At 42.0% G+C, this 72,089-nt stretch overlaps 1 protein-coding gene across 1 annotated transcript; it reads left to right on the forward strand.

Moving 5' to 3' along the window:
* The first annotated feature begins 4,375 nt into the window (after positions 1-4,375).
* On the forward strand, positions 4,376-50,216 carry WASF3 (WASP family member 3). The gene is made up of 9 exons (XM_070751690.1): positions 4,376-4,577; positions 26,001-26,143; positions 27,356-27,490; positions 29,957-30,110; positions 33,894-34,011; positions 39,213-39,388; positions 44,668-44,928; positions 46,229-46,596; positions 49,357-50,216. Exons 2-9 carry the CDS (start codon positions 26,011-26,013, stop codon positions 49,512-49,514), a joined length of 1,503 nt encoding a protein of 500 aa, XP_070607791.1. The 5' UTR covers positions 4,376-4,577; positions 26,001-26,010; the 3' UTR covers positions 49,515-50,216.
* Positions 50,217-72,089: the final 21,873 nt, after the last annotated feature.

Genomic DNA, 72,089 nt, shown 5'->3' on the forward strand with positions numbered 1-72,089 from the left:
TATCAAACAAATCAATTAAATAAATAAACAGGATGACGACAATTGCTGGACACTGTAGTGCCCTCCACCCTGAGTCTCTCATATGGGCTAAAGTGCTGATTACTATTTGAAATTTAAGATAGCTAAATTGTTATTATAGCTTTCATTCATCTCTATTTCTTGAAATACAGTGGTATCTCTACTTACGAACTTGATTCATTCCTTGACTAGGTTCATAAGTAGAAAAGTTTGTAAGTGGAAGTAATTTTTCCCATAAGAATCAATGTAAAAGCAAATAATGCATGCAAACCCATTAGGAAAGAAATAAAAGCTCAGAATTTGGGTGGGAGGAGGAGGAAGAGGAGGACAGTCGCTGCCGAACGAAGAAGGTGAGGTGAGGGGAATCAAAAAAATCCAAAACTTTAAGACTTAAAAAAAAAAAGAGGGACTCTGAGGCGGCGAGTACGAGCACGTGCCTCCCATACACCTGGCAGGAGGCTACCTCCCATACTCTGCGCCAGAGAGAGAAAACCAAGCAGGTGAGAGGGGGAACCTCCCGCTCCTTTGACTGAAAGGCGGCTGCTGCTGTTGCTGCTTCTACCTGCTTCCTTTTCCTTCCCATGCTGAAGAGCTCCCCTCTCATCTCGCTCCCTTGCTTTGTAGCCGGTGCCTTTCCTTCACTGTGGTGACTCCTCGGTTTGGCTGAAGCCGAATTGATCTGGCCAGGGCGAAGCGCCCCCTTTTGCCAGACACTCCGGCAGACATCCTTGTGCTGGGTGTGTGGGAGGCAGCGTGAGGGAGTCACCACAGTGAAGTGGTTTATTCCCTCTCCAAGTGCCCAGAGAAAGGAAAACACTCCGTTCGCTCTGGGCTGACCAGAGCGAAGGGAGCATTACTTTTCTCTGGGTGCTGGCAGAGGTTTATTCCCTTTCCAAGCGCCCAGAGAAAGGAAAATGCTCTGTTCACTCTGGGCTGCCAAAACCTCCTTAAGCGCCACTGAAAGGCTCCTCTGGCAGCCCAGAAAAGCCCGAGATGGCTAAGATTAAAGGAATGACAGGAAACTGGCCGGGCCTTCATGCCGCTCTTAAAATTCCTGGAAAACCAGACTCAGGTTCTTAAGTAGAAAACGGTTCTTAAGAAGAGGTAAAAAAATCTTGAACACCCGGTTCTTATCTAGAAAAGTTCTTAAGTAGAGGCGTTCTTATGTAGAGTTACCACTGTACTGGTATTTTGTTATTACCTCTTTCCCTCTTGTATGTCTTACTTTTGTACTATTCTGACCCATATTTTCCCTCAGAACTGATAGATGAAAGCTTTCATTGAATGCTTGGCTCTGAAAGAGAATATAAAAGAAAAAGAAAGAAAAATCAAGTTACTTCCACTGTAACTTTTCATAGTGTTTTTACAAGGTTTTTACTTAGTGTACATCAATATTCATAATAGTGATCTAGTCATGTTTGGTAAATGAGCGATCCATTAAAAAAGCAGAATTAACTGAAATCAGTTACAAGGTGAATGAATAAAACAGACAAATACTAGAAAATGCTCCCTTTATTCACAAATATACACATTTCATGTGTTCCTGCTTTTTTGTGCAGGAAACTTCTGTTGCCTGAGGAAGGATGCCTTAATGATTAAGGGTTAATCTATCGATTGATGTCAATATTCTTTTAAAGAGTTATGAATTAGGAAAATTAGGGTTTCTGTCTCAGCCATTTCCAAATGTTATCTGGAAAGTCAGAATCTGTTTTACTCCTTATCAAATCGGCAATTGAGGTTGCAAGAGTTATTTGTAAGTCATTAAGATTAGGAACCTATGAGAAAGGATACCCATAAGAAGTTGCTGCTTATTAGTTCTCCTTCATGCAAAACACAGAGTATAAGCAGTTTCCATATTTATTTATTTATTCATTCATTCATTGTCTCTCATTTATTTATTTGTTTGTTTATTTATTCATTCATTCATTCAATTTTTATGCCGCCCTTCTCCTTAGACTCAGGGTGGCTTACAACATGTTGGCAATAGCACTTTTTAACAGAGCCAGCATATTACCCTCATAATCCGGGTCCTCATTTTACCCACCTTAGAAGGATGGAAGGCTGAGTCAACCTTGAGCCGGTGATGAGATTTGAACCGCTGACCTTCAGATCTACAGTCAGCTTCAGTGGCCTACAGTACAGCACTCTACCTTCTACACCACCCCAGCTACTTATTTTGTTTGAATGAATACAGGAGGGGATGTCCATTTTAAAATAACTTTATTAATCATGTTACTATTGAAGGAATGAAGATGGAGGCTGTTGGCATGTGCCAATAGTTAGGGCAAAAGAAGGCGAAATTGTTAGGGAGGAAGGCAGGGGGTGGACTAGAAAAGACCATGGAAAATAGAACATGTGACAAGGGAAAAAAGATTTGGATCACAACATGGTTAATTCTTCCCATGAATCCAGAGTTTCACACTATTTTATTAAATACACCCCCCCTCAAGAATTGTATTGCCCCTTGTATGGATAAATCTGGATTATTCACATGGCTTCAATTCAAACAAAGAGACCATGGAACATGAAAAAGCTGCTTGTATTTTTTTGGGTGGGGGGGGGATGTCTCATATAAATAACAGAATTGCTACCACTGTTATCCTTCAAAAGTGCATGTTTTAAATGTCCACTCTTACGTACAGTGTAAATGGGTGCTAGGTAGTTTGCTGTTTTTTTAAAAAAATATATTATTATTATTACTATTACTATTGTTGTTGTTATTATTATCATTATCATTATCATTATTATTATTATTATTATTATTGGAAGGGACCTTGGAGGTCTTCTAGTCCAACCCCCTGCTTAGGTATTAAACCCTACACTACTTCAGACAGATGGTTATCCAACATCTGCTTAAAAACTTCCAGTGTTGGAACATTCACAACTTCTGGAGGCAAGCCCTTCCACTGATCAGCTGTTCTGACTGTCAGTAAATTTCTCCTTAATTTTAAGTTACTTCTCTCCTTGTTTACCTGTTGCTTCTTGTTCAACCATCAGGAGCTTTGGAGAATAGATTGACTCCCTCTTCTTTGTGGCAACCCCTGAGATATTGGAACAGTTCTACCATGCCCTTCTGGGCCCTTCTTTTCATTAAACTAGCCATGCCCAGTTCCTGCAACTGTTCTTCATATGCCTTCAATCCCCTAATCATCTTTGTTGCTCTTCTCTGCACTTTTTCTAGTCTCTCAATATCCTTTTTTGCATCATGGCGACCAAAACTGTATGCAGTATTCCAAGTGTGGCCTTACCAAGGCCTTATAAAATGGTACTAAACTTTTGCCAGACCCATCCTTGAATACAGTTCATCTGTCTGGAACCCGTACCACATCTCGGACATCAACATCCTTGAAAATGTCCAAAGATACTTCACCAGAAGAGCCCTTCACTCCTCCACTCGAAACAGAATACCCTACGAAAGCAGACTATCAATCCTTGGTCTTGAAAGCTTAGAACTACGTCGCCTAAAACATGATCTAAGTATTGCCCACAAGATCATATGCTGCAATGTTCTACCTGTCAATGACTACTTCAGCTTAAATCGCAACAACACAAGAGCATGCAACAGATTCAAACTTAATATTAATCGCTCCAAACTTGACTGTAAAAAATATGACTTCAGCAACCGAGTTGTCGAAGCATGGAACTCATTACCTGACTCAGTAGTGTCAACCCCTAACCCCCAACATTTTTCCCTTAGACTATCCACGATTGACGTCTCCAGGTTCCTTAGAGGTCAGTAAGGGGCGTGCATAAGTGCACCAGTGTGCCTTCCGTCCCCTGTCCAATTGTCTCTCCTTATCTCATTTATCTTTTCTGCCTTTCAAATATGTTCACCTATACTTTTATATCTTTTCTTCTATTCGTTTCTTTAGTTATATTACTACATATCTATTCTCTTCAATGTGTATTATGTATTGGACTAAATAAATGAATAAAAAATAAATAAAAATACTAACCCTCCACATAATCTTGATTCTAGCCCTCTGTTAATGCAGCCCAGAATTTTGTTGGCTTTTTTGGCAGCTGCTATTTGTTTGTTTTGTCAACTACGTACTGGTGGTATACAAAGATATAAAAATGTTTATATACAGGATGCTAGTAAGAGAGAGACATTAGGACAGGGGACGGAAGGCACGCTGGTGTACTTATGGACGCCCCCTTAATGGTCCATTTACGCACGCTTCATCCTCTCTCAACTCAAACGCTTTTAACAAAACAGTTCTGTGGAGAACCTCCCCTCAAGCTACTCGGGCCGTATCATTATTATTAATGAGGAGAGGGAGGGGAGTGGGTTTTTTTAATTGGCACCCGCCTCCTTTTCGGGCGGGGCTAAGTTATCCTACCCTCGGGAGCACGGTGGGGGGGGGGGAGAAGGGGGAGTAGAAAGGGGAGGAGGGGAGGGAATTGCCTGCCTGGCCAGCCAGCCTAGCCGCGCGGCTTCTCTATTACCCTTAATCCTCGCCAAGGATAGGGGCTGTTCTCCAAGCGCGGCGAGCGGTCGCGCGCGATTGTGCATGCGCGCGCTGGACCGACCCCAGCAGATGGAATGTGGCGCGAGGGTAAGTCCGGGGGGCGGGGGGGGCGGTGTGGGGGCGGGGGAGAGAGAGTGTGTGTGAGAGAGGAGTCGCGTATGTGTGGGGGGGAAGGGGGAGAGTAAGCCCCGAAACCCAACAAACGCCCGGTTCTCTTAACGCTAAAAAAACACAACCAGCGTTATTTCTGGGGGAGAGCGCGAGGTGCGTGAAGGAAGAGGCTTTTAAATCGAAGCGGCCAGTGTCTAAACAAGCCCCCCCCTCCCCCGCGCGCCCTCCGCTCATTATTCCCTCATAATCTCCTTTCTGTTGAGTTTGGAATTGCGGGAGAGTTTTGAGGGAGACGTGCGCGCGCACGCGCGCCTCTGCGTCCCGTTATTTGGGCCCCCCTCCCTCTCCGAAAGGAGGCGACGAGTGTGTGTTTGTGTGTGTGGTGTTCTCGGTTTTTATATTCCCTCACACATACACACACGCAAAATTTGAAGCCCGGAGGGATAATTGTGAAAAGCGCTCAAGCTCCCCCCCTTTTTTTTTCTTTTGCGGGGCGCAGAGTTGTGAGGCGCTGGTGTCGCCGTTGGTCTTTCCCCCCGAGCTTGTTGATCCGCTTCGGGGGGGGGGAAAGGAGGCGGGGGCGCGTCGCAACTCGTGGGAAAGAAGAGTTGTGGCGCTCCGGGCTTTTCGGATAAAAAGTGCGGCGAGGGGACAGCAGTACGCAGGAGGGGGGTGAGGTGGAGTGGGCGGACGAGACGGGGAGAGAGGCTCCGCCCCGCGGCCAAAGTGGTCTCGGCTTTCCAATGCATTCACGACTAATACACACACACACACCCTACACGCACACACCAAATCAGGGCTTTATTATGTGACCCGGTACGCGGGCTGCCTCGCAGTTCTTACAACTAGGTTTCCGAGGAAGGCATTATTAGCATTTTCAGAATTTTCATTCATAATTTTCATTCACATTTTAAAAAGACATTCTCTCAACCATTATATAGTTACATTTAATCATTAGTCTGTCTACATTTAAGAACATACAAAATAGGCTGATACAGTTCTACAGAGGAATCATTGAGTCTGTCATTTGCACCTCTATAACTGTGGTTTGGTTCTGCAACTCAACAAGACCCGACACAGACTTCAGAGGAGAATCGGAACTGCTTGAAAAAACAGTTGCTGCCAACCTGCCTTCCATTGAAGACCTGTTATACTGCAGGAGTCAAAAACAGGGCCATGAAAATATTTACTGACCCCTCACACCCTGGACATAAATTGTTTCAACACCTACCCTACAGAGCACTGCACACCAAGACAACTAGACACAAGAACAGTTTTTTTCCTGAATGCCATCACTCTACTAAACAAATAATTCCCTCAACACTGTCAAACTTTTTACTAAGTCTGCAGTTCTATTTCTATTAGTTTTTTTCCACACCATTCCTATCACCCATTTCCTTCCACTTAGGACCATATGACTGTAACTTGTTGCTTGTATCCTAAGATTTTTATTAATATTGATTGTTTCTTCATTGCTTATTTGACCTCTATGACAGTCATTAAGTGTTGTACCACATGATTCTTGACAAATCTATATTTTCTTTTATGTACACTGAGAGCATCTGCACCAAGACAAATTCCTTGTGTGTCCAATCCCACTTGGCCAATAAAGAATTCTATTCTATTCTATTCTAAAAGAAGAAGAAGAAGAAGAAGAAAAGAAAAAACAAAAACAAAGGCATAACAAAAACAACTATAATTAGCGTTTTAGCATTTTCTGGATGCAGTCCCCAAACCCCCATCCTGGAACTCTTTTCTTACAAAACCTTTTGAGTTTAAAACCAGGCAAATACTCTCGGCTAAACTTCTATAGCTTTTGTAAAATCTCTACTACTGGAAATAGGTAAATCTATACTTTTTTTTTTAGATGTGTTAAAAAGCATGGAAGCGTTTTTTCCCAGGTGGGATTAAGTTTGAAGGGAAATTAAATGGTATCGAGAAAAGTTTGGTTGTTGTATAGAATAGGGGTCACCAACTTTTTGTGCCTCAGGGACCACTAAATTCATAATTTTAATTGCTGTGGACTACTAATGTGATTTTTTTTAAAAAAAAAGGTAAACAGTATTTAATCAACTTTTGGCAACTTTTAAGACTTGTGGATAGCTGCCTGGAGAATTCTGGAAGTTATTTATTTATTTTATTTTGTCAACTATGTTTTGGTAGTATACATACTGTAGATATACATGAGATGGGTACTAATAAGATGAAAAAATTAGGACAGGGACGGTAGGCATGCTGTGGCACTTATGCACATCCCTTACTGACATCTTAGGAATTGGGTGAGGTCAACAATGGATAGTCTACTCTAAGGTGTTGTGGTTAGCTCTGCCCCAGCTCCTGCCCCAAGGAATGTGGAGGTGGAGGTGGGGGAGACATCCACATGCCTCAGGCCTGTTTTGCTCCCAGTAGAATCTGCCAATGAAGTCTCCTCTGACCAAGGAAGCGTGAGTGACAGGGAAGAGGGGAGTTTGGCAGACAGCCCAGGAGGAGATCAGTCATCTGTATCATCCCTGGATTCCGAACAAGAATTAATGACACATCCACGCATGCGTAGAGTGATGCATAGGACACAACAACTGAAGGATTATTGCAAGAGAAAATGAGGCCACCTGTGGTTGGGTGGGGCTGCTGTAATTAGTGCTACAGATAAAAGTGCAGCCTGGTGTTTTAGCCTCATGGCAGTTTATCTGATTCATTGTTTCATCAAGATCATGGTTTTTGCTGTTCAGGATTGTGTGTGTGGACTCTCTGGACTTTAGAATTGGACTCAATTTCCCAGTTATTGGGTGAGCAATTGGACTGCATTTAACCTGTGCCTTGGGTGTACCAGAAAATCCCTTTAACATTTAAAAAGGGAGCTGTTTCTGTTTTTCTGTTTACAAAAACTTTTGAGTTTTCCTTTTATCGTGTGGTGTGTGTCTTCCTGGACTAATTACCCTGTAATTACAGGCGGTTGAGACATGGCAGAACATAAGGGTTAAGTTTTGGGGGTTTGGTTACAAAACTACAGAGTCAGGTATTGAGTTCCAGGCATTAACTATTTGGTTGTTGAAGTCGTATTTTCTGCAGTCAAGTTTGGAGTCATTTACTTTGAGGCTTTTTTATCTTTTTTAAAAAAATAATCTTTATTAAATATATACATTAAAAAAAATGAATAGACACAAAATATAATTCAAATACAAGCAAAAAGCAACAACAAAGAAACTAACAAACATAGACTTCTATAGTGCGTTATAAAAGGTGTAATATCTAACAATAGTGGGGGAAAAGTTTATTGTGTTCAATATTTTTACTTTGTAGCATTTGTTCGTATCAAACACCAAAGGTGCATCATGTATCTAACTTATTCTGTATTTTCATGATACATTAAAGTATCCTATGTTTATAGTGAAAGTTTCTATTTATCTGCTATAGTAACATTTCTAAAATTTTTGTTGTGTGATCATGTATTGTGAAAAAAAAGCTGAAGTATGGTAGTCATTGACAGGAAGGTCCTTGTAGCAGATGATTTTATGAGCTGTGAAGTGGAAGTCCATGAGTTGAAGCTAAGAGTTGAAGTCCACAAGTCTTAAGTTGCCAAGTTTGGGGATCCCTGATTTAGTGCAATATAAAAGTGCAAATAATTTTTCTACAGACCACCAGTTGGTGACCAAGATGGGAGTCCTAAATTCTTGAACCTAGTTTTCTCTTCTCTGCCTATCCTAAGCTGTAAACAAAACTACTGTATACATGCTTTTGATTTTTATTTCCATTTAGGGTAACTCCTTGTAATGCTTATTTAATGAATGAGATGATGGTATCTTTAGTAAGTAGGTTTAACTTGTGTGTTGGAATGGGAAATATAGCTGCCCAGTGCTAAAATAAATAAATCATAGTACAGGTAGATGTAAATTTCAATAAAAATGTTAAATTAGGAATAGCTACTGATGAAAAGTAAAAGCACTGTGGGAAAACAAGTATGTATTAGTGAAACAACAATCATTCCTAAATTTCCTAGTACTGTAATAGATATTTTATTTTAACAGAACTCTAGCTATTGCAGAACAAGGTTGCGCGGGGTTACAACATACATTGTCAGCACTTTTAACTGCTTTTCATATAAATGATTATGAGACTGGACTAACTGTGCATTCTTTCTACAGTTATTACTAAAAACAATGTTTTATTTTGATTAATCTTTCCATTTCAATTTAAACATGCCTAATAAAAATTAGGAAACCTTAGCCATCATTGTGATTTAGTGTCAGAATTGATAAACCCTGTTTTGTATTAAGTTGGCAAGCTACAACTGGGAAGCTTAAAGTTGTTTGCAACTCCTCGTTTGCGGAAATTCATTTCAGGTGATGCCCAAATTAACCAGTCAAGATAATAATTACTGTTTTTCATCCAAAGAATTGTAGAAAACTAGAGAAATATACAGAGAAAGCCATAAATACAATTGCCGAGTGGATAGAAAATGAAAACAAATTGTTTTCACCATAGTTTGGATTCTGGGCAATGAGTCACTCAATACATAGTTATGGTATTGGAAGTGAGCTGCCAGTATTATCTCGCCTTGTTGTTCAGCATCGAATCAATAGAATTTCATCATTTATTTCTACTGGCTGCCTCACAGATGTCACCATTCTAGGGAGACACACACACTCATACACACACACAAGCCTTTGATGATGTTCCTGGGATGTGTTGGAGCCACTTTCCAGCTTAGTCACAGCCCCAAGTGCTCCTACCACCCCTGGGGACCACTTTAGCTTTTACTGTACTTTTCATATCAGCTCTAGTTCCCCCTTCAGGCTCTTCTGCAGATTCTCATGTTCCCTTTTTCTGATGTCGCTCTCATCTTTGCACTGCTAAAAGACAACGGGATGGGGGAGGGAGTTTACATTATAAGTGTACACACTTGTCTCAGTGTACCTTGTCTCAGTGTGTACACACATAGACACACCTAAAGCATAGTTCCCTCTAAGCTGAGCAGTGAGCCATGGCTCACTTAAAAATCATCATCAACTCAGAGTTTTCCAAACCTGCCCAGAAGCCGAGAGGGAAAGAGTGAGAGGGAAGGAGAGAGAGAGGAAGAGAGGAAGAGAGAGAAACAGATAGAAAAGAGAGAGGAAGGAAAAGAGAAAGAAAAAGAATGGGAGTAAGGAAGAGAGAAAGAAAATCAAAATCTAGTTTGAAACTAGCTCAACTATTTAAGTGGCATTTTGATATTGATAGAGTTGCCCTATTATGAGCTCACTGTTATAGACACACAGTACAGTATTTTATTTTGAAATTCTCTGAGGCAAAACAGGGTGGGGTTTTATTTGTCTGTCTGTCTGTCTGTCTGTCTGTCTGTCTGTCTGTCTGTCTGTCTATCTATCTATCTATCTATCTATCTATCTATCTATCTATCTATCTATCTATTTATTATTTCTGTGCCGTCCAGTCCCAAAGGGACTGCTGCTCAGACACTATACTTTTCCGCCCACCCCCCAAAAAAATTAGAGGGAACACTGAAAAGTAGCTGCCTGTTTCTACAGTTAAAAGACAACTAAATAGCATAAATGCACAATTTGAGACTTTGAGCGGTCACAGTGTAGATTGTCCATGTCTTCTGTAGTTAGAACTTTGATGATGTACTTTAAAATTAACATATAATAAAAGCTGCAAAATGGATAGGCTCGCTGATTAGAATCAGAAGCATAAATCATACTTGAAAAATGACATTAATAGCTGACCTCACAGAATGATGGATAACGCAGTTCATTAGTGCTATTGATGGATGAGTACATTTTCCAAGGCACTATTACAGATATGTCAACTCTATTTCTAGCAGCTTTGTTATAGGGAAACTTTTCAATAAATTGTATTGTGATTTTAAAGAAAAATAGATTCAAGTTTGGTAATGAGCATATCAGGAAGGTTCAAGACATCCAGGAAGTGTTACATAGTGTTTTCATCTGAAAAGATTCTTTCTTCTGTGGGATAGATATTAATCCTTTATTTAATCCATAAACAGTTATGAATTAATAGTTAAACTGACATAATTAAACTTAACTATGTAAATCCAGAGCTTGGATGCCACCTCCAGACCTGAACACAATGTGATAGGATCCAACTAACACCTTTCCTCTAAACCAGGGGTCCCCAACCTTTTGGATCTCAGGGATCACCAAGGTCATACCCAATTCATAATTTTAAGTCCTGCAGACCACTAATATGATTTTTTAAAAGATAAATGCATTTACAAAATAATAATAAGAGAACTTCCATTTTATTAACATGAAATACACTTATTTAACATAACAAAATTATAAATGCTTATTTAATTATAACAAAATCATAAATGCTTATTTAATTATAACAAAATCTTTAAAGGTTGTTTAATTGTAACAAAATTATTAAAGGTAGTATAATAATTACAAAATAATTGAAGCTTATTTGATGGTGGCTTGCTGTGTTGTTGTGAAAGTCAGTCCCATATTCCAGAGCTGTAGCTATAGTCCCTCCCCTCACTTCCCTTCCCTTCCCTATCCTACCTTACCTTATCTTACCTTACTTTACTTTCTTCTTCCTTTCTTTTCCTCTTCTTCCTTTCCTTTCCTTCTTTTCTTCCCTTTTCTTTCCTTTCCATTCCTTTCTTCTTCCTGGACTAGATTAATTGCTGTCGGACAAAAATGGTCCAGGGGCCAAGATTTCTCCATGGACCACGAAACGTTTTTCATGGACCACCAGTGGTCCACGGGCCACACATCAGTGACCTGTGCTCTAAAGTGCTTTGTAATTGTCTCCCAGAAATCAAAAGTGATGGTAGAAGACTAACCAGTAGTTTTCCAGTACATCCAAATCCAGAGAGGCCCCAGTAAGGTCTGACTACCAAAGCTTCCTTTGAAATGTCTGCAGAATCCCATTCCACTGTGAGTAATTGATCATCCTGACTGGCCATGAGTTTTAGTAGGATTTTTCTCTATAAGTTACCAATACAAGAAGCAACCATTGTTTTCCACTTATTGCCACAGAGTAAGACTGAACATGGGCCCATACCTGTATTCAGATTACCTTACTGATCCACTGACACTCTCGGTCAATGATGGTGAACCCTTTTTCCCCTCAGGGTCCGAAAGAGCGTGGGTTTATGCTATTGTGCATGCATGAGTGCCCCCACACATAATTCAATGTCTGGGAAGGGTGAAAACGGCTTCTCTTGCCCCCCGGAGGCCCTCTGGAGGCCGGAAATGGGCGTTTCCCAACTTCTGGTGGGCCCAGTAGGCTCGTGTTTTGCCCTCCCCAGGCTCCAAAGGCTTCCCTGGAGCCAGGGGAGGGTAAAAACGCCCCCCCAGAGCCTCTGTGTGAGCCACAAATCAGCTGGCTGGCACACACCTGCACGTTGGAACTGAGCTAGGGCAACGGCTCGCGTGCCAGCAGATATGGCTCCTTGTGCCACCTGTGCCATAGGTTCACCATCACTGCTCTAGATGTGGTTTCCACTGCTTTATTTCTAAAGACTCTAAGAATCCAAGGGACCACCTAGATAGAATTGGCCTACAAAGATGAGTGACTTTCAGAGGGATGATTTTGTCCCGGGCCCAAGTTGCCTCATTTTATTGATTGATTGATTGATTGATTGGACTTATATGCTGCCCTTCTCCGAAGACTCATGGTGGCTCACAACATATAAAAGAATACCAAACAGTTTGAAAGCCCAATATTAAAAGTAATCTAAAAACCCACCTTATAAAACCATGCAACCACACTCCTTCACACCACAGTCATACTAACAGCTGGAGCAAGATGTTAGAGCTCATGATACCAGCAGCAAGTCAGGCCTTCAACGTATTCACCCTCCTATTTATCACTGAACTCCCCAGATTATACCAAACCTAAACTGGCCCATGATCTCACACAGCAGCTTTATGTGAGCCGAGGTGGCGCAGCAGGTAGAGTGCAGTACTGCAGGCCACTAAAGTCAGCAGTACTGTATAAATCTCATCACCAGCTCAAGGTTGACTCAGCCTTCCATCCTTCCGAGGTGAGTAAAATGAGGACCCGGATTGTGGGGGCAATATGCTGGCTCTGTTAAAAAGTGCTATTGCTAACATGTTGTAAGCCGCCCTGAGTCTAAGGAGAAGGGCGGCATTAAAACATCGAATAAAATAAATAATAAAATAAAATATCAAGAATGTGTAACTTCATATTATTCAAAGCATTTTATTTGCATATTTAGCTGAAGTGGGTACTAGGCTGGGTAAAACCATAAAGAAGTTTTGTGGGGAAAATTTCTTCTTCATTTTGTGCATGTGTGTTTGTATATTGTTGATATCAGATAAATGAAGTTACACAGGTACCTTCTCTTCATTTGGAGGAAGCTTCTATTCAGAGCTACTTGAGTTTACATAACTGATTTGAAAGCGCTTGGACAAATTGTTCACACTGCTGAATAGCCTTTGTGCCTATTTGGCTACACATTAGCTCCACAATTTCTCTTAATCATGGGATGCATACAGATCAGTCTTCCCAGTATTGCTTTTGGTATGTTTTTGGTTATCTGTTTTGTTAATACAAATCACACATATCCCAAGTCCGTTATCAATAGAAGAAAAGGGAACCCAAAAGCAAATGTCTATGGAGATTCTTAGTCACCCAGGTCATGGTTGTCCCAAAGTTGCTTTTTCAACTTCACTTTCTTCAATGGGTGAGCAGTGTGGTCGGGCGGTAGGAAAAGCAAGTAGGATGCTTGGCTGCATAGCTAGAGGTATAACAAGCAGGAAGAGGGAGATTGTGATCCCCTTATATAGAGCGCTGGTGAGACCCCATTTGGAGTACTCTGTTCAGTTCTGGAGACCTCACCTACAAAAAGATATTGACAAAATTGAACGGGTCCAAAGACGGGCTACAAGAATGGTGGAAGGTCTTAAGCATAAAACGTATCAGGAAAGACTTAACGAACTCAATCCGTATAGTCTGGAGGACAGAAGGGGAAAGGGGGGACATTATTTTACTGAAAGAGTAGTAGATCCTTGGAACAAACTTCCAGCAGACGTGGTTGGGAAATCCACAGTAACTGAATTTAAACATGCCTGGGATAAACATATATCCATTGTAAGATAAAATACAGGAAATAGTAAAAGGGCAGACTAGATGGACCATGAGGTCTTTTTCTGCCGTCAGTCTTCTATGTTTCTATGATCGAAACATTTAAATATGTTAAAGGGTTAAATAAGGTCCAGGAGAGAAGTGTTTTTAATAGGAAAGTGAACACAAGAACAAGGGGACACAATCTGAAGTTAGTTGGGGGAAAGATCAAAAGCAACATGAGAAAATATTATTTTACTGAAAGAGTAGTAGATCCTTGGAACAAACTTCCAGCAGACGTGGTTGGTAAATCCACAGTAACTGAATTTAAACATGCCTGGGATAAACATATATCCATTGTAAGATAAAATACAGGAAATAGTATAAGGGCAGACTAGATGGACCATGAGGTCTTTTTCTGCCGTCAGTCTTCTATGTTTCTTAAGAAAAGGCACCTTTGTGAACCCAAAGTAACTTATTTAATTTTCATAAGTTGCCTTCATATTGAACTTAGTCACAGAAATATACTGCTTTAGTTCTAAAACATCCTTCCTTAACGCTGGTGTTTTTTCATCATGAAAGTATGAGATCTTTACTATGCATTTATAGTCTGCTGACAGAAAGTTTCTGATGCTTCCTTAGTTATCTTAACTTTTAACATTTTAATGCATCTTGCTGTTCCCAAATTGACACACTTTAGCTCTGCATTATTGATTGCACAATGTAGTGGTATTTAAAGAAAGGAGGCACTTATGGGGAATGTGTTGTATGACATAGTTGTTACTATTGTTGGTTTCTGCATAATCGTTTTCCTTTAGTATTAGGAAGCATTTTATTCGCACAAAAAAGGCTTCCAAGTTTTTATTTGTTTATTAAATTTGTTTTTGATTCCAGTATTTATTTCTTGAGTGCTTTTGTGATGTTAGTCCTGGTTATTAAAGTAGACTACTATACAGCGTCCAAAGATTTATCTCCCCATAACACCAGAAAGAAGTTGAACCACTATAGCAATGGTCCCCAACCTTTTGGCTTCACAGACAAATGGCAGTGGGAAGAAGGGATGATTTTATGGGTGTGCCTGCTGTTCGTACAAATGGAACTTCACACGCTTGCCCACCGCTTGAGTGGCCCAATTCCCAATGGACTGCAGTCCAGTACTGGCCAATGGACCGGGGGTTGGGGACCCTTGCAGTAAGGGTCAATACTTAATCCTTTCTGGTAGCCATTAGGAAACCATGATTGATAATACTGAATGCCACTGAGAAAGAGTGTGCCATTCCTAATACCGGTTCGGGCATGCCGGTTGTTCTGGTTTCTGGCTAGAACTTTGGTTAATTGGAAATAAGGTTTGCTGAATGCAGAGATTGATAAAGCAAAACCACCATCTTTATTCCTTCTCTCCTCCGTTATCAAACTACGTCATGTGCAGGCAAATTCTTTCATCTCATTCCTTCATGATAAAAAGCACAAAAAACATCCTTCCAGCACTCCTCCCTTATCTTAAGATTTATGGCTAGGCAGCATAGTCCAAAGCAATAAAATCAGCTATTAAGATACACAAAAAAGGCTTAGCTTACTTCGCAGCCGCATCGTGTCACGTCCATTGAATTTATAGCAACATTGAAAACTCCACCTTTCTCCACTGGCACCCGAACGTGATGAATTAATCACTTAAGTAATTAACCCGTTCCTCCCCTTAATATTTCTTCCCTGACACTTGTTCTCTTCGTCTTAGTAAACGTCTGAAATGCGGAATTAGCATCTATTATCTGTCTCTTCTTCACTGGAGTCTGGGCTCATAGAAACGTCCTGTGGCTGGCCTCCCCCTTGCTGTGCTGCCTGTAAATCAGGACCTGCCACTAATTCATAAACACTATCTGAATCAGAATCTGCAAAATCTTCAAACTGACCAGGGGTATATACAACACCGATAGCGGCAGCCGGTAGTTCAGAGAACCAGTGATTAAGTAGCGTGAGACTCTGCCCACTCTCCTGGACGTCACCAGTTCCTTGTTTTTTACACTCTGTGCATGTGTAAAGCTTTCTGAGCATGTGCAGAGGGTGCAAAAGCATGTTTGACGGTGGTGTAACGTACACGCTTCTGAATTGGTAAGGAAGGTAAGTAGATTTCACCACTGTCCTAATCAGTTACTATCACAGTCATCCACGTGTGAGTGATACACTTTGTATTCCACAAACACACATCCTGATTGGAAACGATCCAAATAATCTGCCTCTAAAGAAAATCTGTGATTAAAGCCCAATCATGTTTTCAACAACCCTGCCTAAAATTGTGTGATAATTGTCTGACACCATTAAGTATAATTCTTCCCTACTGATGAAAAACCAGGATATAGTCTTTATAAACAGCCACTTGCAAGCTCTTTTGTTATCAGTAAAGACACCAGTTTGCCAGGTCATAGAAAGGCAATAAGACAATGAACAAGACCCCTATGCAATTATTGTTGAGGATATATATATATGTCAGGGAATATGTCAGTTAATGGAATTCATGTAACCTGAACCTTTACTTCTTAATAAATTAATACATCCTTGCCAGCGAGATCCTGGAAGAATCATAGTTGGAAAAAGAATTACAGGCATATGGGGTTTGTCTTCTCTATAAGCTTGCTTCTTACTTTCAGTAAACCAGAATATGCCTTGAGCTGAAAATATTGATTCTGTATCAGGATTTGCAGATTCAGTGCATTAGCGGTTAGGTTATCTTTATTTCACTTGATAGTGGTTATTTCTGCCTCCAAGTCCCATTTTATTCTCCAGTGAAGCCATCTTCTGTAAAAGGAACTGCAGTCATCTGGCAAAATGATTGTCTGTGTGCGAGTTCACTAAACTTTGTGGTTTGGCCATCAGATGATGACCATAGACAACTGTTAAGACTGGCAGAAGTTGTATAGACAAAATTGCTGAATAAACCAGTACTGTATGTTCTTCTCACCAAGTGGTATTTAGGAGTATATTATTATGTCATGTCATGTCATGTTATATTATGTTATATTGTCATAGGGGTCAAATAAGCAATGAAGAAACAATCCATATTAATAAAAATCTTAGGTTACAAGCAACAAGTGGCATTGGACCAGAGTACCTCCGGTACCGCCTGCTACTGCACGAATTCCCACAGAGTTGGCCTTCTCCAAGTCCCGTCGACTAAACAATGTCATCTGGCGGGCCCCAGGGGAAGAGCCTTCTCTGTGGCGACCCCGGCCCTCTGGAAACAACTCCCCCCGGAGATTAGAATTGCCCCCACCCTCCTTGTCTTCCGTAAACTACTTAAGACCCACCTATGCTGCCAGGCATGGGGGATTTGAAACATCTTCCCCCAGGCTCATTATAATTTATGTTTGGTGTGTATGTGCTGTTTGGTTTTTTAATTATGATAGGGTTTTTAGTTATTTTTAATATTAGATTTGTGCCATTATGATATTGTTTTTATCGTTGTTGTGAGCCGCCCCGAGTCTTCGGAGAGGGGCGGCATACAAATCTAATACATTGAATTGAATTGAAGTTACAGTCATATAGTCCTAAGTGGGAGGAAAAGGATGATAGGAATGATGAGAAAAAACTAGTAGAAATAGAAGTGAAGACTTAGTAAAAAGTTTGACAGTGTTGAGGGAATAATTTGTTTAGTAGAGTGATGGCGTTTGGGGGAAAAACTGTTCTTGCGTCTAGAACTGGAGCAACGTTTCCCACTTATTTGCAAATGTTGGCTTTTAGTATTTTTAGCAGGGGAATTGCCTGTTTTCAAAGGGAGCTGCTTACTTTGATTTTGGAGCAGTGTGTCATTAAGCAGTACTTCTGATAGGAAGGAGACATACTGATAGCAGTCATTCATACAAGAAGCAGCAGGGAGCATCCTCTCAAGACTTTGTAATTGCGCTGCATCTTTTATTACTCATTATGGTACAAACTATTACACTTGTGCTAAATGTCTAAGAAGTAGCAGAATTGCTTGTATTATTATCAGTCCCTGGTGGGTAAGAAGTAATTTTGCTGCAAGGTCAATGCTGTGATTTATTTTTTCCCCTCAGGTAGGTAGTATTTTTCAGAACTTGATAAGTAGAGTTGAGGTATCACTCATAAGAATCTCACCGTTGAAAGCCAACACTTGAAATCTTAAAAGTGGAGGGGAATGATATACAAAGAGCACATGTGATCAAATGCAATCAGCAAAATCTTGCCACATTTGGCAATTAAGATAATGCATAAAAACCCTAAGGGAAAAAAATCTTGCTAGTTAAGGAATTAAGAGAGATATAGAAATTTGCTTTGCATATAGCTAAGCTGAGTATCTGTGTACTTTTAATAACATATATGAAGATAAGCCAGTATTTGGCTAATAAATTCTAACTCCACATTTAAGGTTGGTACGCAGGGGTGGGCAGCAGGCAGGATGGGGTGGAACGCAGTTCCACCGGTAGAAATGAAGATGCGTGCGCAGCTCCAGCTGATCGGCGGCTGTCACTTCCTGGATTACTGGTCTCGGCTCAAGTCTCCTTTTTTCCCCTGTTGCTGCATCTGCGCTCCTTGCTTTTTTCTTCTTTCCTCCTTCCTGGCCTTGGATGAGCTTCCCTCTCTCCTGCTTGGCTCCCCTCCAGCTTTACGTGGCCACCTTTTGCCTGCGGTGCAAGCAAGGTGGCAGCGACGCTGGCAGCATTTATGCTTTTGGCAACACCCGTTTGTCTAGCTACCCAGCCTGAGGTGGGTGGGTGGGACCCAGGAAGGAGAGCATGGGAAACGTGAAGCAAATTGTCACCCCAGCGAGCGACATTGTTAAGGTTGTAAGTCGAGGACTTAACAGTTCACTTGAACGATGGGGATCGTTCAAGCCATTCCCAGCTGGTCACATGGCCAGTGAGCCACTCCTACCCAGTCACATGACCATTAAGCCACACCCACAGCATGGCAGTAAAAAATTTGGCTTCCCATTACTTTTGGTATGTATTCACTAGATATGCCTCTTTTGTTCCTTGTGCTCAATGTTGTGTTGAAAGGAGAGGTTTTGTGAGAACAGCAGCGAGAAATCCTTACCTGGACAGAATTCAATTCAATTCAATTTATTAGATTTGTATGCCGCCCCTCTCCGAAGACACGGGGCGGCTCACAACAATAATAAAAACAGTATAACAATGGAACAAATCTAATATTAAAATTATATTAAAAAACCCCAACAATTTAAAAACCATACAACACATACATACCAAACATAAAATATAAGAAAGCCTAGGGGAGATGTCTTAATTCCCCCATACCTGGCGATATAGGTGGGTCTTGAGTAACTTGCGAAAGACAAGGGGGCCATTCTAATCTCCGGGGGGGGGGAGTTGATTCCAGAGAGCCAGGGCCGCCACAGAGAAGGCTGTTCCCCTGGGGCCCGCCAAACAACATTGTTTGGTCGACGGGACCCGGAGAAGGCCAACTCTGTGGGACCTTATCGGCTGCTGGGATTCGTGCAGTAGAAGGCAGTTCCGGAGGTATTCTGGTCCAATGCCATGAAGGGCTTTAAAGGTCATTACCAACACTTTGAATTGTGACCGGAAACCGATCGGCAGCCAGTGCAGGTCACGGAGTGTTGTAGAAATCTAGGTAGCCCCACGATAGCTCTCGCGGCCACATTCTGCACGATCTGAAGTTTCCGAACACTTTTCAAAGGTAGCCCCATGTAGAGAGCGTTGCAGTAGTCGAACCTCGAGAATACAGTTGTCCTTGACTAACAACCAGGAGTGGTATTCACTTACCTTCCCTACCCGCTTGCAAATGTGAGCATGCACAGCCCTCCGCATATGTGTTTTACTCGCAAGCACACCTTCCACAAATGTGACCAGCCTCAAAAACGTGGCTAAATAGGAAAGGCATTATGTTTGGGCGAGTGAGTAGTGGGTCCATCTACAGTCACCGCTACCAGTTCACCCAAATTGGCAGAATACCACCTCTGCTTACAACCATTCCATTTAGTGACCATTTGAAGTTAGAACGTGACTTAGGACAGTTTTTCACACTTACAACCTTTGCATGGTCACATGATCAAAATGTGGATGCTTCGAAACGGGTTCATATTAATTTGAACTGCTGCAGAATCCTGGGGTCATATGATTTGCAACTTCTGAAAAGCAAAGTCAAGGGGGACATCAAATTCACTTTAACTGTGTTACTAATAATAAGTAATGTTGTAAAATGTGGCAAAACTCATTTAACAACTGTCTTACTTAGCTACTGAAATTTTGGACCCAATTGTAATCCTAGTCTTCGGAGAGGGGCGGCATACAAATCTAAGTAATAATAAATAAATAATAAATAAATAATAAATAAATAAATAAATCATGGACTAATTGTATTCTCCATAGTGCTTGAAAGCAGGAAATTTAGTCATAAATTAAGGTAATATGTCAGGAGGTAACTTATCAGAACTATTTTTTTATTGTGGAAACTTTCTGAAATAGTTGTCATGTACTACTACATTCCAAAAATTGTAGTCACTACTAAACTGAAATTAAAGTAGAGCCACGTAAAAGTATAATATACAGTGGTACCTCTACTTAAGAACTTAATTTGTTCCATGACCAGGTTCTTAAGTAGAAAAGTTTGTAAGTAGAAGCAATTTTTCCCATAGGAATCAATGTAAAAGCAAATAATGCGTGCCAACCCATTAGGAAAGAAATAAAAGCTCAGAATTTGGGTGGGAGGAGGAGGAAGAAGAAGAGGAGGAGGACAGTCACTGCTCAGAGCGAAGGGAGTGTTTCTTTTCTCTGGGCACCTAAAGGTTTATTCCCGCTCCAAGTGCCCAGGGAAAGGAAAATGCTTTGTTCGCTCTGGACTGCCAAAGCCTCCTTAAGCACCACCAAAAGGCTCCTCTGGCAGCCCAGAAAAGCCCGAGATGGCCGGGATTAAAGGGGGAAGGGCAGGAAACTGGCCGGGCCTTCGTGTCACTCTCAAATTTCCTGGGAAATTTTTCTGGGCTCAGGTTCATAAGTAGAAAATGATTCTTAAGCAGAGGCAAAAAAATCTTGAACACCCGGTTCTTATCTAGAAAAGTTCTTAAGTAGAGGCGTTCTTAAGTAGAGGTACCACTGTAGTTTGTATACATGTATGTGTATATATGTTATCTCTGGTACTAATTTCTGTAGCTAAGAATCAAAACATGTCAATGACGACTTCCCATGCTTCATCCCCTCCCTTCCTCCAGGCTCCTTTTGAAACAAAGGTATTTCCATGTAAAAATCCCATGAGGCATAAAAACGCCACATAGGAATTTTCTATTGGTGAGGTATGAGGATGATAAAATACCTTGGCGATATTAACATGGGAACAGAGGTATTAAAGTCCTTTTTCCTTTACCTTTCTTTGTTCAAGCTTCCCAAGTGGTTACACTCATGGGAGCTGTTTCTTGAAGCGTTCCAGGGTTAACATCTGACTTGTAGCATCCAAATCAAAACCAATGAGAACCTGAAGGTGTTCTATCTTATGATTGTGTCTGTTGAGTCTATAACTATGCCACCATTTATATTAGCAGTATTTATATTAAAAAAACCAAAGTTAAGAATCTTGCGATGAACATGCTGAAATTAATTTTTGCTTGCTATAAAAACAAAAGTTTCTAAATGATGCAGAGATTTGTGGAAACACATTAAGAGCTAGATGTTTCCAAAAACATAAACCTATAGAGATCTTTTAGCCTAGTGACAGCAAACGTTTTCCCCCGGGTGCCAAAAGCATGTGTGCATGTTCTGTCGTGCATGCGCGAATGTGTGAGTACCCACACACATAATTCAATACCTGGGGATGGTGGAAATGGCCTCTCCCTCCCTGAGGCCCTCTGGAGGCATGAAATAGCCCATTTGCCAAATTCTGGTGGGCCCGATAGGCCCATCTTTCACCCTCCAGAGGCAAAAATGCCCTACCCATCTACCCAGAGACTCTCCAGAAGCCAAAAATGCCCTCCCGAAGACTCCGGGCGAGCCGAAAATTAGCTGGCTGGCATGCACATGTACACTGGAGCTGAGCTAGGGCAACGGCTTGCATGCCAGCGGATATGGCTCCGCGTGCCACCTGTGACATCTGTGCCAAAGATTACTATTCTAGCCCAAAATTCTGCCCAAGACAGAAGTTGTCCGAACAATCCAAACAATTGATTGTCCAGCCTTTATTTGAAGCCTCCACTAATGCAGTTGCATGTTTTCAAGACAGAGGTTGGCTGTTCCATTGCTTAGGAGCTCAGAGAGTGAGAAATTCCTCCTTACTTCAAATTTGGAGCACTCTCTAAAGCTTTGCTGGCTGAGGAACTCTGGGAGTTGAAGTCCATAAGTCTTAAAGTTGTCAAGGTTGGAGACCCCTGCTCTAAAGCATGGGTGTCAAACTTCCCTTGTCACGTTGCTGTCGTGTAATGTTTCATGACGTTTCCCCCCTTTGTGGAGGTGGGATGGGTATGGCTTGTGCATGACACATCCGGCCCATGGGCCACCACCCCTGCTTTAAAGCTTCTCCCATTGGTTCATTCCCTGCTTTCAGACACCATGAAGAATAAATCTACAGCAGTGTTTTTCAACCAGTGTGCCGCGGCACACTAGTGTGCCACGAGACATGGTCAGGTGTGCCACGAAGCTCAGCAAGAAAGAGAAAGAGAGAGAGATAAAGAAAGCAAGAGAAAGAAAGAAAGCAAGAGAAAGAGAGAAAGAAAGAGAAAGAAAGAAAGAGAGAGAGAGAGAGAACGAAAGAGAAAGAAAGCAAGAGAGAGACAGAAAGAAAGAAAGAGAAAGAAAGCAAGGGAGAGAAAAAGAAAGCAAGAGAGAGAGAAAGAGAGGCAAGGAAGGAGGGAGAGATAGAAAGAGAGCAAAAAAGAGAGGAAGGAAGTAAGAGAGAAAGAGGGATGGAGAGCGAGAGAGGAAGGAAGGAAGAGAGAGAAAGAGGGAGAGAAATAGAGCGAAAGGGAGGAAGAGAGAGAGAGAATTTTTTTGTCCAAACTTTTTCTAGCCCCCCCACTCCCCCCCCGCTCAAGGTACCCCATTATTTTGTATATGTAAAAAATGTGCCGCAGCTCAAAAAAGGTTGAAAATCCCTGATCTACAGGTACTATATTTTTTGGAGTATAAGACACACCGGAGTTTAAGACGCACCTTAGTTTTTGAAGAGGGAAAAGAAACTGAATACCAGGTATTCATCCTTAGCCAGCACATTATTTTATCCCCTAGTTAGGGCTTAAAAAGCCCTTTATTTGGAGGGAGTAACAATGAAAGAGCTGGAAACATCATTAGCACCTGGAAAGAAACATTCGAAGCAAGTAGAGCAAAGGAAAAAAAACCCTGCAAAGACTTAGGGCTTGGGAAACATTGATTGCAGAGAGTAACAATGAAAGCCAGTAAGAGCTGGGAACATGGTTAGCACCTGGTTAGGGCTGGAAAGAAACTTATTTGGAGCAAGTTAGAGCAATGAAAAAACCTCTGCAAATACTTAGGGCTTGGAAAACATTCTTCACAGAGAGAAACAATGAAAGAGCCTGCAAGGTAACAGCTGGGAAGATTATTAGCAGCTAGTTAGGGCTGGGGGGAAAAAAGCTACATTCAGAGTATAAGATGCACCCAAATTATCAGCCTCTTTTATGTAGGAAAAAGGTGGGTCTCATACTCCGAAAAATATGGTAGTTCTTGGTTAACCATCACTTGTTCAGAGACTGACGTTAATAGGTGCTGAATGAGTGATGGTTATGACCAATTCTCAAAATTCTGACCATCCCAGAATTTTTAGTGATCTTGATCTGGGTGCTTGGCAACTAGTTCACACTGATAACAGTTGCATCATCCCAAGGTCACATGATCATCATTCGAACCTTTCCTTCTGGTTTGCCATAAGGAAAATTGATGGGGAAGCAGGCAGGAAGGTTGCAAGTAGCTCCCGTTAAGTCCTTTCCGTTCCCGCTGCTTTTTTTCATGAGGAGCCCGGTTGCCAAGTACAAGACCCTGAGGAGTCATTTCCTGTTCAGCACCAAAGTCATCTGCTTCTCATCTTCCTGCTATTTACACTTTTTTCTTACTACAGATGTTGGAAAATTGGAAGCAGGTTGGGCCCTAGTGTTCTAAACCCCTTAAGTTGTTTGCTCAAAATGTGGCCTGATCTAAAATGTCCAGCCACAGAGGTTTTAATGTTTTTGATTAGCATATTTATTGAGCTCTCTTTTTAAAGGCTTCCCATAAAACTGTTTTGTTCCAGGATATAATATTGACTTGCAAATTCACAAATAATCAGATATAGTTACTTCCTCTTCAATAATATATAGAAAGCTAGCTACCTAGCAATTCGATAAGATTTGTTTCATTAAATATATTTACGTTTTCTGCCCTGCAGTCCACACTCCGTGGCCTGCACTGGCTGCCGATCAGTTTCCGGTCACAATTCAAAGTGTTGGTTATGACCTATAAAACCCTACATGGCATCGGACCAGAATATCTTCGAGACCGCCTCCTGCTGCACGAATCCCACCGGTTAGGTCCCACAGAGTTGGCCTTCTCGGGATCCCATCGACTAAACAATGTTGGCTGGCGGGACCCAGGGGAAGAGCCTTCTCTGTGGCGGCCCCGGACCTTTGGAATCAACTCCCTCCAGAGATTCAAATAGCTCCCACCCTCCTCGCCTTCCGTAAAATGCTGAAGACCCACCTTTGTCACCAGGCATGGGGATAATTACCATCTTCCCCCCCCCCCCTTTTTTATTATGTTTTTGGCCTTACTGTATGATAGATGAAGTTGAATGTGTATGACTGCATAGTTAGGGGTTTTATTATGTTATTAATGCCTTCTTAAATGGATTTAATTTTTTTTATTATTAGATTTGTAATGTATTGTATTACTGTTATGCTGTGAGCCGCCCCGAGTCTTCGGAGAGGGGCGGCATACAAATCTAATAAACTAAACTAAACTAAACAATATTAAAAGTACACTTGAATACAATAAATCATAACAGTGGTGATGAATCTGCCAGCAGTATTTGGGATCTCAAGTGGTAAAAAAGAATAGGAATATTCTGCCGCACGAATCCCAGCGACCAGTTAGGTCCCACAGAGTGGGCCTTCTCCGGGTCCCGTCCACAAAACAATGCCGTCTGGCGGGACCCAGGGGAACAGTCTTCTCTGTGGCAGCCCTGACCCTCTGGAATCAACTCCCCTCAGAGATCAGGACTGCCCCACCTTCCTTGCCTTTTGCAAACTCCTAAAACCCCACCTTTGTCACCAGGCATGGGGAAATTGATTCCCCTTGGCCGCTCCGTTTTATGTATGATTTGTTTGGGTTGCATGAATGTTTTTAATCAAGGGCTTTTTAACTGTTCTGCTTTTTTTTTAAAAAAAATAATTTTTATTTACATATATATAATGAGAAAATAACAACAAACAGTACACTTACATAAAATACAGAAAACATAAAAAACAAGCAAGAGATATATTTCTTCTCTTCTCCTGTAGTGGAGACTGTTGACAGTGTCCTCTCTTCTTCTTCTTCTTTTTTTTTTAATTCTTGGCGGTGTTAGGACCAGTGGTTTGAGTTGTATATTGTTATAGTTAAATTCTTATGTTGTAAGTTCTTATCAAATAAACAAAACAAAAACTATATTTACTATTTAAGAAAATTGTTCTTTAAATTGTTTCTTTATCTCGCAGCACTATAAAGAGGTGTTCTTTTATTTAACCAAGTGTAAAACTCTTCCAATATTTGGTAGTATTTCGTTTTTTCTTTTTCTTTTAGTTCCATTGTTAGTTTATCTGCTTCAGCACAATCTAACATTTTTTAAATTAAATTTCGTTCATTTGGCATGTTTTCATTTTTCCAAAATTCTGCGATAGCTATTCTCGTTGATGTTATTAAATGTTGTATTAGGTAATAATGTTCTGCTTTTTTTAATCATTGGATTTGTATTTTGTGTTCCTGCTGCGAGCCGCTCCGAGTCTTCGGAGAGGGGCGGCATACAAATCTAATAAATGGATAGACAGATAGATAGACAGATAGACAGACAGACAGACAGACAGACAACTAACTAACTAACTAACTAACTAACTAACTAACTAACTAACTAACTAACTAACTAACTAACTAACTATTATTTTAGGAATATTTTAAGAGATGCCTGAACTAGAGCAAGGGCACTGTGATTATTTGGAGAGAGAAAGCATTCCAATAAATGGGTGCCACAACCAAAACAAATGATATTCCTGGATTATCATCTTGAGCTAATTAACCAAAATATTCTCTGTGAGACTTGGACCCATGTCTTCCCTGTACATTACATTAACTCTTGCTTTTATGTTGGAGGAGGATGAAAATAACGTTCTGTCCTTTCTTTTTACAGACATTGAAACATGCCCTTAATCAAAAGGAACATTGAACCTCGGCACTTATGCCAAGGAACTTTACCTGAAGGAATTACTAGCGAATTGGAATGTGTAACCAATAGTACTCTTGCTGCTATCATACGTCAGCTAAGCAGCTTAAGTAAGTTTCCTGAGTAGTTTTTAATGCTATTCTCTATTTTTTTCTGCTTATTTTTATATGGAAAATTGAAGAACACGAGGCATCTTTCGGGTTTATCCTAAGTTTTGGGAGGGGAACCCACCAAGCACATGTGCTGTGAAAGGAACAAAGAAAGTGAGAAGGAATAGAATAGAATAATATAGAATAGAATAGAATAGCAGAGTTGGAAGGGACCTTGGAGATCTTCCTGTCTAAACCCCTGCTTAGGCAGGAAACCTTACATCATTTCAGACAAATATCCAGCATCTTCTCAAACACCTCCAGTGTTGGAGCATTCACAACTTCTGGTGGCAAGCTGTTCCACTGATTAATTGTTCTAACTATCGGGAAATTTCTTCTTAGAGGAGTTGCTTCTCTCCTTGATTAATTTTCACCCATTGCTTCTTGTCCTCCGGTGCTTTGGAGAATAGCTTGACTCCTTCTTCTTTATGACAACCCGTGAGATATTGGAACACTGCTATCATGTCTCCCCTGATCCTTCTTTTCATTAAACTAGACCAGTGTTTCCCAACCTTGGCAACTTGAAGATATTTGGACTTCAACTCCCAGAATTCCCCAGCCAGCGAATGCTGGCTGGGGAATTCTGGGAGTTGAAGTTCAGATATCTTCAAGTTGCCAAGGTTGGGAAACACTGAACTAGACATACCAATTCCTGCAACTGTTTTTTATAGTTTTAGCCTCCAGTCCCCTAATCATTTTTGGATTAGAATCTGCCTAAATTTCATGTATTGGATGCCGTACTTTATAATTCCTTATTTTAAATGCCTAGTTTTTATAGATGAAGCTAGGAACATCAGGAAAAAAATATAAGGATTTTTGCTAGTAATCTATTCTGGCTTCATTGCTGTTTGTTTCTTCATGTCATTCTGGAGACTTTTAGCTGTCTTGGCCATTCAGAGATGTTATAAATTGCTATGTTATTTTGGAAGTTCCAGCTTCATTTTAAAGCATAATGAAGGATAATTTATGACTGATAAATAGAATTGCTTACAAAAAGCCATCAGGATGATGGTTAAAAACAATAATAACTTGAAGAATCCTTATAATATTCTTTTAAAATGTCAGAATACCACTGGGTTGTGTAAATTAGCATTATAAAATATTTGTCAGTAAGTAATAAACAAAAACATGTATTTCTAAGCTGAGGAACGTTATTCTGTTTTTTCTCTTTAGGCAAACATGCTGAAGACATATTTGGTGAATTGTTTAATGAAGCCAACAACTTTTACATCAGGGCAAATTCTCTTCAAGACAGGATTGACCGTCTGTCTGTCAAGGTTACTCAACTGGATTCAACTGTGGAAGAAGGTAGGCAGTTTCCCGCAAGTACAGTGGAACCCCGACTTACGAGTTTAATTGGTTCCGGAAGGAGGCTCGCACGTCGAACAGCTCGTATGTCGAAACATTGTTTCCCATAGGAAACAATGTAAAAGCGATTAATGCGTGCAAGCCCGAGGGCTGAGGGGAAAAGACGTCGGCTGAAGCGGGGAAGTTCGCCAGGAGTCAGCGGAAAAGCCGCGCGTGTGTTTTAAAACATCGGAGCCGGCATGGGGAGGCTCTCAATCAACCCCCGAGTCCGGGTTGGGGGCTCGGGGGCTGATTAAAAGCCTCCCCATGCCGGCTCCGATGTTTTAAAACACACGCACGGCTTTTCCGCTCGGAAGCAAAGCAAGCCAGCCCGGCTCTTCTCGGCTCGTATCTCGAATGTGAGCTCGTGAGTCGAGCAAAAATTTCTCTAATCTCGCAGCTCGTATCTCGAGTAGCTCGTAAGTAGAGCTGCTCGTATGTCGGGGTTCCACTGTATTATGTCAAAAGTGATACTGACACAAAGACGTGGTTACAATCAGCTGGCTGGACCTGAGAACATATGCCCCCCAATACGGCTCTGCATGCCACTTCTGGCACGTATGCCATAGGTTCATCATCATGGTTCTAGGCTGTCAAATTTGTGGCCCATGGCCCAGATGGATCATGCACTTCCCACATCCACACCTGGTTATCCAAGTGGAAAAAAGTCCTGATATGTCAGGTGATGTCGCCGTGACACCGCGAGTTTGACACCCTTCTTCAAGAATATGTCTTCATGTATTTTTAACTAGATTTTAGGGTTAGGGTTAGAGGACTCGCAAAACTGGAATAGTCTTTTAGGCCATTTTGTCCAATTTGTATTCAGTGTTTTGCTAGAATGTTTCTACTTTGTTCTGCCAGGCTCTCTGATAGGAGCCTCCCGAAAATTCAAGGATACAAATTTCAGACACACACACTTTTGAAAATTCAAAACGATGTTCTTTATCACAAAAGTCAAAATAAACTAAGCACTGTTTTTGTATTGCAAAGAGCACTCTTCCCAACACAATGAGGTATTCTGTACAATTTCCCTTAAGCAGTCATTAAGTACTTAGCCAGCAGCTGTGGAGAAACTTCACACCCCTTCTTCTTCCAACGAAGTGAGATACACACACACACTGCTCCGCTTTGGTTTCAAAGGCGTGAAAAAGCAACCAAGTCCAGCACACAAGATTCCTGACGATACTGCAACAGATATTCTTCCACAATGGCCAAACCCACATGCTGCTATTTATAGCAGCAGCCCTAATTACTGGAGCCCCACCCAAACACAGGTGGCCTCCCTTATTTCCTGTAATATGTTCTTACTAGGTCTCTTCCACGCATAATTCTGCACTTGTGTGGGTCCAAAATGTCATCATCTGAAGCTATAGAAGATAAGGAAGATTGACTGCCTTGGCTGTGTGCCAAGCCCTCCTCTGCCGAGTCACTCCCACCTTCTTCTTCGTCCGAGGAAACTAAACTCTGATCTGTCGGCAATAACACAGGCCTATGACATGTTGAATTTCCCCCTGCATCCACCTCCCCATTCCCTGGGGCAGGAGCTGGGCCAGAGCCAACCACAACATACTTTAATGGGAAAAACACTATTTCTGAAGAATTCATTGAATCTTAATAAGGAAATATTGCTATTAAAAAGGTAACACTAATATTAAAGAAATCAGCTATCCTATTATGACTGTTCCTATGAAAAGCATTAGGTCCTGATACACCTCAAAATCATTGAGATTAATAAAATAACTATGTTGTCTTTTCCTTTCCTTTTGTTTTTACAATAATTGTCAAAAGAGAGAGAAAAAGATAACGATAGGAATACACATATAAATAACATTCTGAATGACTTTGTATTTTAGTCTTAATTAGAACAGATTGTGTTTGTTCACAATCTTGTCTCAGATGTGGAGCGCACAATTCCTGTTGTCCATACAAAATGAGATGCATCAGCTGTAGCCATTTCTTCTTTCTTTTATTTGCTTTTGTTCATTTCATTTGCATTTGTATAGTCTGGAGGACAGAAGGAAAAGGGGGGACATGATCGAAACATTTAAATATATTAAAGGGTTAAACAAGGTCCAGGAGGGAAGTGTTTTTAATAGGAAAGTGAACACAAGAAGAAGGAGACACAATCTGAAGTTAGTTGGGGGAAAGATCAAAAGCAACATGAGAAAATATTATTTTACTGAAAGAGTAGTAGATCCTTGGAACAAACTTCCAGCAGACGTTGTAGATAAATCCACAGTAACTGAATTTAAACATGCCTGGGATAAACATATATCCATCCTAAGATAAAATACAGAAAATAGTATAAGGGCAGACTAGATGGACCAGGAGGTCTTTTTCTGCCGTCAGACTTCTATGTTTCTATGTTTCTATTTTGTGAATAACTACTCTCTTATATGGCAATTTCTCCCTTCTTTTTGTCAACAGTTTCATTGCAAGATATTAATATGAAGAAAGCATTCAAAAGTTCTACAATACAGGATCAACAGGTTGTTTCAAAGAGCAGCATTCCTAATCCTATAGCTGATATTTACAATCAGAGTGACAAACCACCCCCACTGAATATTCTTACATCATACAGGTATTGTAATTTGAAATGGATAAATCTGACACAGATTTATTTATTTATTATTATTATTTATTAGATTTGTATGCCGCCCCCCTCCGAAGACTCGGGGCGGCTAACAACAATAAAAAGACAATGTAACATATCTAATATTAAAAATAATCTAAAAAACCCCAATTTAAGAGACCAATCATACAAACAAGCACACCATGTATAAATTCTATAAGCCTAGGGGGAAGGGAAAAAATTTCAGTTCCCCCATGCCTGACGACAGAGGTGGGTTTTAAGAAGCTTGCGAAAGGCAAGGAGGGTGGGGGCAACTCTGATATCTGGGGGGAGCTGGTTCCAGAGGGTCGGGGCCGCCACAGAGAAGGCTCTTCTCCTGGGTCCCGCCAAATGACATGGTTTAGTCGACGGGACCCGGAGAAGGCCAACTCTGTGGGACCTAACCGGTCGCTGGGATTCGTGCGGCAGAAGGTGGTCCCGGAGATGAAGGTAATATGTCAATATTTGTACTGAATAATGAACAGCATAATGAAACTTCATATACTCAGATAAATAAATACTTTGAAATCCGCTTAAGTTTTCCTGATGAGTAACAAATCTTTGGGCTCTTATTAACCACATAGAGCAGGGGTGTCAAACTCAAGTCTTGGGTTGCAAAGATGGAATCTTTGAAGGTGAGAAAACAGAGAGCGATAGGAAAAAAACATACTCTTTCTAATAAAGATAATTGAAGGTGATGAAACAGAGCTCTCTGTTTTCTCGCCTTCAATCACCTTCATTTTTATTTCATTAGAAAGAGCACATTTTTCCCATCATATATGTTGTTTTTGTGATGGTTTATTTTCAAATAAGGCTGCAAAAATCAGTCAAGTGGACACCTGGTCTACTTGACAAAGAATGATCCTATAGACATATCCTGAAAATCTTTCCCAGGGGTTTTATAACTATTTTAGCAAGTGTTAGTCTGTTGTGTTATTTCTCGACTGTAGGTTCCTCTACTACAGATACTACTCAGATAATTCTGTTATAAATTAAACAAACAAACAAATAAAGAAATAAATGCTTTTGGGCTTGGCAACAGTAATTGACTGCTGCCCCCATAGGGAGTAGGAAGACACAGTGGGGGTAGTAAGTTTATGCACTATTTATTGAATACTTAATAGTTTTTTGTTGTTCTTCCTTCTCTAGTACCTCAATATGATCCTTAATTAATTTTAAAACAGGAAATAATTAAATAGTATGTTTTTACCCATAAACACTTTAATCATTTTAATCATCTAGAACTGAACGTTTATTACAATTAAAGAAAATCGAGCTACTTGCCTAATCTGTTATCATACTGAACTTTGTGAGTTCAGTACAAAACCTTAAAATGTTACTGTGCTTCTCAAAAAATAATGCTGTCTATCATTTGTCCTTTTTGTGGCTATTCAAATAATGTGACTTAATCAACTGAAAAAAATAGTCCATGCACCTATTTGAAAACTTATCTTGGTCAGTAAGCCACTCCCAACTAGTAACATGACTTTTAAGCCACCCCCCCGATCGCATGATTGTCAAGTCACTCTCACCTGGTCACATGGCTGGCAAGCCACTCCTACCCAGTCACATGGCTGGCAAGCCACTCCTACCCAGTCACATGGCTGGCAAGCCACTCCTACCCAGTCACATGGCTGGAAAGCCACTCCTACCCAGTCACATGGCTGGAAAGCCACTCCTACCCAGTCACATGGCTGGCAAGCCACTCCTACCCAGTCACATGACCATCAAGCTACACCCACAAAATAAACCACTCCCACAATGTGGCAGTAAAAATTTTGGCAGCCCATCACTGGTTGGCAACTATGTCATTAAGTGATTTGGCTATTGCCTGAAATGTGTTGAGTTTTTCCATATTCATGCTTCTTACATTCCCACTATAATTATGTCTTCCATTTTGGGTTCCATTTTCATTTCTATGGCTTCCATTTTCATATCCTGCATGGTAAAGTTAGCAATTATATTTCCTGAAGGTTTTAATTTAGCCAGATTACAATCATCATTGATAATCGGAAAAATCCCCAGCTCTTCCTCTGCAGCACCCTCTTATTATATTTTTATCCCACTTGTTTGTATGTATATTTTGGTCATTCAACATGGCAATCACACCTAATATGCCTGCTTCTTAATTCCTCCACAACCACAAGTTTGTGAAGGTTGGGTGGTGAGAGCTATATGATCTGAAGAGCTCATTATTTGGTGCTATATCTATACTATATCTGGCATCGGACCAGAATATCTCCGGGACCGCCTTCTGCCGCATGAATCCCACCGACCGGTTAGGTCCCACAGAGTTGGCCTTCTCTGGGTCCCGTCGACTAAACAATGTCGTTTGGGGGGACCCAGGGGAAGAGCCTTCTCTGTGGCGGCCCCAACCCTCTGGAACCAGCTCCTCCTGGAGATTAGAACTGCCCCCACCCTCCTTGCCTTTCGTAAGCTCCTTAAAACCCACCTCTGCCGTCAGGCATTGGGGAACTGAGACATCTTCCCCAGGCCCATACAGTTTATGCATGGTATGTTTGTGTGTATGTTTGTTTTTAATAATGGAGTTTCTAGTGTTTATTAAATTATTAGATTTGTTGTACATTGTTTTATTGTTGTGAGCCACCCCGAGTCTACGGAGAAGGGCGGCATACAAATCTAATAAATTATAATAATAATAATATCCATGTGGACATTTTTGGCAAAATATAGGATGCCTTACCATTGCTTTCTCCAATATGAAGATACGACTTTCCCATTGTCACTGAAGTGATTATTATCTTCCCACATTACTTCTACCCAGTATAGGTGCCCATTTGCTTTAGCTGGGAACTTAAATGATTTGGGAGTCTGTTGAAGTTAGATAATTTTTGCATACTCTCCCAGCATTCTTCACTCATCCCTCCCAGTAAGGCCTACCCACACTACAACAAGGCACCAGCACACAATCTGATGGCAGCATAAATGGGGACCTCCATTAATTGTATCCCCATAGCAGGGGTGGGCAGCAGGCAGAACGGGATGGAACGCAGTTCTACCAGCGGAAATTTATTTATTTATTTATTGGATTTGTATGCCGCCCCTCTCTGAGGACTCGGGGCAGCTCACAACATAAATAAAGCTGTGTGCCAAGCTCCTACCCTCCCGTCCTCCTCCTCCTCCTCGGAAAGCAGCAGGGAGACCAGCATCGGCAGGAGTTGCAGGGGCCCCATTTCCTCCCCCTTCTTTTCTCAACATTGGATTGACACCCGTTTGCCTAGCTACCCAGCCTGAGGCAGGGGGCAACTCAGGAAGGAGAGTGCGGGAAACTCGAAGCAAATTGTCACCCCAGAGAGCGACACTGGTGAGGTTGTAAGTCGAGGACTTAGCAGTTCACTTGAATGATGATGATCGTTCAAGCCACTCCCACCTGGTCACATGGCCGGCAAGCCACTCCTACCCAGTCACATGACCATCAAACCACACCCACAGTGTGGCAGTAAAAATTTTGGCTGCCCATTACTGCCCCATAGTAACAACTCTGGGAAATGGGTTGGGCCCAAAGGTCTCCTGTGAGCTCCTTAGACAAATATGAAGCATGCCCAACATGGTATTCTGGCATCCTTTCCATTGGAAATTAACCTATGGAGAGGTAATAGTGACTCGTGTCCCAGAATAAATACTTATTTGCTCTGTCACTAACTTTATGTGAAATCTGCAAAAACATGCTGAGTAGAGTGTGAAGAATGGCCATTTTAAAACAAATGTTTTGTTCCACTTTTTTTTTAACAGAGACGATAAAAAAGATGGATTAAAATTTTACACTGATCCTTCTTACTTCTTCAACCTCTGGAAAGAAAAAATGTTACAAGATACAGAGCATAAGAGAAAAGAGAAGAGACGACAGAAGGTAAATTGAAACATTTTTTAAAAATAAACATAATTCATCCATTATGTTTTAGGATAAATAGCTTATACTGTATTTTAAGGATGTTCCTGACGTAAAAAACAAAGCTGTTCTGTATTTCAGACTATCCCTTTACCTTTCATCTTAAATGTGTGATTGCTTGCCTGCATTTTGAAAATAAAACTCTTTTGGAGATTTGTTAATGGAGTGTTTAACTCGCACTTAGTTTTACAATATAATTATATCTTGGAAGATATTTTGAATTATTATAGAAATTTCATAAAATCCTTTAATTCAGAAGTTTCTGTATAATGGAAATTGAAGAACTTTTTCATTATTTTAGGGTTCAACTTTGAAAGATTGCATAGTCCTGTCATAGCTGTGCATAAATAACGGACTAGATTGTGGAATGAAGTTTACTGCTTTGAAATGTGAATGCATATAAATGAGATCATGAGGGAACCTTGCCTAAATTCTCCATTTTCAGATCATAGTTGTAATAAAATTCAGGCTATCATGGATGCTCGAGTGCCCACACCCATAATTTAATGCCTGGGGAGGGCAAAAACAGCTTCCCCCGCCCCCCAGAGGCCCACTGGAACCTGGAAACAGCCTGTTTCCCAAATTCTGGTGAGCCCAGTAGCCTCATGTTTCACCCTCCCCAGGCTCCAAAGGCTTCCCTGGAGCCGGGGAAGGGTAAAAACGCCCTCCCCATCCTCCCAGAGGCTCTCTGGAAGCCAAAATTGCCCTCCCAGAGCCTCTGTGTGAGCCAAAAATCCGCTGGCTGGCACACACATGCACGTTGGAGCTGAGATCATAGTTCCCTCTAAGCTGCGCAGTGCGCTATAGCGCAGAGGTTTTTACCTCTCAGCCCAGGGAATTTCAAATTTAGCGCGGAGGACTGACCTCCGCGCTGAAATTTGAAATGAGAACTGCTGCTGCTCTACAACATAGGGCAGCAACAGTTCCTTAGGAAAGGCGGGAAAGAAAGGGGCCGGCCAATTGCAGGCCGGTTTCTTCCCGCCCCTTAAACTCCGGATTTTCCCCTCCCCGGCCACGCCCATCGGCAGCCAAACGGTTGTTTAGCTGCCGGCTGGGTAAGGTAAGCCTCCCTGGGTGTGGGGGGGGGGACTGCTGACAAAGAGGGCTGGTGGCCATCCTGCCGCTAGGCCTCCAAGCCTGCATGGGGGGGGGGGGGGTGCCGACGAAAAGGGCTGGTGGCGCGGGTGGGGTGCGACGAGCGCGCCTCTTCTCTGCGGGGGCCCTCGTGTGAGGTGTACCGCAAGCCAGGCCCGGCAGTGACAGCAGCCATCCACCCCCTCACCCTCCCAGGCATCCATGGCGCCTTTTACCTGCTGCCGAATAGCCACACAGTCCCGGACTCCGAAATCGCTCTCTTCTCCGGTCAGCAAAGCCATCTGCCCAGGAAAGCGCCATGCGTTGAAAAAGCACGATGCTTTCCTGGGCAGCCGGCTTGCTGGCCGGAGAAGCGGGCGATTTGGGAGTCCAGGACTGTGTGGCTTTGCGCCACGAAGACAAACGGCTCCGGAGCAGGTAAAAGTCAGCCGGGCAGAGGCGGTGCGTGGCTACTTCCTCTTCGCTGCAGAGCCGCGCGGAGGCGAAGACACGACGCCCGAACACGCTCCACCTCCCGGGAGCCCGGCCGACTTTTGGAGCCGTTGCTTTCGCCCGGGCTCCCAGGAGGCGGAGCGTGTTCGGGCGCCGTGTCTTCGTCTTCGCCTCTGCGCGCCGCCTCCGCCCAGCCGAAAACAAAACGGTTCCAGAAGTCAGCCGGGCTCCCGGGAGGCGAAGCGTGTTCGGGCGCCGTGTCTTCGCCTCCGCGCGGCTCTGCAACGAAGAGGAAGTAGCCACGCACCGCCTCTGCCCGGCTGACTGTTACCTGCTCCGGAGCCGTTTGTCTTCGTGGCGCAAAGCCACACAGTCCCGGACTCCCAAATCGCTCGCTTCTCTGGCCAGCAAGCCGGCTCCCCAGGAAAGCATCGTGCTTTTTCAACGCATGGCGCTTTCCTGGGCAGATGGCTTTGCTGACCGGAGAAGCGAGCGATTTGGGAGTCCGGGACTGTGTGGCTTTGCGCCACGAAGACAAACGGCTCCGGAGCAGGTAAAAGTCAGCCGGGCAGAGGCGGTGCGTGGCTACTTCCTCTTCGCTGCAGAGCCGCGCGGAGGCGAAGACACGACGCCCGAACACGCTCCACCTCCCGGGAGCCCGGCCGACTGGAGCCGGGGATGCCTGAGAAAGCTAGGGGGTGCATGGCTGCTTCCTCTTCGCTGCAGAGCCGCCGGGCAGAGGCGAAGACAACAGCACCCTCCACTCTCTCTTTGGCTCTCTTTCTCTCTCTTTTTCTCTCTGTTGCCGGCGTGGTGAACGAGAGAGAAAGAGAGAGAGAGAGAAAGGAGGGGAGAGAGAAAGAGAGGGAAAGAAAGCAAGAGAGAAAGAGAGGGAAAGAAAGCAAGAGAGAGAGAAAGAGAGGGGGGAAGGAGGGAGAGGGAAAGACATGGAGGGAGGGAAGGAGGGAGAGAGAAAGAGCAAAAAAGAGAGGAAGGAAGGAAGAGAGAAAGGAAGAGGGATGGAGAGAGAGAGGGAAAGAAAGATGAAGGAAGGGAGAGAGAAAGGGGGAGGGAGAGATAGAAAGGAGGGAGAGGGGGGTAGTTAGATAGGGAGAGGGAAAAGGAAGGGCTTGGAGAAAGGCAGGGGAAGAGAAAGATAGAAAGGAAAGAGGGAGGGAGAGATAGAAAGAAAAGAGGGAGGGAGGAAAGAAGGAGGGAGAGATAGAAAGGAAAGAGGGAGGGAGAGATAGAAAGGAGGGAGAGGGGGGTAGTTAGATAGGGAGAGGGAAAAGGAAGGGCTTGGAGAAAGGCAGGGGAAGAGAAAGATAGAAAGGAAAGAGGGAGGGAGAGATAGAAAGAAAAGAGGGAGGGAGGAAAGAAGGAGGGAGAGATAGAAAGGAAAGAGGGAGGGAGAGATAGAAAGGAGGGAGAGGGGGTAGTTAGATAGGGAGAGGGAAAAGGAAGGGCTTGGAGAAAGGCAGGGGAAGAGAAAGATAGAAAGGAAAGAGGGAGGGAGGGAGGGAGAGATAGAAAGAAAAGAGGGAGGGAGGAAAGAAGGAGGGAGAGATAGAAAGGAAAGAGGGAGGGAGAGATAGAAAGGATAGAATTATGGATGCAAGAACTTGCTCATGTGTGATAGCGCACGCCCACACTTTATTTATTTATTTATTCTTATATGCCGCCCAGTGCCAAAGGGACTGCCGCTCAGACACTATACTTTTCCGCTCACCCCGAAAAAAAATTAGAGGGAACACTGGCTGAGATTGGCAAAGGATTGCATGCCAGCAGATATGGCTCCGCGTGCCACCTGTGGCACCCATGCCTATACTCTAAGTAGCTATCTGAAAGTTATATGCATCCAAACTTTGAAAACACTCATTTGAATTGGCTTACACCACCCAAATCCCTAAGCTATTGAACAAATAGGGCCGCAACTGGTGCACCAGGCGAACCTGTGCAAACACCCTCCTCGCCACAGCTGAAAGATGGTGCTCTTATGTTAGCTGTGGATCAAGGAGGACGCCCAAGTTGCGAACCCTCTCTGAGGGGGTCAATAGTCCCCCCCCCCCCCGAGGCTAATGGACGGACAGATGGAATTGTCCTTGGGAGGCGGAACCCACAGCCACTCCGTCTTGTCAGGGTTGATTTTTGGTTCAAAGCCTTCTCTGGAGCTGGGGAAGGGTAATAACACCCTCCTCCATCCCCTCGGTGGCTCTCTGGAAGCCAAAAACACCTTCCCAGAGCCTCTGTGTGAGCCAAAAATCAGCTGGCCAGCACACACATGCACGTTGGAGCTGAGCTAGGGCAAGGACTTGTGTGCCAGCAGATATGGCTCTGCGTGCCACCTGTGGCACCCATGCCATAGGTTCGGCATCACTGGCCTATACTCCAAGTAGCTATCTGAAAGTTATATGCATCCAAACTTTGAAAACACTCATTTGAATTGGCTCACACCACCCAAATCCCTAAGCTATTGAACAAATATATAATGAGTTAACATGAGAAATGCTTGAGAGAAATAAAAACCACAAGTGCCTGGCTCAGTTTTAGGAAAAGTGGAAATCAACTTGCTTCAGAATAAATAAATGCTTCATTTGAGGAACAAAATTAAAAGTTGAACAGGCTTAATTTGCAGCTGGGAAGACAACCCAACAAAAGGCTATTTGTAGGCACATTTGTACCGACTCACAGCATGTAATGAGAAAATATTTTCAAGCTATTTAATGTGATGCATTGAAAGACTATTGATTTGTTAGTTAGTTAGATTGCTTTGACTAGATCATATAGAGGAAGTTTTGCAAACTATAACATTAAAATCCTTCTTTTGGAGGGGGGGGGAAATGAATATGGGGACCATCAGATGTCCATATCCTATAAATGTTGAAACATAGCTGATAGTTTGTTTATATAAATAGCCAATGGAATCTAATACAGTGATACCTTGTCTTACAAACTTAATTGGGTCTGGGACGAGGTTCTTAAGGTGAAAAGTTTGTAAGACGAAACAATATTTCCCATAGGAATCAATGGAAAAGCAATTAATGCGTGCAAGCCCAAAATTCACCCCTTTTGCCAACCAAAGCGCCCGTTTTGGCGCTGCTGGGATTTCCCTGAGGCTCCCCTCCATGGGAAACCCCACCTCCGGACTTCTGTGTTTTTGCAATGCTGCAGATGAATCCCAGTAGGGGAATCCCAGCAGCGCAAAAACGAGTGCTTCGCTGGCAACAGAAGTCCGGAGGTGGGGTTTCCCAGCGAAGGGAGCATCAGTGAAATTGCAGCATCGCAAAAACACGGAAGTCCTTGAAACCCCACCTCTGGACTTCTGTGTTTTTGTGATGCTGCGATTTCGCGCTTAGCTGGCAACAGAAGTCCAGAGACAGGGCATCCCAATGGCGTTGGCTTGGGTTTGTAAGGTGAAAATAGTTTGTAAGAAGAGGCAAAAAAATCTTAAATCCCAGGTTTGTATCTCGAAAAGTTTGTATGAGGAGGCGTTTGTAAGACGAGATATCACTGTATATGCTTTGGTTATGCTTGGCTCACCTGCACTTCTTATTTTCATATTCTTAACAGCATTAAACTTGCTCTTTCCTTGTTTCTCTCTTTTGCATGCTGCATCGCTTTTTATATTATCTCAGGATCAGAAACGTGTAGATGGCACAACTCGCGAGGTGAAAAAGGTTAGAAAAGCAAGGAACAGGCGCCAGGAGTGGAATATGATGGCCTATGACAAAGAACTTAGACCAGACAACAGGTTGTCTCAGAATATTTACCCTGGAGCATCTTCTGAAGGGTCTCTGTCCCCTGAAACTAGGTCTGTTGATAAAAAAAGATTTATATATTCAGAGGTGGTTAGTGTCTTTCATCTATTCAAGATTTATAACTTCCATTTGTACAAGTAGACCTCAACTTAGAACAATTGGTTTGCTGACCGTTCAAATTTACAATGGCACTGAAAAAGGTGACTGATGACCATTTTTCACATTTATGATGATAATAATGATGATGATGATGATGATGATGATAATAATAATAATAATAATAATAATAATAATAATAATAATAATAATTCTGAATTCTGATGACCGAATTCTGAAGCATAACACACCAGACATTGTGATCGTGGAGAAAAAGAAAGTATGGATCATCGACATTGCAATCCCAGGAGACAGCAGAATTGAGGAGAAGCAGCTAGAGAAATTAGTGAAATACGAAGATCTAAAAATCGAGCTGCAACAACTCTGGCATAAGCCAGTGAAAGTGGTCCCAGTGGTACTTGGCACACTGGACGCAGTACCAAAGGATCTCAGCGGACATTCGAAAACCATCGGAATTGACAAAATCTCCATCTGTCAATTGCAAAAGGCCGCTTTACTGGGATCGGCAAACATAATTCGCCGCTACATCACGCAGTCCTAGGTGCTTGGGAAGCGCCCGACTGGTGATGAAATATGAAATCCAGCATAGTGATCTTGTTTGCTGTGTTGTACTGACATAATAATAATAATAATAATAATAATAATAATAATAATAATGATTATTTATTAGATTTGTATGCCGTCCCTCTCCGAAAACTCGGGGTGGCTCACAACAATCATAAACAATGTACAAATCCAATATTTAAAAGACAATTTTTAAAAAACCCTTATAATAAAATAATGATACAACTCAATCAAACTATACATCAACCAAGTAGTTAGGGGAGGTGTCAATTTCCCCATGCCTGGCAGCACAAGTGAGTTTTCAACAACTTACGAAAGCCAAGGAGGGTGGGGGCAGTTCTAATTTCCGGGGGGAACTTGTTCCAGAGGGCCGGGCCCCCCACAGAGAAGGCTCTTCCCCTGGGCCCCACCAGACGACATTGCTTCGTCGACGGGACCCGGAAAAGGCCAACTCTGTGGGACCTAATTAGCCGCTGGGATTCGTGCGGCAGAAGACGGTCCTGGAGGTAGTCTGGTCCAATGCCATGTAGGGCTTTATAGGTCAAAACCATGATGGTTGTAGCATCCCTATGGTCACATGATTAACATTTGGATGCTTGACAACTGGTTAGGTGACTTATCTTTTACGACGTTCTGACAAGCAAAGTCCATAAGGAAGCCAGATTCACTTAACAACCCTGTTACTAATTTAAAAACTGCTGTGATTCGCTTAATAAATGTGGCAAGTAAAGTCATAAAATGGGACCAAACTCGTTAAAAAAAATTTCAACATAAGTTTCTGGGCTTAATTATGGTTGCAAGTCGAGAACTACCTGTATCAAAGAGGTATATCTTTCTTTTTTCAGTTTGGATAATTTTGGAAATTTAGTGTCTGCAGTTTCCTGAATTCGATTAACCATGAAGACTTATTTTTAAAAGGTTTTTTTTTTGCAACCTGTTGCAGCAAAAAAACCCAACAACCATAGAAAGCTAGAACAGGAAACGACCCTTTTTTGTGATAGGCACTTTTGTGTGCTTAAAGGCAAAGTATTAAAAAAACTCATGAGATATCATATCTCTGCATCTGTTGCCTTTGAGCTAAGCCAGAGGCCTCTATGTTCAAGTACAGTGTTTGAATTAGATTGGTCAGGCATTTATTTCATTTTTGTTCTGCTACTGAGTTTGAAGAAAGGAACAAATATAACCAATAGTGCAGCCCACAAATGTCACTGTTCCATTAACATCTGTTGTGGCTTGCTTATGTCATGTTGTACTCATTTTAAAACTCATTTTAAAAGGCAGAGGTTTTTGTCACTAACTGTTGCATAATCAAGTTTTAAACCAAATGTTTTCTTATATATATTTCCAGAATTTCTAGCCAGTATGTTGCTTTGTCTGCATTAAGAAGAGATTTTTCAGTGCATAATATTTTGTGAGATATTCTGATAACAAGTTCTGATTTCTCCATCTGGAAGAGTCTCCTTTTGCTATCTTTCTTTGATAATCCTACTGATGCTTTATCTTAGCTAATTCACATCTTTCAAGCCCTTTGGTTTAATGCAGTGATGACAAACCATACCTGAATCTGAAGCCTCTGGAGCAGTAATGGGCAGCCAAAATTTTTACTGCCACACTGTGTGTGTGGCTTATTTTGAGGGTGTGGCTTGTCGGCCATGTGACCTGGTGGGAGTGGCTTGTCGGCCATGTGACCTGGTGGGAGTGGCTTGAACCATCATCATTGTTGAAGTGAACTGTTATTGCTGCACGCTGTGGGCCGAGTGAGGGTTTTGCGAGGGGAAAAAGACCACAGCCCCAACTGCTTCGGTGCAGTGTGGCTTTCCTATGGCCGCATGAGGCTGGAGGGGAGCCGGGCAAGAGAGAGGGAAGCTCGTCCGAGGCCAGGAAGGAGGAAAGAGGAAAAAAGCGAGGAGCTGCTGACGCAGCAGCAGCAGGGGAAAAAAAGGAGAGCCGAGCTGAGACCGTTAATCCAGGAAGTTACTGCCGCCAGTCAGTTGGAGCTGTGCATGCATCTTCATTTCTGCTGGTGGAACTGCGTTCCACCCCATCCTGCCTGCTGCCCACCCCTGCTCTGGAGTATGAAAAACAGCACAACGGGAAAACCGGAAGTCTGTTTTTCCAAACTTCTGGTTTGCCCATTTGCCCGTTTTTTAACAGTCCTGGGTTTCAGTGAGGCCTGTGCACGAAGGCGGGGGGGGGGGAGTTGTGCACCTGCGCAGGGGGCGGAGTGGGAGGTGCACAGAGCAAATGGGTGTGGATACATGCACATGTGCTTGCACGCATGCACACACACACACACACACACACACACACTTTTGCAGGAAAGTGCTGCCCGTCGCCGGCCCTACCGGTATGCTCCCGGGGGGCAGCGCGGGCAGGCACGATGACCTGAGATTCCGCTCCTGTGCATGTGCCCAAAGCCAAATCTTGTGGGGACACTCATACAAGCAAGATTTTAGCAATTTCTACTGATATTTTTGCTTCTGCGCATGTGCAGAAGCAAAACATCGGCGAAAATTGCCGGAATCTCGCATGGATGAGTGACCTCGCATGAAATTAGGCTTCGGGCACATGCGTAGAAGCTGAATCTCGCACGTGGCGTTCCCACGCCCTCCAGGGCCACGCAGCTGCGCACGCATCCCCGATTTTATAAAATCATGCATGGGATAGAAAAGGTGGATAGAGAAAAATTATTTTCTGTATCACACAATACTAGGACGAGGGGGCACTCCCTAAAGCTCATAGGTCAGAAAGTGAGGACAAATAAAGGGAAATATTTCTTCACCCAGAGGGTCCTTGGTTTATGGAATTCACTTCCAGAAGAGGCCAGGACAGCTGTCAGTCTTGATAGCTTCAAGGCAGGATTAGGCAGATTCATGGATGCCAAGTGTATCAGTGGTTATTGAAATGAATGTCCATGTGCCGCCTCTATGTTGGTTGAGGCAGGCAGGATTCCCTTGAGTACCATTTGTTGGGGGTCAAGGGAAAGGGAGGGTTTTGCCTTCTCTTTCTGCCCAAGATCCCCATGGACAATTGGTGGGCCACTGTGTGACACAGAATGCTGGACTCAATGGGCTTTGGCCTGATTCAGCATGGCTCTTCTTATGTTCTTATTTTACTACCACTCTGTAGAGTGGCCCACGCCGGGAGTAGCCCATGGCTGCCCTTTTGGCACGCGAACCCAAAAAAGGTTTGTCATCACTGCTGTAATGTCTTTTTCTGCCTGTCTTCATTTATTTCTTGCTTGACAAAATAAAAACTTTGCCTTGCTTTGTTGTAAACAAATGGTTGTAAGCAACAGTTCCATTAAAAGAAGCGCACCTACGTTCAAAACTGCTTTTTAAAAAATCAATCTTGCATGGAAAACAAATGTAACACTGTTCTACGTAACATATGCCCATCTAATGTAACCCTTGGCATATGAAATTCTCATGTTTCCATCCTGTAATGTAATCCTTTTCTTTGTTATGATTTATATTGTGCCCATTATGATTCAGAGAGAGAGGCACAAGCTGAATTCAAGCCGGCATCATCAAGTTAATGTGAGAAAAGTAAGGACCAGGAAAGAAGAGTGGGAGAGAAAGAAACTGGGCATTGAGTTCATAAGTGACATACAGAAACCAGAGCAGGCAGGAGACACAAAAGAGTCCCAGATGCCCAAAGGGTTTGTCTTTTTGTTTTACTGAAAGCGCTTTGTTAACTCCCTGGCTTTCCATCTGAATAAGATGATGAGCATCTGTTTCACTTTTTTTAACCATATGACAATATGACGTAATTTGTTTTACTAATTTCGCTTCTCTGCAGCATAGGGATGGCAAGGACAATGTTGCTTGGTCTTAACTACTAAGTACTAAAATGGTTTGCTGTTTTCCAGCTTTCTGACCAGCTAACAGTTTTTTCTCCCTCTCTTTAAAAAAAAAAAAAAAAAATCCTTCTGTCCTCAATCTGTATAGTCTGGAGGACAGAAGGAAAAGGGGGGACATGATCGAAACATTTAAATATGTTAAAGGGTTAAATAAGGTCCAGGAGGGAAGTGTTTTTAATAGGAAAGTGAACACAAGAACAAGGGGACACAATCTGAAGTTAGTTGGGGGAAAGATCAAAAGCAACGTGAGAAAATATTATTTCACTGAAAGAGTAGTAGATCCTTGGAACAAACTTCCAGCAGACGTGGTAGATAAATCCACAGTAACTGGATTTAAACATGCCTGGGATAAACATATATCCATTGTAAGATAAAATACAGAAAATAGTATAAGGGCAGATTAGATGGACCATGAGGTCTTTTTCTGCCGTCAGTCTTCTATGTTTCTATTCTCCATTTTTTTTTAAAATTAAAATTTTGGCTTGGGTTTGATTTTGATAAAATGCAATAATCTGCCTTGATCTGTAGTTTTACTTTCATCTTTTGATTCCCCCCCCCCCTGGGCAATGTTGCTTGTCTGTCTTCCGTGATATGCGTTGGAATATATGTCCTATAATGTGAGGATTAGAGAAAACTTGTTTCCGTGGATGTGGCTTACATTTAATGTTGCACTAAGATTTAACGTTGCACTAATCTCCTCTACTAACAAAGTGTAAAACTTTAAACAGATAATCTGTTAGATTGAGGGAGCTTGTTCATGGCACCCCTTATTCTTGTTTCTAATTTCAGATCCCACGCTTCGGATATTGCCAGTTATTCATATCCTGCTACTCCAAATCATTCACTCCATCATCAGCTTTGCTATGTGCCTTCGTGTGGAACAGGAGATGGAGCTCAGTTTATGCTTGCCAAACAGGGCCTTGAACATGAATATAGGTTATCTTCTACCACAGCGCAACATGCTTCTTTGAATAGGCCTCAAGAACCAGCTCCAGCTCAAATCTTAGATGGAACTCTGGGCACTGTTACATTGATACCAGCGGATTATGGGTAAATAGTCAGTTTTGTCCTCATATTAGACCAGGGTTCACCAAACTTTATGACTTTGCAAACTGGCAGAGGTGAGAGGTGCCATGCATGTGCAGCTCCATTTGTGTGAGCAGTGGGCACACATGCCTGCTACTTGCACAAGTGGGATCACATCCTGCTTTGGGCAGCCCAGTTCTGAACAGTTCACGGCTCAATTGTAGGTCACTGGGCAGGAGTTGGGGACACCAGGGTTATTCAGTGATCAGCAAATATAAATACAGTGATACCTTGTCTTACAAACTTAATTGGTTCCGGGATGAGGTTCCTAAGGTGAAAAGTTTGTAGGACGAAACAATGTTTTCCATAGGAATCAATAGAAAAGCGATTAATGTGTGCAAGCCCAAAATTCACCCCTTTTGCCAGCTGAAGCGCCTGTTTTTGCGCTGCGGGGATTTCCCTGAGGCTCCCCTCCATGGGAAACCCCACCTCTGGACTTCTGTGTTTTTGCGCTGCTGGGATTTCCCTGAGGCTCCCCTTGCTGGGAAACCCCACCTCCGGACTTCCGTTGCCAGTGAAGTGCCCGTTTTTGCACTGCTGGGATTTCCCTACAGCATCGCAAAAACACAGAAGTCCGGAGGTGGGGTTTCCCATGAAGGGGAGCCTCAGGGGAATCCCAGCAGCGCAAAAACGGGCGCTTCGCTGGCAACAGAAGTCTGGAGGCGCAGGGCATCCCAGCGGCGGCGGTGGGTTTGTAAGGTGAAAATAGTTTGTAAGAAGAGGCAAAAAAATCTTAAACCTCGGGTTTGTATGTCGAAAAGTTTGTATGACGAGGCATTTGTAAGACAAGGTATCACTGTATATGTTAAACATATGATGCAACTAGATGATTGACTAGAAACTTTTCTCTGTTAAGTTTGAAACATAGAAACATCGCTCTAACAATCAGAAAGTTCCTCCTTATTGCCAGGTTGAATCTCTCCTTGGAAAGCTTCCAACCATTGCTCCTGGTCTGGCTCTGTGGTGCTTTGGAAAATAATGTGTTCCCCTCCTCCCTGTGGCAGCCTCTCCAGTATTTGTAGACTGCTATCATGTCCTCCCTGGACCTCCTCTTTGCTAGACTATCCATGCCCAATTCCTGCAACCTTTCTTCATACGTTTTAGTTTCTAGTCCCTTTATCATTCTGGTTGCTCTCTTCTGCACTTTTTCTAAAGTATCAATGTTTCTTTTGTAGTGTGCTGACCAAAGCTGAATGCTGTAAACCAAAACTTAATGCAGTTTTGATTGATAACTAACAAGTATTTTGTTCTGTTTTATGTTTAGGATGATTGCAGCTCAGATAGCAGATTATTACAATTCTTCAGGAGGCCCAGCCTCTGCATCACCCCTTATGATTCCTTCTGCACAGACTGCTTTTGTTAGTCCTCTCCAAATCCCTGTGCTACCTACTCATTCTGGACTAATGGCTGGTACACTGTATTCTGGTACTCTACATCTTCCTTCTTCCGGACATATTGTTGCAGCTCCTGTTCCTCCTGGCCCACCTCCTCTTCCTCCAGGCCCTCCAGCAGGATCTTCACACTCATCATCTCCATTGCACACTCCTGCAGTCATTGAAGTTAAAATGCAGGAATCTACCCAGTCCCCCATCAGTGGTGCTCGAAGTGATCTTCTTGCTGCTATTCGGATGGGTAAGACTTCCAAAACTTGACCTGGGATTTTAAATTTGGGCCCATGTTTCATCAACACTCCACGGGTTACATTGGCTGCCAATCAGTTTCTGGGTCACAATTCAAAGTGTTGGTAATGACCTATAAAGCCCTACATGGAATTGGACCAGAATACCTACGGGGCCACCTTCTGCCGCATGAATCCCAGCGGCCGATTAGGTCCCACAGAGTTGGCCTTCTCCGGGTCCTGTCGCACTAAACAATGTCATCTGGCGGGACCTAGGGGAAGAGCCTTCTCATTGGCGGTCCCGGCCTTCTGGAATTCACTCCCCCCTGAGATTCGAATTACCCCCACTCTCCTTGCCTTCCGCAAGATGTTGAAGACCCATCTATGCCGCCAGGCATGGGGGGTTTAATTTCTCCCCCCACCCTTCTGACTTAAGCATTTGAGATTGGTGTGACTGTGTAGAATTGCTAGTTTTTAGTAATAATGGGTTTTTAATTTAGTTTTTAATATTGGATTTGTATTCTATTGTATTACTATTGCAGTTGTGAGCTGCTCCGAGTTCTCGATGAGGGGCAGCATACAAATCTAATTAATAATAATAATAATAATAATAATAATAATAATTATTATTATTATTATTATTATTATTATTATTATTATTATTATTATTATTATTATCCACCAATGCAACATTCAGAGAACAGAAAGCTGCCAGACTCCAGTAAGATGCCACCCCATCCCCTGCCCCACTGCGAGACATGTATCTTACCCAAGTGTGGGACCTCTGTGGTGTTTCTCGGCTGATCTGTGCAGGGAAACACCTTGCAAAATAAAGAAAAAATTCTTGCTGCAAGAAATTGTTAATTGTTCACCCTCGCAAGAAATTTTTCTGTACTTTGCAAGGTGCTTCCCTGCACAGATCGACCGAGAGATGCCTTGGAGCTGCCAAACTTGGGTAAGATAGCAATAGCATTTAGACTTATATACCGCTTCACAGTACTTTACAGCCCTCTCTAAGCGGTTTACAGAGAGTCAGCATGTGAGCCGGGGTGGCGCAGCAGGTAGAGTGCTGTACTGCAGGCCACTGAAGCTGACTTGTAGATCTGAAGGTCAGCGGTTCAAATCTCATCACCGGCTCAAGGTTGACTCAGCCTTCCATCCTTCCGAGGTGGGTAAAATGAGGACCGGATTGTGGGGGCAATATGCTGGCTCTGTTAAAAAAGTGCTATTGCTAACATGTTGCTAACATGTTGTAAGCCGCCCTGAGTCTAAGGAGAAGGGCGGCATAAAAGTCGAATAAATAAATAAATATGGCCCCCAACAATCTGGGTTCTCATTTTACCAACCTTGGAAGGATGGATTTGATCTGCCAAACTGCTAGCAGCTGGTGATCAGCAGAAGTAGATTGTAGTACTGCACTCTATCCACTGCGCCACCAAGGCTTGTGGCGTGTCTCGTGGCCTGGCCTGCCTCCTGCACCCCAAAAATAATAAGACACTCCCCCACCAATTAAGGCCAACCCATATAAGGTAAAAAAAAAGGGTCTTGTTTTTGGGAAAACACGGTACATCTGAAAGTATCAAAAAGTATACGAACAATATAGATTTTAATGTACATTGACGAATGTATCTTGACTTTTTATGTACCCTGAGAGCATATGCACCAAAGACTTGTCCAATAAAGAATTCTATTCTATTTAAATAGATATTAGGAAGTATTTTAAGTCCTAAGTTATTACTATTATTAACTTGAATAGATAATTACCCTATCCACATAGAATAATATTCTGATGAATGATGAGCTATTTATACGACACATGCTTATAGGAAAATTACTTTCTAAAAATATAGATGAAGCTTTTATTATGCTAAGCAAGCTATTGGCTATAAATTAGCAAGTCATCAATAGGGACATTTGACCGTGTTTAAAAAAAACAATGTTCATGCTTGAAAAGACTATGTGTGAATGATAAAAGTAAAATAATATTTTCTCACGTTGCTTTTGATCGTACCCCCAACTAACCTCAGATTGTGCCCCCTTGTTCTTGTGTTCACTTCCCTATTAAAAACATTTCTCTCCTGAACCTTATTTAACCCTTTAACATATTTAAATGTTTCGATCATGTCCCCCCTTCCCCATCTGTCCTCCAGATCAGACTATACAGATTGAGTTCATTAAGTCTCTCCTGGTAGGTTTTATGTCTTAAGCACAAAAAGAAAGACTTAATGAACTCAATCTGTATAGTCTGGAGGACAGAAGTGGAAAGCAGGGACATGATTGAAACATTTAAATATGTTAAAGGGTTAAACAAGGTTCAGGAGGGAAGTGCTTTAAATAGGAAAGAGAAAACAAGAACAAGGGGACACAATCTGAGGTTAGTTGGGGGAAGGATCAGAAGCAATGTGAGAAAATATTATTTTACTGAAAGAGTAGTAGATGCTTGGAACAAACTTCCAGGAGTCGTAGTTGGTAAATTTATTTATTTATTTATTATTTGGATTTGTATGCCGCCCCTCTCCGAAAATCCACAGTAACTGAATTTAAACGTGCCTGGGATAAACATATATCCATCCTAAGATAAAATACAAGAAATAGTATAAGGGCAGACTAGATGGACCATGAGATCTTTTTCTGCCGTCAATCTTCTATGTTTCTGTGTTTCTATGATTACTAATTATGTTAATCCTGGTACATTTTCATGAATGCTTCAGTTCTGTGTGTTTGTGAGCTTTTTAAAACTGAGCACAAATGTCATGTTTCTCTGCTTGTCTTAGGAATCCAGTTGAAAAAAGTCCAAGAGCAGCGTGAACAGGAGGCCAAGCATGAGCCGGTTGGAAATGATGTGGCCACAATTCTTTCCCGGCGGATTGCAGTGGAATACAGCGATTCAGATGATGACTCCGAATGTGATGAAAATGACTGGTCAGACTGAAAGTGGGTGGGCGGGCACCAAAGTATTCCAGTGAACTGACCTAGAAAATCATTTAGAGCAGTGTTTCTCAACTTTGGCCGTTTGAAGATGTGCGGACTTCAACTCCCAGAATTCCCCAGCCAGCATCGCTGGCTGGGGATTTCTGGGAGTTGAAGTCCACACATCTTCAAACGGCCAAGGTTGAGAAACACTGATTTAGAGCCTACCCTTGGCAATACTGGTATATAATAGAACAAGTAGGCTTATTTGGTGATGTTCAGATTGATCTAATTTAATTACTTTAGATCAGTGTTTCTCAACTTTGTGAATTTTAGATGTCTGGACTTCAATGCCCAGAATTCCCCAGGTGATGTGTTAGCTGGGGTATTTTGGGAATCGAAGTCCTGACATCTTAAAAGTTGTCAAGGTTAAGAAACATTGCTTTAGATCATAGTGTTTCTGCAGATGAAAAAAACAAACTTTTATTTTCAGTTTTTGCTGTATTAATTGCAGCAAAGCAGGTTTTCTTTACCATAAATATGTATAATTATTTTTACTATTTAAATATTACAGTATAAGCAATTCCTTTACTATGGCAAAGTAATATCTTTAAGCAATGAAATGTCATTGATTCTTCCAGTTTGACTTACCTTCATTAACATGCAAAAATGATTAGAAGCAAATTGTTTCTTCTTTATTAAAAAAAAAACCCTTTAACAACTATGTTACTGCTAGCATATTTTGAATGAGTTCCTGTTCACCATAATTATGTTTCCAAATACAGTGGTACCTCTATTTACGAACTTAATTTGCTCCGTGATCAGGTTCTTAAGTAGAAAAGTTTGTAAGAAGAAGCAACTTTTTCCATAGGAATCAATGTAAAAGCAAATAATGTGTGTGATTGGGGAAACCACTGGGAGGGGGGAGGCCCTGTTTCCTCCCAGGAGATTCCTAGAGAGGCCCCACGGAGGCTTCTCCCCACCTTTTCCGGCCGTTTCCTCCCAGGAGATTCCTAGAGAGGCCCCATGGAGGCTTCTCCCTGCCTTTTCCGGCCCTGTTTCCTCCCAGGAGATTCCTAGAGAGGCCCCACAGGCTTCTCTCCACCTTTTCCAGCCCTGTTTCCTCCCAGGAGATTCCTAGAGAGGCCCCACGGAGGCTTCTCCCTGCCTTTTCAGGCCCTGTTTCCTCCCAGGAGATTCCTAGAGAGGCCCCACAGGCTTCTCTCCACCTTTTCCAGCCCTGTTTCCTCCCAGGAGATTCCTAGAGAGGCCCCACAGGCTTCTCTCCACCTTTTCCAGCCCTGTTTCCTCCCAGGAGATTCCTAGAGAGGCCCCACAGGCTTCTCTCCACCTTTTCCGGCCCTGTTTCCTCCCAGGAGATTCCTAGAGAGGCCCCACATAGGCTTCTCTCCACCTTTTCCGGCCCTGTTTCCTCCCAGGAGATTCCTAGAGAGGCCGCACGGAGGCTTCTCCCTGCGTTTTCCGGTTACAGTTTCAGAGGCTCGGGTTCTTAAAATGGTTCTTGAGAAGAGGCAAAAAACTCTTGAACATCCAGTTCTTATCTAAAAAAGTTCATAAGTAGAGGCGTTCTTAGGTAGAGGTACCATTGTGCTCTGAATTCGGATCTATTCAAATAGCATATATGGTGAAGTATGTTGACATCAGCATAAAAACTAGAGCCATGAAAAACCAACTGGAAGGGTGATACAGAACGAATCTGAATGATTTTGCACAATGCTGTGGAATGCCAAATGCCTTCCCTCCTGGCTAATTTGATTCAGCTTTCATAATCTGTTTTTTAAATTCACCCAGTTTACGCTGAGCACATTGACCTTATGGTTCAGTGAATAATGTAATTGAATTTATATATTTATGAAGAGTTGGGCTCCAAAGATAAAATCGATTAACTACCCAGGCTTTTCTTGCCCCCTCACTATGTGTTAATGGCCTCATTTATGATTGGTTTCCTCATCCAGATACATCCTTAATTATTGAAATGTATGTTCCAAATTGATTAATATAATTTTCTTCTCATGTATTATTTAAAGGGCTGCATATATTACATGTAAGGTAGACTCCTAATGCCTTTGGGCAGCCTACAAAAGTGAACTGGAGTCAGCATTTTAAAAATGGCAGCTTCTGTTTACATTTTATGTCTACCTTAATTTATTTTATACTTTTCAATTACTTTGAAATTATTCAGGGTTGAAAAAAGAATAGGATTTACCTTTTATGGCTATGGCAGGACTTTGAATTCACAGTCCTTTTGTTGCTTTCAAATTTCTGATTCTGTGAAACAGTGTTATCATTTTTTTTAAAGGAATGGGAGTTAGCAGTGCCTAGAAAATGCCCTTTCCTTATTTCCCTGTAGTTTTATTATAGTGGGCAGAACAAAGGGACATCTGCCCCCTAAAACTTGCAAGATAGAACAGATTGTGAAACTTCTTTTGTAGTAGGTAAACTGCTACCAATTTTCAACATGTAACATAGAGTTGTTAATTCTCTTGCTCCTATCATTATTTATTTGCCTAGAGCAGGGGTAGGCAAAGTTGGCTCTTCTATGATGTGTGGGCTTCAACTCCCAGAATTACTGAGCTGGCATAATTGGCTCGGGAATTCTGGGAGTTGAAATCCACATGTCATAGAAGAGCCAACTTTGCCTACCCCTGGCCTAGAGAAAACAAGACACAGTATATATGGCAAACATAATATGCCAGGTCAGTTAATCATGAGGGTCCCTTTATTTGTGGCCTCGTTGGAGAAGAGCAGGCTGACTTGGTATTCATCATCAAAACCTGGCTGACTCCAGAAAAGGGAATTTTCCTCTTGGCGATATGTCCAGCTGAATTTAGGGTTTTGCATCTGTCAAGACCCCAGGTTAGATGAGATGGAGTGACCATAGTCCTCTGACAATCTCTCTTGACCTTTCGGGGCCCTGCTCCACCAGTTTCTAGATGTAAGACCCTGTTCTGGTCTGGCTGGCTACTCCAAGAATACTCTATTTTCAGGCTTGTATTTTCAAAATAACATTTCTTTATTTACTTTCTTCCATATTGGAATTCGCCAGTATTCATCTCTGGCATGCAAAATGCGTTCCAAACTCACAGGCGAAACTACAGAGTCATAAATTCTTTCTAAATGAGCAGGCTGTCAACTTCAAACATCTCCTTATCTCTGGGTCAGGTTCACGCTACTTTAAAACAGTTTTATCATGCAATATAAACACCCGCTTCTCCGGAGAAACGGCGATTTCACTTTGCAGAAAAGCATCCATCATTTCCGGTCAATTCCGGATGTGAAGTAATTAATTAATTTACACACTTGGAATAGCATTTCAAAACCTCTTTCCCCCAAGTTTGTCTTTTCTTTTCTCTGACCTCCTAAATTTGGCACTTAACCAAGGACTATTCTCTACACCCCCATTATCTGAAGAATTATTGCTATCCATACTAACATCCGATGGATTTTCTATTAAGTTCTCATCACCACTATCTTCCTCCACATCTCTTAAATTAGGCTAATTGACAGCTTCTATGTCTTCTTCCTCTTCTGGATCTGACATTTCCAAAGGCTGACAGGGAACACTCACAACAGATCCAATCTTGCAACTGGGATCATGCAATGGGATTGTTGCTCTTGTACCAATCTTCCTGCTGCATAATGACCTCCCTTGCCTGTGCTGTTGGAGACCATCTCAGTGGCATGGTATTGTGTTGGTTTAACTCCCTTCTCCAAGGTCGATCTGAATCTATATTGCTAGAGAGTGAGAAATCCAGCTCACTTCTCTTCCTTTGTGGAGTTGCTCAGGGATTGGCACTCTGTCGTACGCCAGTTGTGTCTTTTCCTGGATTATGAAGCCCTGCGCTATGCCTTGGATTACTGCAGTGTGCTCAGGGTTAAATAAAGTTCAGGAGGGAAGTGTTTTTAATAGGAAAGTGAAGACAAGAACAAGGGGGCACAATCTGAGGTTAGTTGGGGGGAACGATCAGAAGCAGCGTGAGAAAATATTACTTTACTGAAAGAGTAGTAGATGCTTGGAACAAACTTCCAGCAGACGTGGTCGGTAAATCCACAGTAACTGAATTTAACCATGCCTGGGATAAACATATATCCATCCTAAGATAAAATACAGGAAATAGTATAAGGGCAGACTAGATGGACCATGAGGTCTTTTTCTGCGGTCAATCTTCTAGGTTTCCATGGTTTACATAACAATAGAGTTATGTACCGCTTTACAATGCTCTGTAAGGAGGGCAAATGGAAACAGATGTGCCCAAGTACATAAAGATTTCTTAAATAAATAAATCTGGAAGCAAGCCAGTCAATGTATATTGTTTTTGTCACTGCTGTGAGCCGCCCCGAGTCTGCAAAGAGGGGCAGCATACAAATCTAATTATTATTAATAATAATAATAATAATAATAATAATAATAATAATAATAAGCCAGCAGCCAGTGTAGCTTGTGCCACAGAGTTGTTACATGAATTCCTGTATGACCCCTAAAACTGTTGGTGCTGCTGCGTTTTTTGCCAGCTGAGGCTTCCAAATATTCTTGAAGGGTAGCCCCAGGTGTAGAAGCCTCGTAGTGGCTAGAGTGCAGGCTACTTCTGCTGATCACCGACTGCCTGCAATTTGGCAGATCGAATCTCACCTGACTCAGGGTTGACTCAGCCTCAGGAATTTGTCTTGTCTTATCTTTTTTTAAAAAAACCTTGAATTTGCTCATAACTTAAATCTTTAATGAAGATTTAGATTTGAAAAATGGAAATAATCAGCTCTTATCCTTGCATGTGGAAATAAACTATATAAAAAGGATGTGAACATCATTGATCTCGAAGATGGTCTTATCTGGTAGTGAATTCTTTTGTCTCCCAGAATTCCAAACTCCTGAATTCTGGAAAAGCAGAAGTTCTCATCTATGAAAATCAATAATCAACCAATTATTTTCAATAATCAATCAGTCTAACCAGTCAGTATAATAAACAGTCTAATCAAATCAATTAATTAATATAATTAACATGTTCTCTGCTTCTACATAATATGCTGAATCCTGGGACATAATTTTGGTTTGCTAATGGTGACTATTGCTTTTCATAATTTGGCACTCTGATACTTAGAATAATGATGGATTTATCACCTATGCAATTATTGGATCCTGGTGTATCTGATACATTATATCATATGTATTCTGTATCACACAATGTTAGTACAATATTGAACAGGAGAAAACGTGTTCCTTTGGTTGAAGAAATGTAGGGATGCAAGATAAGCCTGGCACTGTTTTTCCTTTGTTATTGTCAAGTAATGAAATTGTTGTTAAAGAAAATGACTCTGGTACTAAAGTTTCTTCTATTATAGATTTATTACAGTATATTTTAGAAGCAAAATACAGTTGTATTTTGAATGATTTCTAAACTATTGAGTAATTCTTTCTAAGTTATTTGTAGTTAAAAATACTACATACTTAGGTGATCCACTTGTTTACTTTCTAAAGTGAAAATATTTTTTAATCTCTTTTCAGTATTTGATCAATAAAATGTAAATTAACATGATTGATCTAAGTTTACAATGTAGATATTTGTCTTCTTTGTATATCTGTCTTGGGTTATATAAAAGGTATTAACTTAATAAAGCTTACATTTAATCTTTTCCTTTTAAATTCTGAAAGGTACTTAACATTTCATTTGATTTATCTAATAGAATTATGGTGTAGGAGCTGTTATGTAGTAATTAATTTTTTGTTAATATTAGTGTTGCTCTTCATTTTTTTAGATAGAAATCCTAAACTGTAATATTTATTAAAATATTTTAATCGCCTAATTATGCACTTCAAGATGCTAAATCCAAAGCCCAATATACAATCATACTAAAATATTTTTTCTATTACAATATTTTAGTGGAAATTAGACATATGCCTCATTCTCCTGAAGGAATAAAATGAATCATGCCTATTTAATTAAATTGAACTTTATTCCTATCTAGGCAAAAATGTTCCAACTGGGGAATTGCCATACATGAAATACAAAAAAAAAAGATCATAAGTTAATGTTTTGCAAGACCTGAATAATTCCCCTCTCCCAAAATGCATACTTATTAATTAATGTAATAGCATGCAGACTTCTATACCGCTTTACAGCCCTCTCCTAAGCTGTTGCCCCCAACAATTGGGTCATCATTTTACTGATCTCTGAAAGGTGGAATGCTAAAGTCAACCTTGAGCCTGTAAGCATCGAACTCCTGGCAGTGGGCAGAGTTAGCTTGAAATACTGCATTCTAACCACTGTGCCACCCCAGCTCATAATGTAAGCTAAGCATTGTTTGCTAACCTTAGTTTTGTGATCAAATAGTGTTTGTTTTGCTTTGTCATATTTTGACTTTGGTTAGCACTACTGCAGAGATTGCTTGGTGTTGTGGTTAAAGACATGGAATTTTAATTCAGACTTCAACCAAAAGCACAAATGTAAATCGCTCCAAACTAGACTGCAGAAAATACGATTTCAGCAATAGAGTGGTCAACGCTTGGAATTCACTACCGGACTCTGTTGTTTTTTCCCCCAACCCCAAAATCTTCAACCTGACATTATCTAAATAGACCTCTCCCCATTTTCCAAGAGGTCTGTAAGGGGCGTACATAAGCACACCTTTGTGCCTACCATTCCTATCCTAATGTCTTTTTATCTTTTCTATCTCTACTTTATACTTATATTATGTTAAACATACTACAATGCAATACTGTATTTGTATGACAAATAAAATAAAATAAAATAAATAAATAAATAAATAAATAAATAAATAAAGTCTACTGGGTGATAATGAGCCAGTTGCTCCCTACTAGTTCTGGGAAGAAGGAGCAACAAAATATTCCTGAAAATAATGCCAAGAAACTGTAAGGATCTGTCTAAAATATGGTTGCTAAGGGTCAAAACTGACCCATCCTCGAATACAGCTCATCTGTTTGGAACCCATATTGCATCTCAGGCATTAACACCATTGAAAATATCCAAAGATACTTCACCAGAAGAGCCCTTCACTCCTCCACTCGAAACAGAATACCCTACGAGATTAGACTTTCAATCCTGGGCCTAGGAAGCTTAGAACTAAAGACGCCTTAAACAAGATCTAAGTATTGCCCACAAGATCATATGCTGCAACGCCCTGCCTGTCGGCGTCTACTTCAGCTTCAACCACAACAACACAAGAGCACACAACAGATTTAAACTTAATATTAACCGCTCCAAACTTGACTGTAAAGAATAGGACTTCAGTAACCGAGTTGTCGGAAGCGTGGAACTCATTACCGGACTCCATAGTGTCATCCCCAAACCCCCAACACTTTACCCTTAGATTATTCACAGTTGACCTATCCAGATTCCTAAGAGGTCAGTAAGGGGCGAGTACAAGTGCACTAGAGTGCCTTTCATCCCCTGTCCTATTGCTCTCCTATATCTCCCATACCTTTCTTCTATTCCTATATCTCTTCTTCTATTCTTTCATTGATATGTTCCTATAACTTCTCTTCTATTCTTTCTTAGATATATTTTACTACGGTATGAATATATCCTCTATAACCTTCATCATGTATTTTATTATGTGTATACCCACTAAAACCCACAATGTGTATTGGACAAAATCAATCAATAAAAAGGCATAAAGAAAACATTAAACCTTATTCAACTACCCAAAAATTTGGCTTGTTACTCACTTTCCTATGGTAAGATATTGACCTCTGGTGGCCAGATGTTACAATTATTATTCAGAAGTGTTTTAAGTGGGGCAGACAAATTTCTCAGGCACTGGATTTTATTCCTAACACTAGGCGAGCATCCAAAGACTACATAGAAGAGAAATGTGATGCAGAATAACGTGAAGATATGATGGAGATTGGTGCTTGCAACAGTTAAAGACTTTTTAAATCTTTTGAGCAACTATTTTTGTCCAGCTTATTCAAGTTATCATAGGAGCCCCAACTATTGAACCATTCAGAATCTCACTAATGATGCATGTAAATAAAAGGTTTAAGCACTGTTTATGTGACAGTCGAATTGTGTGTCTGTTTGTCTGTCTGTATCCTGCCCTGCCTCTCTTCTCACATTTCTGGGTGATATGGGTCTTCCTCAAGTTCAGGTCCTCTACAGAAGCATGGGAGTTTGAAGATTTGGTGCAGTATTTTAGTTGTTCCTAGCACTGCATTCTTCTGAACAATGAGCTCTGTTGGAACTTGTTAAGTAGTAGGCAGAGCCCTTGAGTTATGATGGATGCAACAAAATGGACAATACAAAATTGGTGCCAGTACATGGTGGTACCAAATATTCAATTTGAGATTGGTACCAAATATTCAATTTGAGATTATGGACGAGGATGAACTCGGCCAATGAAACCGATTTGCGGGAACTGATGGGATGAAGGGACAAGGTAACAGGATATATGGTTAGTAGAATTCGAGACCAAACTACAAGGAATAAATTGGAATCACTTTATAATATGTAAATAGATATATTGCTCTTGAGTTAAAATGGTATTTATAAAATATGCTCCCATTCTGGTGGAGGGGTATGAATGTTGTCTGGTGGTGGGCACATATTACTGAGCACTTGTATGTTGTGTGTGTGTTTTATATTTTAAAATCAATTAAAAAGTTATTAAAATAAAAAATAACCCTTGAGTTATCAAGCACATGCACAGAGAAAAACGTGGGATTCCATCAGATATCTAGGAGATATGACAAATACATTAAAGTGTATAAAATAGTGTACAGTAAAGTTAAATAATCCAGTCATTCACACTCAAATCAGTCAATATCTCTCAATACAATAATATGACAAGCCTGTCTTTATTTACATATCAGACATACATTACAGCTTACAAATACATTAAACTACCATCGAATACACACAGCTTACTACATCAGTCACAGTGAATCAGCAGAGAGAGAAAATCATGCTTTCTGGCTCCCTCTTATAGCAATTTGCAACACTACCTCTTAAAGCTATAGCCCTCCCAAACTGGAAGTTGTATTATCAAGCTGCAACTTTAACTTGGGTTAAAGAATGGCTTGCCTTACAAAATAGAAGACTATTAAATTTAGAAGGACACCATCTAATGTTGGGGTGACATGCTTTTATATGGTATGAAAAGTATAAAAGACATTCCTATTTTAAGAGACATATAATCAGAAAGGCACTTATAGATGTCTGGAATGATATAAAGAAAGATCATTTCTTAGTTTTGCCAGAATGGATATCCCCGATTGAATCTATAAGTCCCCAAAACCTAATACAAGAAGGTAAGATTTGGAAATACAGGGACTTAGTAGATAATCAATGGAATTTAAAAACAAACCAAGAACTGATGGAGACAGGTATTGTTATAGACTGGTGGCAATATGCGCAGATCAAGTCTAGGTTCTACAAAGATAAAATAACATATACACTTAGAAAGGATAATAATATTTTAGGTAAATTATTAATAACAAACAAAAAAACTGATTGGGAAAACATATAAATTTTTAATTAATTGCAAAGCTATTTCAATACATACAGACAATCATTGTTAGCTTGTTTATATATTCCCAACCCAATTGTTTGTCCATCTGTTTGAACTAACAGATCTGTTGAAGCCACTCTACAGCTTAGGAGTCATAGACTTGAGTGCTCCCACCACTATTAAAACTATTTTGGCCTCTATTCCATCTTCTTCCTAGTTCCTCCTTTGAGCCCTGTTACTTCTCAAACTTCTCATATTCCTTCCTGCCACTTGGTATTATTACATCTATCATCACTGCTGCCTTCTGTTCCTTATCTACTACTACAATGGCTGGTTGATTGACTAGTATCTGCCTATCCACCGGGGTCTGAAAGTCCCACAGCTTCTCAACCATGACTACCTCTGGAATCTCGCATCTGGGCTTGAAAGGGTGTAGCTCATATTCTGGGTAGATGTTCCTCTGCATCAAAGCTCCTCAAACTATGGCCTGTGGGCCACATACAGCCTGCCAAAACCATTAATCCAGCTTGTGCAAGACCATGAGGCTGCTCCACCCACATCACTCCGCCCAATCACCAGCCACTGCCCTTTGGCTGAGCGCAGGACTTACCTTTGTGAGCCCTGCAGGCTGGAACTGGAAGGCAAGGCCAACGTTTTTGGCCTGCAGAATGCTTCTGGAGGCAGGGGAGGTGAAAAATGGGGCATGAGGACCAGTGAAGGGCTCCCAGTTGCTGGTGCTACCGGAACGCTCACGGTGACCGGAGCAAGTGTATCCGGCGGGTGGACACGGACGTGGTGGCATGAGATTTGGCTTCTGCGCGTGTGCCAAAAGCCAAATCTTGTGTGAGGACAGGCACATGAGCGAGATTTTGCCGATTTTCGCCGATATTTTTGCCTCCACGAGTGCGGAAGCAAAAAATCGGCAAAAATTGCTGAAATCTCGCCTGTCCGCACGTCCTTACACAAGATTTTGTTTTCAGTGCATGCGCAGAATCCGAGTCTCATACATGCCCACTGATCAGCTGGAGCTACGCGTGCAGCTCCATTTTTGCTACCAGGATGCCATATTTCCCCGTACCAGCTACAAACTGCTACTGATGCGAATACCCCGGGATGCCAAAAATGGCCCGTTCTTGGCCTCCACCTCCAGTAGCACTCTGCAGGCCAAAAACAGGATGCACGGAGGCCTCCCAGATGTTCATGTACCCTGTTTTTTATCTTCCCCCACCTCCAGAATATAGACAGAGAGAGATCAAGAAAAAGAGGGAGGGAAAGAGACATGACAGAGACAAGCGAGAGGGTGAGAGAGTTGTTGACATAAGTTTATTTATTTATTCGATTTTTATGCCGCCCTTCTCCTTAGACTCAGGGTAGCTTACAACATGTTTGTTTGTTTGTTTATGTTTATTTAGATTTCTATGCCGCCCCTCTCCGCAGACTCAGGGCGGCTCACAACAAAGTGAAAAACAATTTACAAGAAATCTAAATTTCTACTAAAAACATTTTAAAAACCCCATTTTCTAAACACACATACATACACACATACCATTTATAAATTGTATATGCCCGGGGGAGATGTCTTAGTTCCCCCATGCCTGACGACACAGGTGGGTCTTAAGGAGCTTACGAAAGGCAAGGAGAGTAGGGGCAGTTCTAATCTCCGGGGGGAGTTGGTTCCAGAGGGCCGGGGCCTCCACAGAGAAGGCTCTTCCCCTGGGGCCCACCAACCGACATTGTTTAGTTGACGGGACCTGGAGAAGGCCCACTCTGTTAGCAACATGTTAGCAATAGCCCTTTTTAACAGAGCCAGCCTATTGCCCCCACAATCCGGGTCCTCATTTTACCCACCTCGGAAGGCTGGAAGGCTGAGTCAACCTTTAGCCGGTGATGAGATTTGAACCGCTGACCTGCAGATCTACAGTCAGCTTCAGTGGCCTGCAGTACTGCACTCTACCTGCTGTGCCACCCTGGCTCTTTTCTTTGGGTCTGAGAAGAATAGCTGCAAAACAGTTTCCTGACATGGACCACTAGACTCCTAAACAATAGTGATGGGCGAACTGAACCTGCACAATTCGGGTCCGTACTGAATTTTGCGGAGTTCAGTAAGCCGTACACAAACCCAAATTTTTTCCAAAGTTCGGGCAAAGTTAGGGGTCGTGTTCGGCGTTCGGAGCTTTGACGTCACCGGCAGGTTGCTAAGGATGCCAAGGTAATCACTTCCTCTTCATGGGAGGGATTCCCCGTTCGGGTTCAAATTCGGGTTCAACCGAATTTTGCGTAAAATTTGGTCGAACTTGCCGAACCCGAAGGCCGTTGGGTTCGCCCATCACTACTAAACAACTGAAAAAAGGATCTAGTAAAAATAAAGATCAACCAAAAGAGCATCGTGCAAACACAAACAAATAAAACACCCCCAGGAGCAAAACAAATTAAAGTTTAATTTGTATGGATTGTTTAATGGACTGCTAAGTTGGCCACGGCCACCTAGTCACATGACATAGCCACACCCACTGTTGTGGTTCCGTCTGAGGCCCCTCAGGGAACGGCTGATCTTCTGTCGGTTTCCAGCTCAGAGGGAGAGGATGAGGAACAGGAGGTGCAGGCAGACGAGGAGGAGGAATCCCAGGCTGAAGAAGAGGGAGGACAGCCAGAGTCCCCCCAGAGGGAGCTCTCCCCAGCAAGCAGCCTGGATTCCTTAGAGGAAAATGCACAAGCCATAATTGATCTGCGACAGAGAAGAGCTACACAGCGAAGGGACCAATTGGCTAGGTACTTTCAGCATTAAAGAGGCAACAGCTGGGTTTGGGTGTGGTGCTCTTTGGAAAGGCTAAAAGGCAGACCCACCCTTCCTGGCTTGTGGAGTTTTATCTTTGAGAGTCTTGGGACCTGGCTGTGAACTTTGGCGTCTTGGAATCCTGGTTTGTGCCTTTGACTACTGAAACCTTGGGGTGGGTGTGCCAGCAAGAAGCTTGCTGTATTGTCTGGACATCAGGACTCTGATGTAAAGTATTATAGCCTGTCTGTTGGGAAGAACAGGTTTTCCTCTGTGTTTATTTTTTCCAGCTATAAAGTACTTTTGCTTTTACCAGAGTGTCTGGCTGTTTTTTCCAGTTGGTGTTGAGGTCTGGGGGAACCCAGACAGAACACCCACCCCAGTCACATGACCACCTAGCCATTCCCACCCACATCGTGGTCCATCCCTCAAACATTCTGAGGGACCGTGAATTGCCCCCCATTTAAAAAGTTTGGGCATCCCTGTTGTTCACAATGACAATTACCTGGCTATGCCATTCAGTGTATGGACACAGAAGCACATAGCTTTAATATTTTGACAAACTTGGATTGCTCCGTGACTTTCCTCTTCCTGAAATGGGGGGCAGCATTGCCATTGCCTGAGGCAAGAGAATATTATGTAGTTTTCATCTTTTGTGTTGTGCTGTGAAACAGAGTCTTTCTTTGCTTCTTGCCCACCTGCTGACACTGAAAAAGAAAGTGCTTTTAGCTGAGAACGAAAGAAGCCGGTCTCTCATTTAAGCCAGCTGGTGTGCAAAAGGATGCATTGGCTTTGCAAATCCATTTTAAAAAATGTGCTTTGAGGTTTCCTTTATTGCTTTTTATGAACTTCTAATTGGATGTGATCTTGGTTTTTCCTGATTTTTACCTTACAGTTCCTAACTCTTATAAACATTGGTGGTATTGGGTCAGTGAAGGGCTGCAAAAAATTTTTTACTGCCACATTGTTGGCATGGCTTATTTTGTGGGTGTGGCTTGCCAGCCATGTGACCAGGTAGGAGTGGCTTGACAATCATGTGACCAGGGATGGTTTAAAGGTCATGTGACTGGCTTAAAGGTAGTCAAATTGATGTCACTCACATCAAGGGTTTGGGTTAGAGTTCGGGTGCCTGGCCTCTCCTCGCCTCAAAGAGATACAATTTCCCTATCTATTTACTATTACTGAACAGCCAAAATATACTATTTAATTCTATGCCATATGTGTATATACATATTACACACAGGCACACAAAAACATACATTATCTACTATATAAACTGTATGTGTATAGAAACATAGAAACATAGAAGACTGACGGCAGAAAAAGACCACATGATCCATCTAGTCTGCCCTTATACTATTTTCTGTATTTTATCTTAGGATGGATATATGTTTATCCCAGGCATGTTTAAATTCAGTTACTGTGGATTTATCTACCACGTCTGCTGGAAGTTTGTTCCAAGGATCTACTACTCTTTCAGTAAAATAATATTTTCTCATGTTGCTTTTGATCTTTCCCCCAACTAACTTCAGATTGTGTCCCCTTGTTCTTGTGTTCAGTTTCTTATTAAAAACACTTCCCTCCTGAACCTTATTTAACCCTTTAACATATTTAATGTTTTGATCATGTCCCCCCTTTTCTTCTGTCCACCAGACTATACAGATTGAGTTCATTAAGTTTTTCCTGATACGTTTTATGCTTAAGACCTTCCACCATTCTTGTAGCCCAAAACTTTAAGGATTAAAAAAAAAAGAGGGACACTGAGGCGGCGAGTAGCAGCATGCACCTCCCATACACCCGGCGCGAGTCTGCTTCCCATACACTGCGCCAGAGAGAGAAACCCAGGGGGAATGGCAGGAAACTAGCTGGGCCTTCGTGCTGCTCTCAAATTTCCTGGGGAATTTTTTCGGGTTCGGCTTCTTAAGTAGAAAATGGTTCTTAAGAAGAGGCAAAAAAATCTTGGCCATCTGGTTCTTATCTAGAAAAGTTCTTAAGTAGAGGCGTTCTTAGGTAGAGGTACCACTGTAAATGGGTTTTATCACGGGTTACTTTTTAGAGATTACATTAACTTCTTTTTATTACTTGTATCTTTTTTGTATTGTATTATATTATGTTGTAAGCTGCCTTGATTCCTTCGGGATTGGGCGGCATAGAAGTCGAATAGATAGATAGATAGATAGATAGATAGATAGATAGATAGATAGATAGATAGATAGATAGATAGATAAAGGAACAAAAAAACAAACAAACAAACAGCAGCGTCAGAACTGGGAGCTGTAATTTCACATATTTGTGTATATAATATTAATGGTCTATATCAGTGATGGCAAACCTATGGCATGGGTGCCGCAGGTGGCATGCGTAGCCATATCTGCTGGCACATGAGCCATTGCCATAGCTCAGCTCCAATGTGCATGTGTGTGCCGGCCAGATGATTTTTGGCTCAGACAGAGGCTTTGGGAGGATGTTTTTGGCTTCCAGAGAGCCTCCTCGGGGATGGGTTTTTTACCCTCCCCGGCCCCAGGGAAGGCTTTGGAGGCTGGAGAGGGCAAAACACGAACCTAATGGGCCCACCAGAAGTTGGAAACAGGATGTTTCTGGCCTTCAGGGGGCCTCCAGGGGTTGAGGGAGGTTGTTTTTGCCCTCCCTGGCATTGAATTATTGGTGTGGGCACTCACGCATGCGTGATAGCGCACACCCACGCTTTTTCGACACCCAAGGGAAAAAAGATTCGCCATTACTGGTCTATATTTCAAGGGTGGGTGGGTGGGAAATGCAAAGATATATGTGACAGTTCTTTGGAGAAAAAGGAATTTCTTTGCTACTGCAACGCAACAGCTTTATTCCCGGAAGACAATAAAATAGGTTACATGCAACCGTGAACACATTTGCTAAACTATAGTAGCTTTATCTTCAATATACATTAGCAGTTTTGTATGTGGGTAGCTTGTCATTCCCTACTGGAGTGCTCCCATTTAGAGTCACAGTTATGTGTGGAGGATTTTTTAATCTTTCATTAATAAGTGTGCAACTCAAGGCTCACCATATATTCCATCAATGGGATTCATTGCATCTATTCTTGCTGGGAAATTTCTGTAGGAACTCCTTTCTTTCTTTCTTTCTTTCTTTCTTTCTTTCTTTCTTTCTTTCTTTCTTTCTTTCTTTCTTTCTTTCTTTTTCTTTCTTTCTCTCTCTCTCTTTCTTTCTCTCTCTCTCTTTCTTCTTTCTTTCCCTTCCTTCCTTCCTTCCCCAGCAGTTTGCTTTGATACGGGGTGGAGGTATAGATGGATTTTGCTGAAATAAAACACTTCCATCATGTAAGCACAGCCTTCCAAGAACCTGTCACAATACAAAGCACAGTTGAAACGGAACATCCACCCACAGAATCCATTTGAACTTCACAATGATTCACGGCTAAAAGAATAGATATTGTTCTTTTAGGAGGCTGTGTTGGATTATTGAACGCAGTTGTATTTGCTAACAGTAAAGCTGAAGGGCTAAAGTGGAAGAACGTAGATATCAAAGAATTCTGAAGACTTACAAAAAAATAGGTGCGAGTAACAGTACTAAAACTATGGGAGGAAACTACTATTTATACTCCTTTTCACTTTTCTTTTTAAAAAAAGCTTCTGTCCACTCTGCAATCCAAATAGATGTGGGAAGCGGTTCTTTGTATTCAGGGAAGGCCTTAAAGCGTTAAAGCCGCCGCCGAGGTGGTTCCCGCCGAGAAACTTGCTACCCTCTTACTTTCCCAACGGAGAAATGCTCCACACACACACTGCGCGCGCCCATCCTCCTTCCAATGTCAAAGGGGAGGTGTGCAGTGGTAGGCAGAGGGGAATCTCCTGCGCCCCACTCCTCCAGCCTCCGCACCGAAACCCCACACATCGCGCGCGCCCATCCTCCTTCCAATGTCAAAGGGGAGGTGTGCGGTGGCAGGCAGAGGGGAATCCCCCGCCCCCACTCCCCCAGCCTCCGCACCGAAAGCCAGGAAGTGATGTCAAAGCCCCGGGGGGGACCACCTCGTAAAAATAAACCTATCAAAGCCCTGGCAGGGACCACCTCGTAAAAATAAACCTGTCAAAGCCCCGGGGGGGGGACCACCTTGTAAAAATAAACATGTTTATTTTTTTGAAGTGGTCCTCGCCAGGGCTTTGACATCGTTACTTCCTGGCTTTTGGTGCGGAGGCTGGGGGAGTGGGGGCAGGGGATTCCCCTCTGCCTGCCACCAAACCCCTCCCTTTGACGTCGGAAGGTGAATGGGCGCGCGCGGTGTGTGTGGGGAGCGTTTCTCCATTGGGAAAGTAAGATGGTGGCAGGTTTCTCAGCGGGGACCACCTCGGCAGCGGCTTTAACGCGCCGAGAAACTTGCCACCGTCTTAATTTCCCATGGAATCCAGGAAGTGATCACCTTGGCATCCTTAGCAACCTGCCAGTGACGTCAAAGCTCCGCCCCCAGAAGCATCATGCAGCATTCAGGGTTTGGGTTCGGTTCAGGTTCATCCGAATTTTGCATAAAGTTCGTCCGAACTTGCCAAACCCGAACACCATTGGGTTCGCCCATCACTACACACGACATGTAAAACAAAAGGGAAACATTTAAGAAAATTGGACGAATGTGTAGCAAATATATACAGTATAATGATTCTAACTGTACTCATATTCTATTTCATATCACTTTTTAAATACTTGTTATAAACCATTTTTTTAAAAAAAGAAACAATAATCATAATTTATATAAGCAATCTTATATCTCTATTTTTCCATTATACAGTTTGTCACCAAGAAATAGCTCTTTATAATGGTTAATTGCATGTACATTGATCACTTTAATCTTTTTTCTAGCCAACAATAAAACATATCCCAGCATTTATAAAATTCGGACTCTTCCTTGTTTTTTATTTCCAGCATTAATTTATCCATCTCTGCACATGTTGTAATTTTCTCTATTATCTAAAATGAAATGATGCCACAGGAAGAGGAGATAGCCCACATCCTTTTTTGAGCTATGATAGCTTCCTCCAGCTTACTACCAATTATTGAAAATTGGCAGTGCAGTTTTACATCGTGTTGAAGCAGGAAACGTGACCATTTTTGTTTCAGCCTTAAAATCAGTACAGATTTTAAAAATAAAGGAAACCTCCCCAACCCATTTTTCCTCCTTTCACAAAAGAAGGGCTTCGTGACTTTGGTTATTTCTGTAATGAGCTCCTCCCACTCTGCAATGCTTCTCTGTTTAAAGGAGCCTTTAACTCCACAATTTGTTATGCCCCCTCCAATCCACCAAAAGCAAACCCCAATCTATTTTATTATAATAGTGCGGATTGCTGTATGTTCCAAATGTTTGTTCTATGTATTTTTAATGGCGAAGGCATATAAAACTAATGGTTTTCTTGACAGGAAAGGAACTATACAACATCACGATCGTTTAACTTGAGTGGGAAGCAATGGAGCATTTACAGTAATGTGTGTGACAAAAAACAACAGTGGCAATTACCCACAAAGGCTTAGCAAACTGCGCTTTGGTAGATTATGTTTATATCTCCAGCACAGCTCACAGGAGAGTGATCTGGCAGGAAAACTTGGAAGATTGTAGAAATAAGCAATGGGCCTTTATGACTTCTAGTAAAATTGTAAGGACAAGTAGATTTCTAAATGGTTTGATGTTCTGAAAGTTCTGCAGCTTCTGCATTTTTTATTAGTGTTGCTTATCATCCAATTATCTAATAAACCTGGTCTGCCCTAAATAAGTTCTGGAGCAAAGCTTGGACACTGATATTCCCAAGTCAAAGAAACATAGAAGATTGACGGCAGAAAAAGACCTCATGGTCCATCTAGTTTGCCCTTATACTATTTCCTGTATTTTTTTTTCTTAAGATGGATCTATGTTTATCCCAGGCATGTTTAAATTCAGTTACTGTGGATTTACCAACCACAACTGCTGGAAGTTTGCTCCAAGCATCTACTACTTTCAGTAAAATATTTTCTCACGTTGCTTCTGATCTTCCCCCCAACTAACCTCAGATTGTGCCCCATTGTTCTTGTGTTCACTTTCCTATTAAAAACGCTTCCCCCCTGAACCTTATTTAACCCTTTTACATATTTAAATGTTTCAATCATGTCCCTGCTTTCCCTTCTATCCTACAGACTATAGTTTCAAGATACCGAGCTAGGAGAATAGAGCACACACATAGAAACATAGAAGACTGACAGCAGAAAAAGACCTCATGGTCCATCTAGTCTGCCCTTATACTATTTCCTGTGTTTTATCTTAGGATGGATCTATGTTTATCCCAGGCATGTTTAAATTCAGTTACTGTGGATTTACCAACCACGTCTGCTGGAAGTTTGTTCCAAGGATCTACTACTCTTTCAGTGAAATAATATTTCCTCACATTGCTTTTGATCTTTCCCCCAACTAACTTCAGATTGTGCCCCCTTGTTCTTGTGTTCACTTTCCTATTAAAAACACTTCCCTCCTGAACCTTATTTAACCCTTTAACATATTTAAATGTTTTGATCATGTCCCCCCTTTTCCTTCTGTCCTCCAGACTATACAGATTGAGTTCATTAAGTCTTTCCTGATACGTTTTATGCTTAAGACCTTCCACCATTCTTGTAGCCCATCTTTGGACCCGTTCAATTTTGTCAATATCTTTTTGTAGGTGAGGTCTGCAGAACTGAACACAGTATTCCAAATGTGGTCTCACCAGCACTTTTTATAGCGTGATCATAATCTCCCTCTTCCTGCTTGTTATACCTCTAGCTATGCAGCCAAGCATCCTACTTGCTTTTCCTACCGCCTGACCACACTGCTCACCCATTTTGAGACTGTCAGAAATCACTACCCCTAAATCCTTCTGAAGTTTTTGCTAACACAGAACTGCCACAGAACACACATTTTCGTTATGATCTGCTTCCTGTCCATGCATCCCAAAAAAGCATAGCCAACTCCTGTTAGTTTACTTGTTTTACCAAGTGAAATCATTACAGAAATCTTTCAGCTGGATATGGCATATGTGGATGAACTGTGTTCTTTTCTTTTTTTTCCCAAGGGTTCTTTGCGGTGAAAATTTTATGCAAAAGCATGTTAATCAATTTGAAGAATCTCAGCATTGCACATAACACTCTGTTTTGCAGTCGGAGGCTTCTGCTGACACATCACCTCGAAATCTAGCTCACTGAATGTCAACTAGTGACTCAGAAAAAATGGGATACAGCAGAACGTCACAACTGGTATTTTACATATCAAGGAAATAGTATTTTCACTGTGTAGTTTACTCTGCCAGCCAGGTAGTTACTCTAGTGTTGGGGGTGTCTGTGGGGGCCCAAGCACTCTGCCAGTGAAAACAGGCTCCCAAGCTCCGTTTTGGGTGCAACAAATTCCTGCAACCCTCTGCCAGCGAAAACAGAGCTTGGGAGGGCCGCCCACAGCCCTCCCAAGCTCTCTTTTTACTGGCAGAGGTATTGCCAGACGTTTGCTGTTTCCCGGGGTGGGACATCTAAGCACCCTGTGAGCAGAATCTGGCAACTGGGTCTTGAGTTTGACACCCCTGATAGTTCCAAATGGCAGTTGTTCTCAGTAGCCCAGTGACAGAAAGTGGATCTTACTGGAGAAAAGCTCAGCCTGTTAAAACTGAAGTAAGGCTTTCCGGAGGTCGATGGAATTAAAGCACAAGCATTCATTATAAAAATGAATTAAACTTTTTATTGCAAAAGTTGAAAAAAAATAAGTTTAGCCGGAGAGGCATAAACACACGTCTTACATCTTAGCTATAAGAGAGACAAGATGTCTGCTAGAGCTTCTCTTCCTACTTGAGGGAGGAAGCGAGCAACGCAGTGTTACATCACAGAGAGGGAGGAGCTACATTAACAAACAGAGTTAACCATTTAACTACAGGATGTTTCTTAATGTCTTTGGAGGCTGTCAATCCACAGCGTGACACCCAGATCCTCCTCAAAGGGACTGACATTGATTGGAATTGCTTTTGGATTTTCAATGTTTAAAGCAAGAATCCCAGCGACCAGTTAGGTCCCACAGAGTTGGCCTTCTCCGGGTCCCGTCAACTAAACAATGTCGTTTGGCGGGACCCAGGGGAAGAGCCTTCTCTGTGGCGGCCCCGACCCTTTGGAACCAGCTCCCCCCAGATATCAAAGTTGCCCCCACCCTCCTTGCCTTTCGTAAGCTCCTTAAAACCCACCTCTGTCTGGGGATGGGGGAATTGAGACTTTCCCTCCCCCTAGGCTTATAAAATTTATGCATGGTATGTCAGTATGTATGATTGGTTTCTAAATTGGGGTTTTAAATTAACTTAAATATTATATTTGTTTACATTGTATTATTATTGCTCTTAGCCGCCCCGAGGCTGCGGAGAGTGGCGGCATACAAATCTGATTAATAAATAAATAAATAATAATAATAATAAAATAAGAAGGGATACAAGAATATCACTTTCAGGAAATTTTAAAATTATATATTTGATGTTGTGGCTGGTCCACGTCCTGCATCATCTGATCACGGATTTCAAAGATCGAGGGATGGATGTATATTGTTATTTTAGCACCTGAATCTGAGAATGAAGAGGATGAGGAGTTAGAGAGGGAAAGCCAACCAGAGACTGTTGTACCCCCAGAGGTGTTATCGAGTGACTCAGGAGATGACGAACCACTTATAGACGCAAGGGTGTGCAGAATTATGTCCAGACAGGATTATTTGAGAAGGAAGAGGTTTGGGTGTGAATAGTTCTATAGAACACTTGGCCACACCTTGTGCCTATATAAGGGAGAGTCTCATGAGGAAGCAGTATGACGGACAACTTTCCACAATGACAAGGAGTTCATTTCGTGCTGTAGAGATCCAATTTGTTTTCTGACTGCTTTAAAAATATACAGCCGGAATGCTGTAAGCATGGAATGATTAATAAACCCTTATCAGACTTTTAATGAGCTGTTGGAGTCTGGCCCAGAAAACTAATTAGCCATGGACCGCTGCCCAGTTCCTGAAAAGATTGCTTTCACTTTTAATTTGGCAAGGTTATGAACTATTTTTCTTAATATATTCATCTTATACTTTCCCAGCTGTGTGAACTTATTTCCTGGGCTTTCCTAGCTTAGGCAGGACATTTGATATCCAACATACTCCTTCTATGTTCAAGGATGTCTTAGTTCTCTCTTGCCTTATCTCTAACCTTGCACAAAAGTTTACTTTGGTTCTGACCAGACGTGGTATGTATTCTGCCGGTTTAGTCCGGTTCTGGTAAATCAGTAGCGGCGACTGCGTGTTGGCCTGCCCACCTGCCCGAATATAATGCTGTATTATTTAGCCACGTTTTCAAGACTGGGTACATGCACGGGAAGGCACATGGGCAAGTAAAGAGCATGCGTCGGAGGTTTTGTGGATGTGCAGAAGTGGTGCATGTATGCAAAGTGAGCATGAGCACTCACATTTCAAACCGGTAGGGGAGGTAAATGAATGCCACCCCTGTTTCTGAGCCTGGTTATGATGGAGCCCTTGGTGGTCTCCCAGCTTAGCTAGATTACTTACGGGACCGACTTCTGCCTCATGTATCCAGTGGCCGGTTAAGTCCCACAGAGTTGGCCTTCTCCAAGTCCTGTCAGCTAGGCAATGCTGCTTGGTGGGGCCTTCCCTGTGGAGGCCCCAGCCCTCTGGAATCAACTCCCTCTAGGGATTCGTATCACCCCCACCCTCCTGGCCTTCTGCAAGGCTTTAAAAACTCACCTTTGCCGGCAGGCTTGGAGCCGCTGAGTGTTACACCTAGCTCCGGCCATCGACTGAAATGTATATGGGATAAATGTGGATGATTGTTTTCAATGTATTGGGGTTTTAGATCTAATTTTAAATTTAGATTTCTTATATATTGTATTATTGTATTTATTTTGTTGTGAGCTGCCCTGAATCTGCAGAGAAGAGTGGCATAGAAATCTAATAAACAAACAAACATTTGCTTGCAAGAGATCAGACAGCCATTTGTCTGAACTTGTATAAGGGTCTTCTATTTAAGCAGGGGGTTGAATTAGAAGACCTCCAGAGTCCCTTCCAACTCTGCTCTACAGTTATTTCATTACCACATTAGGTAACATCATCAGTTAGCTGATGTCCGCATAGGCATTGATAATGTTACTGTCAGGCCGAAACCATCATTTGATTTGGAGACTCTGGCCTGCCACATATTAGGCATTAGACTGTATTTGTGCTGTGGGGTTGCTGCATGAGAGAAATAGAAATGTAGCCATAACAAATTATTTCCAGATTCTCAAGGTCACCCTTTCTTCAATACCTGCCCAGATGTCGATGGGAGTAATGGACGTTGGCATGAAGGA

This window comes from Erythrolamprus reginae, chromosome 4 (genome assembly GCF_031021105.1).
Source record: "Erythrolamprus reginae isolate rEryReg1 chromosome 4, rEryReg1.hap1, whole genome shotgun sequence".
NCBI lineage: Eukaryota > Metazoa > Chordata > Lepidosauria > Squamata > Dipsadidae > Erythrolamprus > Erythrolamprus reginae.

Coding starts and splice junctions, on each gene's coding strand:
- WASF3 (XM_070751690.1), top strand. CDS start 26,011: ATGCCCTTAATCAAAAGGAACATTGAACCTCGGCACTTATGCCAAGGA. Junction 27,491..29,956: donor GGATTCAACTGTGGAAGAAG/GTAGGCAGTTTC, acceptor TTTTGTCAACAG/TTTCATTGCAAGATATTAAT. Junction 30,111..33,893: donor AATATTCTTACATCATACAG/GTATTGTAATTT, acceptor TTTTTTTAACAG/AGACGATAAAAAAGATGGAT.